This window comes from Pseudorca crassidens, chromosome 2 (assembly GCF_039906515.1).
Source record: "Pseudorca crassidens isolate mPseCra1 chromosome 2, mPseCra1.hap1, whole genome shotgun sequence".
Lineage (NCBI taxonomy): Eukaryota > Metazoa > Chordata > Mammalia > Artiodactyla > Delphinidae > Pseudorca > Pseudorca crassidens.
This window is the reverse complement of record NC_090297.1, coordinates 111,830,527-111,884,520: the sequence shown is the minus strand read 5'-3', so window position 1 is coordinate 111,884,520 and position 53,994 is coordinate 111,830,527. Positions and strand designations below refer to the sequence as shown.

Here is a 53,994-nt window from a genome sequence, read left to right as displayed (position 1 = left end):
CCGGGACGAGTGCAATATTGGCGGGGGAAAGAACAACACTGCACCGCGTCCCGTCCCTCCCGCCCGCCCGGGGCCCGGAATCCCGCTCTCCACCGCCTGAAGCCGGACCAGCCCGAGAACCCGGGACGCGCTGGGGAGTTAGGTTCACCTTGGAGGCCAGAGAGACTTGGCGCCCGGAAGAGGGTGAAGGGGGTGGTAAAGGTGGGGGGAGAAGGGTAGAAGGGGAGACCGCGATATCCCGGAAGGCCGCTTTCAGACGCCGGGGCGTTGCGCGCGCTTGCTCTTTAAATACTCAGGCTGCGCGGCGCGGAGCCGTCGCCATGGTGACGCGTGTCCCAGCAACCGAACTGAATGGCTATTGCTTGGCAACGCCAGGGGTTGAAGTTTTGGGGCCGCCCACCTAGATACTCGCCCTTTCTCTAGCCGGCGGGTAGGGGTGCTTCCCCGCCTCCGGCCCGCGCCCGGGCGCGATGACGTAAACGCCCTCCGGCCCCGAGCCCGCCCCCGGGTCTGGCTGCCGCACAGTGCCGCGCCAAGCCGGCGGAGTCGCGCGCGTCTGGGATCTGTGGTCCCTCTCCTCTTTCCCAGCTTCCCTGCAATCCCGCCGCACCGAAGTGTTCTTAAAATTAATTTCTCAATCTGTTTTCTTTGGGGCTAAGAATTGTTTCCTAATGAGGACGTAATTGCTTCTGTCGGTCTAGACCGCAACCCAGGACCTCCGGATGGGACTCGATAAGCTCCGTGTGCGCCGTTGTGGCCCCAAGTACTCCTTGGTCCCACATGTTTCTGCCCTTCAGAATATCACTTGGTCTTCCCAAATCATGCGCGCTCACAAACGGTTTTGCACCACCCCCATCACCTTGTGCCCACCGGCCCCAAATACCACTATGCTCCGCAAAGGATAGTTCCGTGCCCCTAAATACCATTCTGTCGCCCCACCTATTCTCTGCCTCATAAATACGTAACTAATCTGTCCCATTCTCCCTCCCTCCCACATTCCGCTGCCCTCGCCAAATACCTCGGTGCCCCTTCCGTGTTAACTCTGGATCCCACCCACGTAGCGCCATTTCCTCCAGACACCGCCCCCACGCGCCTGAGTCCCCTCCTAAAGCTCCCAGCCCCTCCGTCGATGGTACAGTGTGTTCCTCCCCTTCTCTGTGCAAGCCACTGCTTCTTCCGGCCCGGGCCTGCCCTCCCCAGCCTCTCTCTGCCCCCACTTAGTCAGCGCCACCCAACCTCCTCTCCCCTGACGAGGCAGCCCCTCAGCCCGCTCGGGCAGGCCCGGTGAGGCTCCCGGTGACCGCTAGAGGGCAGGAGAGCCCAGCCAGCGAGCCGCCGCTACAAGGTGGAGGACTGGGAAAGCAAAGACCCTAGGGTTCGGCCGAACCCAGATTTCATATTTCTTTAAGTGGAAATTTCTTCCCCCGCCCCCTTCTCGGGAGAAAGTCAAAGAAGGAACTCAGGCTGCTGGAAAGGCCGGCAGGGGCCGGGACTGTGGGTTTCAGGGTAGAACCGTGTGTGGAACGGGACAGGAAGCGGTTAGAAGAGTGGGGCTGTTCCGGGAAGTAGTGGGGGGGGGGGTCCAAAACTAGCACCTAGTTTACAGATTATGGAGCCTTCCCCTTCCTTCTCAGCCCCCAGAGTGGGACTCCAAGGGACCCAGGGAGAATGGGGCAATGGTGAGGGGGAACTGAGGATGAGCTTCCCGGCCTTGCCGTGCAGGACTTTGACCTAGCCCACTTTCTCTGTTACTTTTCTCACCTTGTCTGTTGTCCTGAGGCTAAAATAGGACCATGGGGACCCAGGTCAGGTTCCAGACTCCCTCCACCGCCTTCTGGAGCCAGGGAGTGGTTGGTGAAAGGGGGAGGCCAGTTGGAAAACAAACAGGTTGTCAGAGGGTTGAGTGATTGGAGCCCACTTACCCTATTTGAGGGGCCAGGAATGGTTGGGGAGGAAGAGGAAGAGGAAGAAGTAGGAGGTAGGGAAAGGGGGAGGAGGCGGAGCTTTGTCACCTGTCACCTGCTCTGGCTGAGCCTAGGGCGGGCATGGGGGGGGGGACCGGTATAAAGCAGCAGGCGCCTGTGCCTGCTCCACCACACGCGCACTGCCTGCCTGAGTCTGTTCTGCCCCCTCCCCACCACTTGGCCACCACCATGACACCGGACATCCAGGCCCCTTTCTTCTTCCTGCTGCTGCTATTCCTTACAGGTGAGGGGCGCAAGGTGGGGAGGGGGTCTTCCCAGCCCTTCTGTGGGTTTTGCTTCCTGGGAGATGGCATCCAAGAGGCAGAAGTTGCAGACAGGGGTGGCCCAGTCTGTGTCAGAATAAAGAATAAAGGAGTGAGGCCAAGGACAGGCTGAGAAGAGACAGCCCCCCAGGAGAGTGGGTGCCAGGGGCAGGCGAACGTGCTGAAAAGAAGGCTGGAGGGGGTGGGGGTGGAGTCAGGAGAGGTAAATCTTAGGAGTGGAGAAACCCGACAAGCCAGGAGCAGACAGGTATGGGAAGAAGGAGGGAGGCTGCCAGCAGGGAGGGAGGAGGAGGGCTGACCTAGGGGCCACTCCCCAAATCCTCCTGGCATTACGTCTTCAGATGCCAGAGAACGTATTTTCTCCTTGTGCTGATTTGTCCCCCAACCCAACTCTGTAACCTCAACTTCTGACAGCTGCCACCAACCCTACACTAACAATCTTTCTTACAGTCTCTGCTACAACCAAAAGCACAAGTCCACAGCCTTCGACCAGTGGCGCCTCACCTCCGACCACCAGCCCTGCCTCAGGCTCGACTGCCCCCACCAGCCCTGCCTCAACCTCTGCTGCCCCTCCGATCCCCAGTGGTACCTCACCCCGGGCCACCAGTGGCGACTCACCTCCGACCACCAGCCCTGCCTCAGGCTCGGCTGCCCCCACCAGCCCTGCCTCAACCTCTGCTGCCCCCACCAGCCCTGCCTCAGGCTCAACTGCCCCTCCGATCTCCAGTGGTACCTCACCCCGGGCCACCAGTGGCGACTCACCTCTGACCACCAGCCCTGCCTCAGGCTCGGCTGCCCCCACCAGCCCTGCCTCAGGCTCGACTGCCCCCACCAGCCCTGCCTCAGGCTCGACTGCCCCCACCAGCCCTGCCTCAACCTCTGCTGCCCCTCCGATCCCCAGTGGTACCTCACCCCGGGCCACCAGTGGCGACTCACCTCCGACCACCAGCCCTGCCTCAGGCTCGGCTGCCCCCACCAACCCTGCCTCAGGCTCGACTGCCCCCACCAGCCCTGCCTCAGGCTCAACTGCCCCTCCGATCTCCAGTGGTACCTCACCCCGGGCCACCAGTGGCGACTCACCTCTGACCACCAGCCCTGCCTCAGGCTCGGCTGCCCCCACCAGCCCTGCCTCAGGCTCGGCTGCCCCCACCAGCCCTGCCTCAGGCTCGACTGCCCCCACCAGCCCTGCCTCAACCTCTGCTGCCCCTCCGATCCCCAGTGGTACCTCACCCCGGGCCACCAGTGGCGACTCACCTCCGACCACCAGCCCTGCCTCAGGCTCGGCTGCCCCCACCAACCCTGCCTCAGGCTCGACTGCCCCCACCAGCCCTGCCTCAACCTCTGCTGCCCCTCCGATCCCCAGTGGTACCTCACCCCGGGCCACCAGTGGCGACTCACCTCCGACCACCAGCCCTGCCTCAGGCTCGGCTGCCCCCACCAGCCCTGCCTCAGGCTCGACTGCCCCCACCAGCCCTGCCTCAACCTCTGCTGCCCCTCCGATCCCCAGTGGTACCTCACCCCGGGCCACCAGTGGCGACTCACCTCCGACCACCAGCCCTGCCTCAGGCTCGGCTGCCCCCACCAGCCCTGCCTCAGGCTCGACTGCCCCCACCAGCCCTGCCTCAGGCTCGACTGCCCCCACCAGCCCTGCCTCAACCTCTGCTGCCCCTCCGATCCCCAGTGGTACCTCACCCCGGGCCACCAGTGGCGACTCACCTCCGACCACCAGCCCTGCCTCAACCTCTGCTGCCCCCACCAGCCCTGCCTCAGGCTCAACTGCCCCTCCGATCCCCAGTGGTACCTCACCCCGGGCCACCAGTGGCGACTCACCTCTGACCACCAGCCCTGCCTCAGGCTCTGCTGCCCCCACCAGCCCTGCCTCAGGCTCGGCTGCCCCCACCAGCCCTGCCTCAGGCTCGACTGCCCCTCCGACCCACAGTGGTACCTCACCCCGGGCCACCAGTGGCAACTCACCTCCGACCACCAGCCCTGCCTCAGGCTCGGCTGCCCCCACCAGCCCTGCCTCAGGCTCGACTGCCCCTCCGACCCACAGTGGTACCTCACCCCGGGCCACCAGTGGCAACTCACCTCCGACCACCAGCCCTGCCTCAAGTTCAGTTGTCATTACAGCACATGAGGGCACCTCTTCCAAGATTACCATGACCCAAGCCAGCAAGGGCACTCCATCCTCAGTTCCCAGCTCTTATACTCCCACCGTTTCTGCCAGCCACATTACCAGGACAACCGCCAGCAGCACTAACCAGAGCATAGTACCTCCCTATGCTCCCACCTCCTCCAGTAATAAGACTTCTCAGCAGTTGCCTATTAGGGTCTCCCTGTTCTTCCTGTCTTTTCGCATTACGAACCTCCAGTTTAACTCTTCCCTGGAAAATCCCAGCACCAGCTACTACCAGAAGCTGCAGAGAATCATTTCTGTATTGGTGAGTAGCTGCCTTTCCTCCACTGTGCTCCCCCGAAGCAGCCTTCAGAACTCTTTGAAGACCTTGCATCAAAACTTAGTCCTTTCCCTCTCACCCCAGTTTGTGCAGACTTATAAACAAGAGGATTTTCTGGGCCTCTCAGATATCGAGTTCAGGTACAGTTCTGGGTGTGGACTCTATGTGGGATGGGTGGATGTTGTCTTGACTGTGGGGAGGGGCTGGTGCGCTTGTGGTTGTGGGGGGTGGGGGGTGTGCTGACCCAGAAGCTGGGACCCACAGTTGAGTTGCCTGTTTCTCTCTGACCAGGCCAGGATCTGTGGTGGTAAAATTAACCTTGGTCTTCCGAGAGGGGACCACTGCCCACGACGTGGAGAGACAGTTTGGTCAGCTTGCAGCAGCAGCAGTCAAATGTAACCTGACCATCAGTGGAGTTAGTGGTGAGATCACCTCCCCAGCTGCCAGCCAGCACCACACTGCCCGGGACCCTGTCTCTCTCCAGCATCTAGATTCCTGCTTTTCCTCTTGGCACTCATAAGGGGAGGGTCACCTCCTTTGAGAGACTGCTCTGACCTTTGCTTTTCCTTTTAGTGTGTGATGCATCATTTCCTTCCTCTGCCCAGTCTGGGTCTGGGGTGCCTGGCTGGGGCATTGCCCTTCTGGTACTGGTCTGTGTTCTGGTTGCCCTGGCCATCATTTATCTCATTGCCCTGGTAAGTGCTCAGTCCCCAGCCCTGACCACAGTTCCTCTCCTAGAAGGAACCCCCATGCCCCGCATTACCTCCTATCTCCCCAGGTTGTGTGTCAGTGCAGACAAAAGAACGATGGGCAGCTGGACCTCTTTCCAATCCAAGATGCCTACCATCCTATGAGCGAGTACCCCACCTACCACACCCATGGGCGCTATGTGCCCCCTGGCAGTACCAAACGGAGCCCCTTTGAGGAGGTGAGGATGGCGGAGGGAGGCAGAGGCTTTGGCTGGCAGGGATTCTGAAAGAGTGCTGGGAAGCCCAAAGAACTTAGAAGAGGTGAGAGTGACAGTAGGCAGTGAGGACCTGACAAGGCTGGGGTTGTGGAGGTCAGGTGAGTTCTGGGGGAAAGGCCTTGGGAAGAGCCCATGGAAGAAGGGGGACCTCAGTAGGGGGTGCCCCCACTACCAGCACTCCCAGAAGAGCATTCACTGCTCCGCTGAACTGGTGCCAGGGCTGTTCACTGGGATGCCCAGAGGCGAAATGAGTGGGGCACTGCGCCCAGGGGAGCCCTTCATGGAAGGAGCACCTGTGCCCCAGCTTGTCTCCTAAGAATGGAGGGTAGATTGAGACAGGCTAGTGGGGAGGAGGGGTCTCTGAATTGGGGAAGAAGTCTCACCAAGCCAGGTGAGCCTGGGTGCCGGGTGAGGGGGAGGTTCTTGGGAATCTACGGAGAAGCACAGACCCCTCCTCCCTCTTTCTTCCTTTCTCTCCAGGACCTAGTAAATAATTACTTGGCCACCTGGGGCTGGAAAGCCACTCCAAGTGGGGGAGGGGAGAGGAGTTTCCTTTTCTTGACCCCATTTTTCCTCCCCCTGGGGACTTCCTTCTTCCAGTTTTACAGACACACACACACCTCCTTGGGCTGGAGGAGCAGAGAATGGAGGGAAAAGGGGGCAGGAGGGGAAAGCAGGGGGAGCTGATGAGAGCCAAGGGGAGGGAGGGAAGGGGAGCTCGAGGAGGAGTGGCCCTGTTTACAGTCACCTGGCTGCCGGTGGTGACCTGCAGGTGCTCTCTCCAAATTAACCCTTTGAGAGCTAGTCAGGCGCCTGGACCATTCACCCCAGCCACGGGGTGCCATCCAGGGGCCTTGGGGAGGAAGGTTCTCCCAGGAAAGCTTCTGCCCCTCACCCTGGATCCCTTCTCCCCCTACCTAGGTTTCTGCAGGCAACGGTGGCAGCACTCTCTCTTACGCGAACCTGGCAGCCACTTCCGCCAACTTGTAGGGGCACGTTGCCTGCTGAGCATCCAGCCAGCGCCAACTGCCTCCCTGGGTTTCTTCACTGCTGCAGCCCCCGCCTTGCCCCCAACTCTGTTCTGGGCTGGTGAGCTGGGCGTTCAGGCGGGCTGCCCACAGTCTCCCTCACCTATCTTAGCCCTGGCGAAGCCCATCCGAGCCCCTGGGGACAAGCCTGAGGCAGTGGCTCCCAGGAGGACTGGCCCAGACAGCTCAGAGATGGGAGTGGGAACCTGAACATGGCTGAATAAAACTCGGGCCTCCTCTGCGCTGACCGCCAACTTTTTTTTTTTTTTTTTTGCGGTACGCGGGCCTCTCACTGTTGTGGCCTCTCCCGTTGTGGAGCACAGGCTCTGGACGCGCAGGCTCAGCGGCCATGGCTCACGGGTCCAGCCGCTCCGCGGCATGTGGGATCTTCCCGGACCGGGGCACGAACCCGTGTCCCCTGCATCGGCAGGCGGACTCTTAACCACTGCACCACCAGGGAAGCCCAACCGCCACGCCAACTTTTGATCTGTCTTCTGTGACCTGTTGATAGAGGGGCTGTCAAAATGTGTGAGGGGGTCTGGAAGAGACCTTGGGAAAGGAGAGGGAGGAAGGAAGGCCAGAGGGAGCGGGGTTCACTTGAGAAGTAGGTGACATCGGGGCGCAGGAGTGCTTGGTGGAAGAACTCGAGTCACCTGTCACCTCTCCTGCATGGCTGGCGGCGCAAGAGGAAGGAGGAAACGAAACCCAGCGGCTCCATCGGCCAGCGTGACCCGGCTCCGCCCGCACGCCCGCCCCTGGCTCTCCCTTTTCCTCGGGCCTGGTTTTCACTCCCGCGCCCTCCTCTCCCCTGGGCGCGGTGCCCCCAGGCGGCTCTATTCTTAGCTGTCCGGGTGTGAAGTAAGTCCTCGGGCGGCGATAACAGCTGCAGAGTCAACAGGGCCACGATAAAGCTCCATGTAATATCCGGGGACTGGCACCGGACCCGGGCCCCTCCCTGGCCGCCCCGCCCGTCTCTGGCTCTGGGGTTGGCTACCCAGCACCCCGGGAATGGGGAAGTCGTTCTGGTTCCCTGATCCCTTTGGGCCCAGGCACGGGGCCCGCCCCCTCAATCGCATTCCCACAGAGCCTGGCGCCGCCGCCCGGACGCTCCGTCGCGGGGCTGACGCAAACAGCCCCCGAAGCGAGGCGCCCCCTGGCGGCCACGATTGGCTCGGGCCTGGGCTGGGTACAGGTGTGGCAGAAGGCGGGGAAGCGACGGGCTTGGGGACCTCCTTCCCTCATGCGCCAGATCCACCGTGCACCCCTGCTCTGAGTTATAGCAGGGAACCCTCGATTCCCCCCCCCCCACGCCCCGCCCCGCCTGCCACGTCCAACACAGAAACTAAGAGGAATGGGCTCAGGGAAGGCAAAGACATCACAGGAAGGCCTGGCATCACAGTTTATTGTTTATAAACCATGAAAATAACAGCTGTTGCTTGACATAGGCCTAGCAGTGCTCACCGCAGGGGGAGGCAACAGCGGGCACCAGAGGCCTTGCCAGGCCCAACCCAATGGGGACACTCAACCTCAGCTGGCTCCCCAAGGGAGACTTGGCACGTTGGCGTGGGTGCAGGACAGGTAAAGCATGCAAGAGGGAGTTAAGAGGCATGCGGCTGGGGGTACAGGGACCCAAATAAATAAAGCAGGATGATAGGGTCCCTTTCCCCTCACCAGGGAGTGCCTGGGCAGTGTCCAGCCAAAAAGCCTGCACGCCCCAAAGCTGTAGTTCAGCATGGATGAGTCAGGGAGCTTGGCAGGGCAGAGGGCAGAGCTGGGGAGCATGCCCAGTGTTCCAGGTGCCTTCCCTCCCAATCAGCCTGGGGAGGGGCACAGGGCAGGGATGGGGAAGGGGCTGTCTCCATGACTCGGGTAAGATGCCAAGGGCAGGTCACGGGGCAGACATGGGAGTGGGAGCCTGGATTAACAGGCAGTGGAGAGAATGGGGGACATCCAGAGAGGCGAGCAGAGAAGAGTCCCTTGGTCAAGAGAAGGCCCTGGGAAGACACAGACATAGGGGAAGGGACAGGACCACATGGCAGGAAGAGTTTGAGGGAGAAGCTTCGGGAGGAATAACCCAGCTTCAGGAGGCTTGGAAGGCCAGGGCCCAGGAGAGGCCCGGAAGGGTCAGTCCAGCTTGGCAAAGCCCCCAATGGTGACCTTCCTCTCGGGCTTAGTGCCCACGGGCTCCTGTAGCTGTACTGCACCACCCCCAATAAAACAAAAGGCAGGGCACACAGGTCCCGAGCAGTCCAGGGGGCACTCCAGGAGCCCTCGGAAGGACACAGCATCCAGGAAGGAAACCCGACCCCGCTCGTAGTCCAGGCAGATGCCCAGGCGGGGCGGCAGGGGCACTGTGCAGCTGGCCGCCGGGCCATCCCTCCCTGTCAGCCCTGCATTTGAGCTGGCCCCAGCCCCCAGCAGGATCTTGCCCATGCCAATGGTTAGGAAAGCGAAGGGTGGCGACGCCTCCACTGTGGCATCCTCGGCACCGCTGTCATGCCCACTGTCCGGGTCGTACCTGCAGGGGTGGGCGTTGGGTAGGAGGACGTTGGGGGGTGGAGTAAGTGTGTGGGGGAGGGGGTACCAGAGGGCTGAGATGTTGGAAGGATGGAATGTTGGGGAGCAAGTGGTTCAAAGGATTCATCTGGGGTGCTTCCTTGGTGGCACAGTGGTTAAGGATCTGCCTGCCAATGCAGGGGACACGGGTTCGAGCCCTGGTCCGGGAGGATCCCACATGCCGCGGAGCAACTAAGCCCGTGCGCCACAACTACTGAAGCCCGCGCCGCCTAGATCCCGTGCTCCGCAACAACAGAAGCCACCGCAGTGAGAAGGCCCGCGCACCGCAACGAAGAGTAGCCCCCAGCTCGACGCAACTAGAGAAAGCCCACGCAGCAGTGAAGACCCAACGCAGCCAAAAATGAAAAAAATGAAAAAAGAAAAAGAAAAAAAAGGATTGATTCTGGGCATTGAGAAGAAAACATGTTGAAGAGACAGGGGTTAGAATATAGGGCTGGGGGTTTGGTTTGGTAGGAAAGGGGTGTTGAAAGGAAAGCACATTGGCCAGAGAGGTGGGGGGAGGAGAAGAAAGACAGGGTATTGCTAAAGCACATTGAAGGAATGCAGAGCTTCCAACACAGGAAGGTGGTGAGGAAATGGTGCTGGGATATCATGCTGAGAGAGCATTTTGAGGGTTAGAGAATCTTGGAAGGATGAAGGGTTAGTGACTAAGGTACTGGGGAGAGGGGGAGAGCAGAGAAAGGAAGCTGGGAAGGTGGATGTTGGGAGAGAGATGAGGGCGGATCAGTGCCTTAGATGAAGGATGTTAGAGGAATGCAGGGTTTTGGGGACCATAGGGTTAAGAGGGAATTGGTGTCGAAAAGAAGGCATTTTAAAGAAATGGGGTACTGGGGGATAGAGTGCTGGGGAGGAAGGGGTCAGGGAGAAAAGTATGTGTGGGTGGGTGTTAAACAGGATGTTGTGGATGAGACGATACGGAGATGGAAAGTTGAAGGGAAGAATTTTAGGATGTTGAGAAAAGATGTGGGTGAAGGAGGTACTGGAGGGAAAAGGCTTTGTGGAGAAAGGATGTTGGAAATGGGGTGTTAGGGAGAAAGGACACGGAGACTTGGAGAGATGGTGTTTTAGCCTGAGTGACAGATTGAGGGAAGTGGAGATGGCTCCCTTTACTATTGTCCCTTTCCCCAGCCACTCCGAATATCAGTCCACAAAGCTCTTTCACTGAGCCCACATTTCTCCAGACCACAGCCACCCCCACAGCCTGGCTCTTATTACTTCCTCCTAATCTCCACCCAGCTCCATCCCAGCAAGTGTGTCCTCCCCTTGCACACCCCCGGCCCGTCCCCAGCTCCCCCACCCAGGTCCCCAAACCCCCATCCCTTCCAGAGAGGCCTGACCTGGGGCTGATCACATCGGGGGCACCCTGGAAGCTTTCCTGAAGCTTGCTCTCCAGCCCGACGCCCACCTTCACCAAGTAGGAGGCTGGGTCTACGGCGCAGGCCCAGTAGCTGCGGCCCTGGGTCACAGCCACATCGCCCAGGACCACATCCACGCTCAGGTGGCAGCCCGTCAGTAGCCGCTCAGCAGCCAGCAGCAGGGGCAGCCCTGGAACACTCCGCACCGCTCGCTGGTCCTTGCTGATGGCCAGCCGCTCTCGGCTTGTGCCCCAGCGGCCGTCGAGGAAGAAGTGCAGGACTGGAGTTGGGGAGGGTTGAGACAGAAGGAAGGACTTCAGGGACAAACACTGGCACTGGGGGGACCTTGAGGTGTTAGCACGAGACACTGGGAGATTTCAGAACATGGAACGAGTTGCCAAGGGATGGGCAGGGGGCTCTGGGGAACAGGGCCTGGAGAACTGGAATGGGGAGCATAGGAAAAAAGAAGGGGCATCCCATCCCAAGTGGGCATGGGACCACAGGAAGAGTTTTAGTGATGATCAGTGGGCACAGAAATCAGTCTCCCAGACCCAGCTGACTCGCTATGCTGCCTCCCACCCCTTTCCCATGGCTGCGCCATGGAGGGTCCCCACTGCTGTCCATTCCACCTGGTGACATCCCACCACCATCCACCTGCACTTTCCAGCCCGCGCTCTGGTGCTCTTACCTGGCTCTTACACTTAACCCCTAACTCTTCTGCCCCCTACTTGGGTGGCGATGCTTCTCTATTATGCCTACACCCCGGAGTCCCCACTATTTTCTGGAGAGTCACATTACCAACATTTATTGAGCCCTTACCATGAGCCAAAAACTCAGCTAAGCCCTTACACGTTATCATCTCACTTAATTCTCACAACAACCTTATGAGATAAGTATTGTTACTATCCCTACAGAAGAGGAACTTGAAGTTCAGGGAGGGTGAATAACTCGCGTAAAGAGAGGCAGAGCTGGGATTTGAACTCAGGCAGTCTCGCTTCAGAGCTAGTGAGAGTGATGCACTGGGTTATGCCATCTCCCCGGGGCCCACCCAGCACCAGCTGTCAGTGCCTGGGTCCCAAGTGTACCCTGTGCCCACTCACCGGGCGCTGGGGGCGTGTGCAGGTGCACATCTTCACTGTACTCGCCGTAGCCGGCCTTGTTGCAGCCACGGACACGCAGCACGTACACAGAGCCTGTGTCAGGGTTCTCAAGCAGGGCGCTGGTGCCCCTCACCTCTTCCCGCCGCTGCCAGCGGGTGGGGCCCGGCTGGGCCGGCACATCCGTGCGCCGGAACTCAATGGTGTAGTGCCAGGCAGGTGGTGAGTGGGGGGGCAGCCGCCAGCACAGGAAGATCTGGTCGTAGGCAAAGGTGCGCTGGGTGTCAATGACCGGAGCCTCGGGCACTGTTGGAAGAGACAGCGGGGGTCAGTCAGGGCCTGGCCGCGGGCCTGGCATGGAGGGCGAGCAGGAAAAGGGAAAGCAGCGGGAGCCGGGGGGGTGAGTGTGAGTGAGAGGGATCTGCAGGAGACACCTGTCTGGGCCCTGGGCAGGGATGGGCAGGGCAGAGCCCGTGGGAGAAGGAGAGACAGGAGGCCTGATGCCAGTCCCGGTCTGCCACTCCTTTGCTCTGGCCTTATGCCAGTCACGTCCCCTTTCTGGGCCTCAGTTTCCTCCTCTGTCAAATGAGGGTATGAGATCACATGGTGTCCCTTCTTTCTACGACCCTTTTAATTCTATGAATAAAGAGGAGCCCCGGGGAAAGGCAGGCAACGGCCACTGAAGCCCAGGCAAGAGGGCACTGAACAGGAAGGAGGGAACCGAGTGGGAGGGAGATAGAGGCAAGAGTCAGCAAGACAGAAAATAGGGGACAACAGAGGGCAAGCAAAAGCTTGATGGCAGGGGACAAGGTCAGGGGGAAGAGAAGGAAAGTCTAGAGGGCAAAGGTCACAAGGACAAAAGGTCAGAAAGGCAAGGATTAAGAAAGGAAGGCATAAGAGAGACAGAGGGCACTGGTCAGGGGAGAGGAAGGTGGGGATGGGGTCTGGTCAGGGCAGGAAAGAGAAGGAAGCCATGAGTGGGTAGCCGGGCTGTGTGGGAGTGGCAGGGCAGGGCAGGGGGCCTGGTGGGGGGCAGGACCCCTGGGGCAGGGCCGCTGACTTGCCTGGGGTGCTCCGGAGCAGAGTCCGCGGTGGCCACAGCCTACAAACAAAGAGAGGGAGAAGCGGCGCTGAGCGCGGTGGGACGGTGTGCTTAGGTGGGGTGGGCTAGGTGGGCAGGGCGGCTGGCCAGGCCAGGCAGGAGGCTGGGGAGTTCCCCGGCGGGCGTTGCCCCCCGGGCCCGCTGCTGGGGAGGAAGGGAGGAAGGCTCTAACTGGGCACGGGGCCTGGCCATCTCCTCACCTCGCAGGAAGTTAAGCTCTGTCAGCAGCTTCATCTCACGCCCCACGTCCAGCTGGCAATGGCGGAAGGAGGAGCTGGCAGCTGGCCGGAACATCTGGAGGGCCTCCGTAGCTCGGGCAATCCTGGGACGGGGGCAGGCCAGGGTCAGGCACTGCCATCTGGGCAGCCACCTCTCCCCTTGATTCTGCCTCGCCTGCCCCTAGAGCCTTGGTATCTGCTGGGGCCTTCTTCCCTGTCCATTCGGGCAAACTGCTATCAGTGTGGCCTGGTGAAAATCCTCAGGACCCAGCTCTCCATCAGGCAGTGCTCTCGACATTGCCTTATGCATGGACTACACCCACGACTGCCCCTACCCCGCAGGAGGCCGTGCCCCTGAGTACCTGTTGTGCAGCTGTTTGGCTGCTTGCACAAAGCAAGGCTGGTCTGTTTCCTTAAGCACCTCCTGAGCGTAGCCCACCAGACCTGAGCCATCCAGCAGGCTCCGGTGCTCCTGGATCTGGGCGCTGAGACGGGCCAGCCGCTCCTGCTGGCACTCCTCAATGGCCTGAAGCAGCGATGCCCGCCTCTCCTCCAGCACAGCCCCCAGCCCCCGCACCAGCTGGGACACCTCCTCCTTGGCCTGCTGACCACTCACCTGCCCAGAGAGCAACACTTACTATCTTCTTCTTGAAGGCAGCACCTGCACTAGACTCCTGGGGCACCATGCCATGGCTAGGATCACAAAGGATCTGGGGAAATCCTACCTACCCATTCTAATAGGGCCAGGTTCCTGGCTCCAAAGGCTCCTGTACACCCAGATGGGCTCAACTCCTGACCATCTGTGCTAACCTTGCGGGATGCCCACACCATAATCAATCCTGATCCCTTAAGGACTCCCCCAGATGAGAGGCCATGACTACGCGAACGTCCACCTGTACTGTACTAACATCTTCCAGCATCTGTGCCATCCTTATCGCCCATCCCCATATCAGCTGACTCAAGCAATCTGGCAAAAGGTATCAGAGCCATCGCCTCACCCTCCCTGGTCCAGGGCTGTGCAGCATCCTCAGCAGGCAGCTGAGCCTGAGGGCATCTGAGCTCCATCCCTGGGGCTTGCTCTCCCTCTCCTGGGTGATAGACACCCTGTCTCCACTGTAGCCTTGGGTACCACCTGGCCTGGGGCACTGTTGTTCCTGATGACCTGGTTTAACCAGAACCTCGACATATCCATGGACCCTACGTGGGCTTCCTGAGCTTGCAACCAGGTGATCGGGCTGTGCGCATCCACACCCCCTTCCTGCTCCCACTCCCAGGCAGGGCCCAGGGCCCACCTCCACGCCCTCCCTCACCTCAGTGTGCCTCACGGTCTCCTCCAGCTCACAGATCTGGGTCTGTACTGTGTCCTGGTTTCCCAGGATGTATGTCAGGCTCTTTGTCAGCTTGTCCTGAGGGGGAAGAAAGAGGTGGGCATCACACCCGGCTCCAAAGAAGCCAGCAGTTCAGAGGAGGTGTGAGAGGGTGTGAGTGTGGGTCAGCACTGGGGCAGAGTGAGGCGGGGTCCTCACCTTGAGGGCCTGGTAGGCACTGAGCACAGGTGTGATCTTGTGGCCGCTGTGGGTGCGTCGCACACGGCAAAGTTGGCATACCAGTCGTTGGCAGGTCTTGCAGTAGTGGGTCACCTCTTCTTTGTGATCTGGGCACATCAGGCCCTAGGGACAGAAAGAGCAATGAGACAGTCAGCCAGTGGTGTGTGTAAGGGTGCTGACCTACCACAGAGCAGTTTGGTGCCCTCCCTCTGCTGGCCCAATGTGGGTGGAGAGGAGTTCAGCTGGTGGTGCTCCATGGTGCCACCTGGTGGTACACCCTGGCATCAAGGAGAGCCTTTCCTGCAAGCTCCAGGCATTAGCCTTGCTTCTCCCTTCATTTACCTCACAGAAATGTGTGGTAATAACAAGAATGATGGTAATCTTAGCCTTGTGCTTAATAATTAGCCTTGGCCATCTTGTTTACTGCTGTAGCCCCAACGCCTAGAATAGCACCAGGCACACAGGTGCTTGATAAATATTTGTTCAATGAATGAATGCATAACAGACCGGTTTAGTGTATAAATAACCTTCACAAACATTATCTCAGTGATCCTTTCAACAACCCTGCAAGCACAGATATTGCAGGGCAGATATTATAATCCTCATTCAGCAGATGAGATGGAGGCTCAAAGACGTTCAAAGATTTGTCCAGTGCCCTTTTGTTACAGAAAAAGGAGCTCGGCAATGGCAACTCCCTGGCCGTCTCCTTTTGGAAGCCCACAGTGCTGGGCACGCCCTCCCACCAAGCACCACCATGCCCCTCCCTTCCCAGGCCCCGCAAGGGCTGGCTCACCTTGGGGCGGAAGGAGAGGGTGGGCAGGGTGGGCTCATGTTGGGCCTTCTGGGTGCCCCAGGGGTGGAAGAGCTTGAAGCATTCGTTGCAGAAGGTGGCGCGGCACTCAGTGCAGCCCTTGGTGGCCTCTAGTGGCGGGGGCTTGCACAGCTGGCACAGGATGGCGCCACCCACACTCACACTCTGGCGGTACCGCTCCACCACACGCTCCAGGGTCAGGTTCCGGAACAGCCCTGCCAAGCCCCGCTCCCCCAGCTCCACATCGCCCTGGCAGGCTGGGCACGGAAACATGATCACCTGAGGGTGCAGAGCACCTCGCTTCCGCCCGGGGTATGTCCCAAAGCCTGTGGATGGGCCGGGAAGTAGGGAGGTGAAAATTATAGCTGGCTCAGAGTGGGGGAAGTCTTTTCAATTAAAAAATTAATTTCTATTGTGCCAGAGCGCAGCTCTCGTTAGAGCCTGGATGGGCAGTATCTCCACCCCCTGAAAAACAGACAAATGCCCTTGGCCAGTGATGGACCCCTTCCATCTTCCTGATGGACATGCCAGCATCCCCACCCCCCACCCCACAGGTGCCAGCCCCACCTGACTTAAGCAGTCGGTCCAAGCGGTCTGGCTTGGGGAGAGTTCTGCGGGAGAGGCGGGGACTTCGGGTAGAAGGGGTGGAGGCAGGAGAGGTGGGCTCAGAGCTGGGGTCCCCACCATGGCCTACGTAGCCCTGCTGGCCCAGCACCTCCCGGGCACAGGCCTGGCATACATTGTGGGTACAGGGCAGCACCAGTGGCTGCTTGTACATCTCTTGACACACTGGGCACAGCAGTTCCTTCTCCATGTTCTTCATGCTCGTCTGTGGAGGGACCAGGAGGTTGGATCAGAGCTTGGACACCTGGGCATATCTCAACAGCCCCTCAACTGCCCCTTAAAGACCTAAAGGGTCTCAGGAATGGACAAGTACAAGGGACCAGACAAGCTATGGATTTTCCCCAGCACAAGCTTTGGCCTGGTTCACAGACCTTCTCAGCTCCCTGTCTCTTGCTTCTGTTTCACTCCTGCAGAGCTACAGACCTGAGGAGGAGGGATGGTTGGAGCTCGGGTCACCCCAGCCTCAAGCCCCACCTCCTTCACTGTCCCAGTCCCAGCCGGACCTGCAGCCCCTCTCACCTGGCGTTTGCCCCTATCCGCCCATATCCGGGCCGCCGGCCCCAGGCACATCTCTCAAGGATACAGCCCATTCAGCAGCTCGGTGCGGACCCCCGCCCGCTTCTCTGGCACTCCCCTGCCCCCCCTCCCCCGCGTGACTCCTCCCTAAAGCCAGGCTCTCTCCATCTTCCTGCTCACCCAGTCTGTCCTCCTGCCGCGGCTCCAGCCTGCAGCCGCCCTCGGCTCCATTCCCCATCACTAACCCATCCGGCTCCTCCTAACCCATTCCCTTTTGCCCCCCACCATCCGGCCCTCCAGCTCCCTTCCCCGGCGTAACCCGGCCTGCCGCAACCCCCTCCCCAAGCAAGGGGGAAAGGAGCGCCCCGCCTACTTGCCCCCTCCCCACCGGAAGTACCCCTCCCTTTTTTGGTGGCGGGGGTCCTCAAGCTATGCCCCACCCCCACACCTCACCTTGGTCCCTCTCTTCGCAGCCATCCCGGTCAGGGGCGCAGCTGACACAAAGGAGGGAGGGACACGGAGGGAGGGGGAAGGAAGTGGTTGGGGGGAGCAAAGCTGGCACCGCCCCTGGGAGAGCCGGGCCCGGGTTGCCATGACAACCGAAGGCTCAGAGGCAGCCCTGAGTGGGGGTGCAGTGGGGTGGGGTCTTGCGGAGGGGCTCAAACTGGGAACTGCACCGTGGGGCGGCCCTTTCCTCGCCCCCCCACCTGTCCTCAGTTTTCTTGGAATATATCCAAGCTCACTCACGCCCCCTCCTCATAGCATAGCCCCGTTGCCCTGCAGCCCCAGCCCCGGTGCACGGCTGGAGGCTACCCCAAGCCACCCGCTGCGTCCGGGTAGCTACATGTTCCTCACACCCCAGCGGATGGACGCCTTCACGGCATTCACTTCCCGGCTGCCCCCGGGATTACCCTCTCATACCTGCATCCCGACCCTCCCAGTCCTTTCTGCCATCACCCGCCCCCTGTCTACATCCCAGCATCTTGCGGGACCCCCACCTGTTCGAGGTCCCGGCTTGCCCGGGACCCCTATTCTCCCCCTCCCCTTCCCCTCGACCCCACCTTAACTCACACTGATGCGGACCAGTGCATCCATGATGGAAGTGAAGGCCTGCATATCCTCACCCTCAGCCATGGCCCTACCATGCCCGCCCGCCCCCGTGTGCCCGATCCCGGCTGCGGCTGCGAACCCCGAGCTTAATGCAGGAGCCCGGTGGGGATGTGGGGAGGGGTGGGGTGAGATGTCACTGCGCATGCTCCAGGGACCAGCCTCGAGCGGCGCTGGTCGAGGTAGGAGGTGGGAAATAGTTTTTCCCACGTGGTTCTCAGAAGGCTGTCGGGTCGGGGGGGTGGGGGTGGTGGTGGGGTGGGGTTGGCTGGGTAACATGGAATCGTATTTGAGGGGGAGCCATTTCTTATGTTCGAATTCTTCATTGGCTTCTGATCTTACTCACATAAAGCAGAAGGATAGTTTCAGAGAAAGGTGGGCTCCAGCATGCAAGGACTAGATTTTGGTTTGGGCAAGAGTCCAGGGGAGATATCAAGGCAATGATCATGGGGCAGGTGGTCTTGAGGAACAGGCACTAAAGCTGACATAACTGACAAAGACAGAAGTGGGCTAGAGGCTATAGTCCATGGGCACAGTGACTTGAAGAGTTAAGTGCAGCTTGCACTGAGAGGCAGCAGATGCTCTGGGTGCGGGGAAGGGCGGGGGACGAGGGTGGTGGCCAAGGACGCTCTTGGACGCAATATTTCCTCCCTTCAGGGAGAGGGCGCTGCATTCAGGCGCCGAGAGGGAGAAAGAGGAAGACGTGGGGGAGAAGCAAGTCCACGTCGGGGGCTGACGCATGCGCACAGCCAACCGTGCCCGGTTCGGCTCTCCTCTTGTACAGAGGCGCGGATTGGACCCGAGGGCAGGGCATGATGGGTAACAGGACCAGCGGGGTCCCCCACCGGGCGGACTAGGAGGGGGTCGGATTTGGGCGGGTCAGCTTTCGCGGTCCTCTCCCCGCAGAACTGACGTGTCCTGGGTTCCAGACGACGGGCATTTCCCACGGGGCTGGAGAGTTCGGGGCGTCCGGGACTGAGGAATTCTTGGGGGTTGCCACGGGGTGTGGGGAGTTGGGGAGGGTGGCTGCAGTCCCGGCAGTGCTTGCAGGTGGTTGGGCCCTCGAGTTCCCGGACCTGCCGAATCTGCCTGCGGCTCCTGGAGGGAGGGCTGGGCCTGACTCTGCGTGTCTCCTCCACTCCAGTGGTGGGTACAGGCACCTCGCTGGCGCTCTCCTCCCTCCTGTCCCTGCTGCTCTTCGCCGGGATGCAGATGTACAGCCGCCAGCTGGCCTCCACCGAGTGGCTCACCATCCAGGGCGGCCTGCTTGGTTCCGGCCTTTTCGTCTTCTCTCTCACTGTATCCGTTTTGCGGGGGAGCGGGCAGAGGTGTTTGAGGGTAGGAAGGGTGGTGGGCCACTCAGGCTTGTACCCTTCCCATTAGCCAAACATCTCTGCCCCCATTGCACGTCCTACTCCTTAACTCCCTCAACCCAGGCCTTCAATAATCTGGAGAATCTTGTCTTTGGCAAAGGATTCCAAGCAAAGATCTTCCCCGAGAGTAAGTGAAAATTGGGGGTTGAGTATTTGAACTCTCTCCAGTAACCTCCCCCAACACGGTACTGAATTTCCAGGTGCTTAATCAGTAAAGGTTTTTTAGGAGGAAAAAATATGTGTATTAAGACTGTCTGGAGACAGATGATGGTTTTGGAAGCAGCACTTTATCTAGCTCGCGGAACTGGAGCTAGAAGAGAGGGCCTCTGAAAGCAAGAAACTCAGGTTACTTCCTGGCCAGTTCCCAGGGAAGGTTTGAGGGGAACAGGCAGGTTTGGGCCTGTAATGAATACATCCAAGAAGGGATGTTCTTTGTTTCCACCAGAAAAAGAAGAAGAAGGGCCAAATCAGTTGAGGGGTTCCGAGGTGAAATTGACCCAATATTAGTGAATTCTGTTTGAGATGATTGTGAAGAGCCTAAGTGTTAGATACACCAGCTTTCTGTGTCAGCAGGAATCCTGACCAAATTAGAGTCACTGTCACATTGTTTTCCTTTTGAAACGGTTCTAATCAAGAATTGATGATTCAGTTATTTATGGAGAATTAAGTTCAGAAAGCCAATTAGGCGTCCAGGCCAGATCACCTAAGGGATGCCACATGCCCCAAATGGACAGCAGACGCCACCTCTTGTGACGCCTTCACCTGGTAGAACAAAGACCTGTCACTGTGGCCCTCGTTTCTTTGTCCCCCTTATGTTTTGCTCTTTCCACCTAGGCTTCCGGAGGTCCTTTCGTACAGCAGCTTCAGAACTTCTCTTTGTTAGATTTTATTTCTAAGCGTATTGTCTTCATTTGCTTCTGAAAGAAACCTTTGTAGTGGGGCAAGCTATTAGGCCCTCTTCAGCTGCCCTGCCCTCCCCAGCTGGGCAGGTGGGATTGCCCTTGCTATCTGCCCTCCCACCTTCTCTCTAGTCCTACTCTAGATGTCTTGAGACCCTCTTCTGTCCCCATGGGTGTGTGTACCCAGACACTCTGCTCTCCAACTTATGTCCAGGAACTGAGGCCCTCGACTTCCATAACTAGCCAGCCAGGTTAATGAATTGATCCCCATTGTCTGGCTTCTGTTGCGAAGGCCTTGACTCTCTTCCTCAAATGGGAGCAAGCCTTGCCCTTCAGATTCTGCTGTCACCTTTCCTTTTCCTTTTTATTGGAGGGAATCCAGGATAGAGAAGTTAAGTGATATTTGGGGCAGAGCTGGTAATGAGCATGCATCTCCTACCTCCGTGTCCTGGGCATCAATAAGGCCATCTGAGGTCCTCCTGCTGTTGTCATGCCCTTCCCCTCCAAGCAGTTCCCCCAGGATTCAGAGGGCCCCAGATTTCTTCTAGACTCCACATATGAATGCCTGGTGTTTCCATTCTGACCACCCTCCTTGTCCCCTCTTGCTTCCCCAGTTCTCCTCTGCCTCCTGTTGGCTCTCTTTGCATCTGGCCTCATCCACCGAGTCTGTGTCACCACCTGGTAAGTGCCTGACAGCTGAGTAAGTGGTGTAGCATCCTGTCCTTTGGCACCCGATCCTCCTGTGGTGGTTCCAGACTTCCCCATACGTCCCTCCTACTCTGTTCTTCCTCTGTCCCCTTCCCCATTTTCCTAAACCTGATCCTGGATTCTTTCCCTCATGCTGGTATCTGTCTGCTCTAGGAGGCACCAGGCTGGCAGCATGCCCACTCATACCATGACCTTTCTCTTTCACCCTGTAGCTTCATCTTCTCCATGGTTGGTCTGTACTACATCAACAAGATCTCTTCCACTCTGTACCAGGCAACAGCTCCAGTACTCACACCAGCCAAGGTGACGGGCAAGGGCAAAAAGAGAAACTGACCCCAAATGTTTAATAAAGTTGATTCTTTGTAGCTCTGTAAGCTGTGATATGCTGTGGGCCTCTCCTGCCCATCGCTGCATGGGTGTGCAGAATGTTGGGGCAGATGGGTACTTGCTGTTTTCAGACCTTGAGGATGGTGGGGTTTCCTTCCTCCAAGGTTCATTTTTACCAAATATTTATTGAGTGCCATCAGTGCCAGGCACTGGAGTGGCATATACTTGTGTGAGAGTCTCATGGAAGAAAAGTGCGTGAATGGGCGGCAGTCTTGCCCTTTGGGAAAAGGGGTAAAGACTGCAGTGCAGGAATGCCTGCCCCTCGGAACTGGAATAGATCTTGGAACAGAGGAGTAAGGGAGGGAAAGGCCCCTCACCCCTGCCCCTCCCCATGGAGTTCCATTTAACCTGTGAGGGCTTCGTTACTCTAGCTCCCCACCCTGAGCAAATGAGCCCCCTGCCCCTTCTGCTCCAGGTCTGCAGGTGGGAATTCCCTACTGATGTTGCCCTCCTGGACCCATCTGTTCTTCAGCATGGATGTCTGCCCGTGTTTAGAAAGACTCCCAGGTTGATCACTGTCCCTATCCTCTTTGGTCTGTGCCTTCATTTTTTCTCCTCTGTCTCATAGCCAAGGAATTAAGAAACTTCCTAAGTTTTAGCAAAGTGTTGAATACATAAAACGATAGGAACAAGGCCACCAACCTTGGAGCCAGCCTTAATGGAAGTGAGGGATGTGACTTCTCAGGTCCTGCTCTGTCCATGCTCTGCCATGAGGAGTGCCTCTCTGTCCAGAGTGTCTGTCCTTTGGGGCACCTAGGCACCGTCCCTCTTGCTGGGTGGTGTGGGCTTTAGGGTGCTTACCGTGCCTTGGTCAGCTTTGTATTCTCCACAGTGCCTGATAATGGGCAGTGAGGACTGGTGGGTTGGTTGAATGAAAGAACCTGTCCTCCTAGAACAGAAAATCCTGTACATGGGATGTGGCTGAGTTTGGGAATGAGACCCAGTGAAGATGAAGAAGTGAGTCAAAGGAGTTCTGGTCAAGAATTAGAGGCCCCCGCCCTGAAACCCCCATTTGTAGCCGGACTCCCTCCCGGACCCTTTCTTCTGTATGCCTAGGCTGAGGGAGTGCTATGCAGTTTACCCACATTGCCTGCAGAGGGCGCCACGAGCTCACATCTTCCTCCAGGAGACTCGCACTACTCCCCTGCCTGTTGGCCCTGAGGGCTGGGAGGGTTGCTGCTGGGTCTCAGGGTTCTTGCTGAGTCTCTCCGGTGGAAACCAGCTCTTGGAGGACCCGAAAGACTGGCCCATTCGGAAGGGCTGAAGCCTGAATCAAGTCTTCTTGCTCTTCCAGTCTGGGAATGGAAGCAAAGAGAGTTCAGTGGAGACCAGAGCCTTCCTGAGGGGGAATGGTAGCTCTAGGCTCCAACTTACTTGGTGATGGTTGGGGGGTTACCATATGTGGGACCCTTGGGGAGAGGAAAGGTTGTCCAAAATGGGTCCTGGACCTCCGGGGAGGCTGGGTTAGTTCTAGGTCTCGCTTTGTCAAACCTAGACTTTCTCCTGACCTGGAGTGGGAGCAGTGGGCAGAGGGCCAGGCCCCAGCCCAGGTGAGCATAGACACAGCTGGGGGATCTGGCCACCTCAGGGCACCATGCCTTCCATGATAAGAGCTTGTATGGGGCCAGGTTAGGGGAGGACAGGGGAGAGCCTGAGCAGGTGCCAGGACAATGTCAAGGGATCTGGGCACCTGCTGCCACCCACTACATAGGCATCAGGGACAGTATGTGGCCAGGAATAATGACCCCCTGCTCAGGGAATGGGTGCCTTTACCAGGCAGGTTGGTGCTGACCTCAGCTCTCCACCCAGCCTATCCCTGGGGTGCCTAGCTGCCGGCTGCCTCCACCTGACCTAGCAATTAACCCTGGGAAGGGTATCCCAGACACCAAACACCATCATTAATTAAGGGGGGGGGTTCCCTGGTGGCATAGTCTTTGGGAGTCCGCCTGCCTATGCAGGGGACGCGGGTTCGTGCCCCGGTCCGGGAGGATCCCACATGCCGCGGAGCGGCTGGGCCCGTGAGCCATGGCCGCTGAGCCTGCGCATCCGGAGAGGCCACGGCAGTGAGAGGCCAGCGTACCGCAAAAAAAAAAAAAAAAAAAAAAAGTAAGGGGGCGTGAGGCCATCATGGCTTCTGGAGACCCGAAGGCGAGAAGGGCAAAGGTGTAACCTCTTGGCCGCGGGATGCCTGGGTCTCTGCACCACCCCGGAGGCTGGAGGCCTAGGGGAGAGATGGGCGGTCGCCCCTGGAGGCCAGAGGGAAGCCAGGTGTTTCCTCCTGCTCCCTCACACGTGGCCCTGACACCCGCCAGCGCCCGCTGCCTGCTCCGGAAACAGGAGTAAATAATACAGCGGGAGGGGGCCTTGGATACTAGTGGGGGGTGCTGGCGGGAGAGGGCTCCTGACCCAGAGGTGCGCTTCTTGGGGCAGAAGGTGATGCCACCTAAAAAGACGGTGGTGGGAAGGTGAGATGAGGGGGCTCCCCTGCCCGGGCAGAGGCTGGACTCCTCTCGGGCTGGCACTGACATGAGGGGATGCCTGGCATTTAGGGCATGCCAGAAGGTGGGGGGGGGCAGGGCAGACAGGGAGGGGGAGTCTACGCCAGGCCTTGGCTCCAGCCCTTTCCGGACCTTATTGTCCTTGGTGAGAACAGGACGCTGTCCCGTTCCCACTGCCCGGCCCCCCAGCTCTGCTCCCCAGGGGCTCGGGAAGGATGTTGGGAAACAAGAGAAGCCAGAGATTGGTAGAGACAGAGATGCTGAGAGACACAGAGACAGATACAAAGGGGAAAGTTTCAGTCAAAAGCAAGTATTGAAGTTCATTGTGAGCTTGAGCCAGCGCTGAGCGCTATGGGAACCGTGAACGAATGGGAAGCTGGAGGCCCTGCCCTCAGGGACCTCTGGACTGGCCTGCCGTGCACACACTCCACCTTGACTTAGGGTTACTCACAGAGCCACCTCCTAAGCAGACAATAGGCAGAACCCCTGTGCGTGCACAGTTGGTGGCACTTAATTGCTTCACCTCAACTACATTCCTTTTCCTCCCTCCCAGCAGGCTGGAAGTTCCTCCGGGGTCAAGGCCAAGATCATGCTCCCAAATCCCACCTCCCGACCCCCTCAGGGCTGAGAGCAAGTTGGCCACCAGAGACTGTACTATAAATGCTATCTGGTTGAGCTCCCACCCTGGCAGAGAGAGAAGCCCCCTAGCTGGCCCTAGAATTAGGCACTGCATTACCTGGGGTGGAGGGCAAAGTGTGAACTGCCTGCCCTGGGGCAGGAAGCAGGCTTTAGAGCTGCCCTCACCCCCACCCCTGCTTCCCCTGGGCCTTGAAGAGCCAGCTATTCCCACCCCAGCCTCCGCATCCCTGGGGGCTCGGGGTGGGCCTCCTTCCTTCCAACTCTCCTACCTGGGCCCACAGTTCTCAGCAACCACTCCCCTGGGAGACAGATCCTCTGAAAAGTGGAGAGAAGTCCAGGTTCCTTCTGTCTACTGAGGTTCCAGATGCACTTCAAAATGAAGAAAAACTGAGACATGTTTGAAATGTGTACACTTGACAAATTAACACTTTTTATGACAAAATGATGATACAATATAATCATGCTAGTCGCAAGGACATCACAGGATTTTTAGAAATGTTTCCCTTCACAGGGAACTGCAGGCCCTACTTTATCTTGTGAAGTTCTATGATAATGGGCATATCAGAGTCATTGTAGGATTCTTTCTACTTTTGTATATGTTTGAAAATTCCACAGTAAAAGTTAAATCATTTGTACTGTAAATCCCTTCTTTCTGTTCTGTGGGAGAGTGACAGTGTGACTGAATGAAACCACACTTGGAGATAACTTCAGAAGCCTACATTTGAGGCCCTGTGTGACAATGAGGCCTGAGCCATATGGCCCTTATGGTCTTGGAGGAGACCTTCTCTGAGAATTCCACTCACCTCAAATAAGTTGGACATGTTTCCCCTTCTTTTAGGCTGAGACACTAACAGAAGGGACTGAAAAGTGGGATTCCCTTCTGCACAGGTCAGGACCCCACAGAAAAACCTCCCACACACCCGCATTCTGGGCCAAGAGTTGCTGTGAGGGCTGCTTCAAGGGAATTTCTGGGACTGAGGTGCATGTATACTGGTGTGTGAAGGCCTAGACTAACCCTCCAGGGAGATCCCTCCCCTTCCTGTTCTCGGCCTCCAGCCCCCATTTCCAGCCTCTGTGACCCGGGCCTTTTTCTGACTCAGACAGCTTCAGGTTCTAGACATATGTGGGGCAGTAGGAAAGAGCCCAGGTCTTGAAATCAGACAGACCTGAGTTCTAGTTTTGGCTCTGACACTTACCAGGTGAGGGTCCTTGGGCAAGCTGAGTGATCTCTCTGCACCTTAAATTCATCATCTGTAAAATGAGGATAATAATACTTGCCTCAAATTGTGGCAAAGAGGATTGGAATTAAATATCAACGTGGAAGAGCCTAGCATAGTGCTTAACCTATTAGGCATTTGACAAATGTCATCTTCTCCCACGTGATAACAACCATGACCTACCTTGCCAGCCAACTTAGTGCTTTACAGATATTCTCAGTTTCAACACTTACATCAACCTTATGAGATTGATATTCTTACTCTGTGTGGTTAATTTTTTTTTTTTTTTTGGCGGTACGCGGGCCTCTCACTGTTGTGGCCTCTCCCATTGCGGAGCACAGGCCCCGGACGCGCAGGCTCAGTGGCCATAGCCCACGGGCCCAGCCGCTGCGCGGCATGTGGGATCCTCCCAGACCGGGGCACAAACCCGTGTCCCCTGCATCGGCAGGCGGACTCTCAACCACTGCGCCACCAGGGAAGCCCTGTGTGGTTAATTTTATGTGTCATCTTGGCTGGGCCACATTGCCCGGATATTGGGTCAAACATTACTCTGGATGTTTCTTTTTTTTCATTTTTTGGCCGCACCATGTGGCACGCAAGATCTTGGTTCCCCGACCAGGGATCGAACCCGTGCTCTCTCCAGTGGAAGTGTGGAGTCCTAACCACCGGACCACCAAGAAATTCCCACTCTGGATGTTTCTGTGAGAGGGTTTTTGAATGAGATTTACATTTAAAATAGGAGTAAAGCAGATTGCCCTCCATAATGTGGGTGGGCCTCATCCAATCCACTGAAAAACTACATAGAACAAAAGACTGACCTCCCCAGAGAAGGAGGGAATTCAGTGGCAGATAGCCTGTGGACTTGAACAGCAACATTGGCTCTGGCCTGCTGGGTTCTCTCACTGGTCTATGCTCATGTGGGCTGGGACCTGGCCCTCTGCCCACTGTTCCCAGCCCCAGTCAGGAGGAAGTCAAGACAGAGTGAGACCCTGCAGATATTGGGTTTGCCAGCCTCTACAACTTCATGAGACAAGACCTTAAATTTCATGGATATATCTCCTATTGGTTCTGGTTCTCTGGAGAACCCTGACTAATACATCTGTTTCAGTGAAATGAAATGGGGTAAAATGCAAGAGAGGTTAAAACAACCTGCTCAAGATTATAAGGGAGGACTGCCCTGGTGGCGCAGTGGTTAAGAATCCACCTGCCAATGCAGGGGACACAGATTGGATCCCTGGTCCGGGAAGATCCCACATGCCGCGGAGTAGCTAAGCCCGTGTGCTACAACTACTGAGCCTGCACTCTAGAGCCCACGAGCCACAACTACTGAGCCTGCTTGACACAACTACCAAAGCCCGTGCGCCTGGAGCCTGTGCTCTGCAACAAGAGAAGCCCCCACAATGAGAAACCTGCGCACCACAACAAAGAGTAGCCCCTGCTCGCCGCAACTAGAGAAAGCCCACATGTAGCAACGAAGACCCAACGCAGCCAAAAATAAATAAAGCAAGAAAGAAAAAGAAAAAGATTATAAGGGAAGGCAAGGCTGGAGTTGAAATCCAGATCCATTGGTATTTGCCTTGATGCTTAACCAACATGGTTACAACACAGCATCTGATCCCTGCCACCCCTGACCTCATCTCCTCACACTCTTCCCCATGCTCCTCCATCCCACTCCTGGCTTCCATGTGTCCCCTGTGCCACCTCATGGCCTTTGCACATGCTGTTCCCACTGCCTGGAACAGCCATCCAGCAGTTATCTACACTTCTGTGTCCTTCACATCATTCAAGTTTCCATGCAAATGTCTCAGAGACACCCTTCTGACCATGCTATATCACATGGTACACTGTCACCCTTTAGCCCCTCACCTAGCTATATTTTTCTTCACAGTACTTCTCACTACTTGATACATTAAATATTTGTTTGTTTCCTGTCTGTCTCCTACCATTTCATTGAAGCAGTTTGTTCTCATTGCAAGCTTCATTGAAAGCAGAGATTTTGTCTCTTTTGGTCATTAGAATACTGCTTGACGTAGGTGCTAAATACATGTTTGTTAAAAGAACCAAGAACCCCACTAGCCATACACCATTGTCACACTTTGAGCTCTTTGCTAAAACTCAACTTCCAGCCTGCATCAACTCCAAACTGCTGAATCCTCAGAATCAGCCGAATGTTTCTGTCAGCCACCAGCCCTGTTTCTGGATCCCTCCTGCCTCAGGCTATTGTCTTTTCCCATCTTGGTCTCCTCTAGTTCACCTGATTCACCCAGACCCTTCTCCAATCAGCAGCACAATCTCTGATGCACTATTTCCCCTGAAAGCCCGGCTGTGATTTTGTCTGTATGTGTTTTTGTGGATTACATGTCTGTCTGTCCTGTCACCCCAACGGAGCTGTGGGTGCCCTGAGGATGCTGATAGAATTAACACAATCTAATCACCTGGAACCTTCCTCAAGGACCCAATAATCACCATGGCACCTGCTGCCTGACAGGACACACACAGGCACACATGGGGACCTCCCACTTCTCTAAGGGGGGAAGATGCTGACCTGAGGGACCAAACCCAACACAAATACTTTGTTTTTAAACATCTTTATTGGAGCATAATTGCTTTACAATGGTGTGTTAGTTTCTGCCTTATAACATAGTGAGTCACCTATACGTATACATATATCCCCATATCCCCTCCTTCTTGAGCCTCCCTCCCACCCCTCTAGGTGGTCACAAAGCACGGAGCTGATCTCCCTGTGCTATGTGGCTGCTTCCCACTAGCTAGCTATTTTACGTTTGGTAGTGTATATATGTCCATGCCACTCTCTCACTTCGTCCCAGCTTACCCTTCCCCCTCCCTGTGTCCTCAAGTCCATTCTCTACGTCTGCATCTTTATTCCTGTCCTGCCCCTAGGTTCTTTAGAACCATTTTTTTTTTGTAGATTCCATATATATGTGTTAGCATACAGTATTTTTTTATTGTTGCAAATTTATTTTCCCAAATTTCTTACCATTTATTTTATAATTTTGTCCTTTATTTTAATTTTATTAGGTAATCCTTTTTCTTGAGTTTTATTTTATTTATTTTTTATACAGCAGGTTCTTATTAGTTATCTATTTTATACATATTAGTGTATATATGTCAATCCCAATCTCCCAATTCATCCCACCACCACCCCACCACCACCACTTTCCCCTCTTGATGTCCATACGTTTGTTCTCTACATCTGTGTCTCTATTTATGCCCTGCAAACTGGCTCATCTGTACCATTTTTCTAGGTTCCACATATATTGTTAGCATACAGTATTAACACAAATACTTTTAAGGGGTCTTTCTTAGGTAGCCTGACCCTGGCTGGCCTTTCCAGCCTCACCTCCTGCCACTCCTCCATGAAGCAGTCTTCGTGCCAGAGACAGACACAGAGGGTTACTCACAATGAACTCTCAAGCCTCCCTGCCTTTGTTCAGGCTTTCCCTTGGCTTTGCAAGCTCCGCCCTCAATCACCATCTGAATTCTCTTACTCATCTTTCCAGTATCACCTTGGGCTTTAGGGCCTATTTGATAGAGGCTCCTGCCTTTCCTGAAACAGTCAATCCCTTACTGTGTGTTGTATGTAATTTTGCATATTCTCCCATCTTTAGTGCACTTTAGAATAAGGGCTCCACGGGAATTTCCTGGTTGTCTAGCGGTTAGGACTCTGTGCTCTCACTGCCGAGGGCCTGGGCTCAACCCCTGGTCGGGGAACTAAGATCCTGCAAGCTGCGAGGTGCAGCCAATAAATAAATAAAATAAATAAATAAATAGAGGACTCCAGATTTGGGATTTGTCTCTCACTGAAACCAAAGCTTGCCAAAGGTGGGACTTCCCTGGTGGTGCACAGTGGTTAAGAATCCACCCGCCAATGCAGGGGACACAGGTTCAAGCCCTGGTCCAGGAAGATCCCACATGCCGCGGAGCAACTAAGCCCACGAGCCACTGCGTGCCTAGAGCCAGTGCTCCACAAGAGAAGGCAGGCACCTCAATGAGAAGCCCATGCACCGCAGAGAAGAATAGCCCCCACTCAATGCAACTAGAAAAAGCCTGTGCACAGCAACAAAGACCCAACACAGCCAAAAAAAAAAAAGCTTGCCAAAGGAGAAAACTCCAACAAATGTGAGAAAACTGAAGCTCAGAGAGGTTAAGTTACTTGCCCAAGGTCACATAGCTAAGTAAAGGAAAGAGGCAGGACCCAACCTCAGGACATCTGGGGCTCTAAAAGCCCAAACTTTTAACCCCCAAGCTGTACTGCCTTTCATACCCTGCTATGATCACGTGTACTTGTGGCCTGCTGTAGCTGCAGAAGGGTAACAGTCTGTAAAAAGATTGAAGAGAAAGGAATTGGACCATAAGAATCTGCTGGCTTTCATCCAATGTTATCCAAAGCCAAAGACCCTGTGTCCAGTAGATGGGAGTCTCTGGAGTAGTTATATTTCCTGGGACCAGGACAGCTGGGTCAGTTTCCCTGGAGACCATCAAACGCTAACCTGTCCTTCCTTCTGCCCCTCTTCTTACATTTATAGAAGCCCTCTGGGTTTCCCACGCTATGCTTGGTCCTGGAGCTACAATGGTCCTGGGTGGCCCAAGCAAGGAAACAAAACACCTACAGCTCAACATGGCAAGTGCCATCTATAAAAGAGAGGCTGTGGGAGCTCAGAGGAGGAAGATGGTGTCCAACCCTGCAAGACAGGGTCAAGGCTCAGGAAGGCTGCTTGGAGGACGTGATGCTTGAGCTGAACATTAGGGAAATATGTACCCACATTTTCTTGTGGCATATTTAGGGTTTCACTTTTCACATGAAGTTTTGTTTAATGCACTGCGAATTTATTTTAGTATAAGATGTGAGGTTGAAATACAACTTAATTTACTTTTCCAAATGGTAAGCTTGTTGCAAATGTTTTTCAAATAATCCATCTTTCCTCACTGGAGATGCCATTTCTATTATATGCGGAAATGGTGTATGTTCGATCTATTTCTTCGCTTTTTATTCTGTTCCATTGATCTAGGTAGGGAGATGCTATACCTTAGTGGCAAAGTTTGCAGGCTCTGCAGTCTAGTCTGACTATCTGGGGCATACCTGTTTCTTCATTTGTGAAATGGAGATAATAATAGTACCTACTTCATATGGTGGCTGTAAAGATTGAATGAAATTATGCCATGAAGTACTCATTACAGTGCCTGGCACAGAGTAATCAATCAATGAATGTCAGCTGCTATGACGATCCCTATCTGCCCATTCCTATACCAGTAACCCAGAAAGGTGAAATTACTAAGCATATAGCTTTGAGTCAGATGGGACGGTCTGCTACTTACTACCCTGCATGACTTCGGGCAAGTTACTTACCTTTTACCTTCTCTCCGCTTTGGTTTCCTCATTCATACATGGGGATATAAAAGTACCTACTGCAGCCTGTTGTGAAAATCAAACATGCAGTGTCACAAAAGGCATGACACATAATAGCCCCTCAATGAATGTTTAATCTTCTGCTGATTATTATGACACTATAATTTATTTTCTCTTTATGTGTTGCAGGGCAAGCCCCTTCTCATTATCTTTCCCCCCAAAATTTTCTGGGGAGTGGCAATCTTTCAGGGCCACATCTATTGTGGGTGAATAAGATAGAATTTCTGGATCTGCAAGGCTGATGCCTGGCCCCTGAACTGTGTTGAAAGTCGCTGTGGCTAGTGAGGTCTTGAGTGGGTTACTAGTAGGATTTTGGGGAAGGGAGTGGAGGCGGGCCTTTGAAGCTCATATAGCAGGTTTCTAAAAATATTTTAATTTTGCCTTAATTTTTACTTTAACAAAGGAATTTGCATAGTTTAAAAGGCCAATTATATATTTTAAAAAAAGGCCAACTAGTTCTATAAGGCATTCAATGAAAAATAACAGTCCCCTGCTCCATTCTCCTACCCCCTCCCTACACATACACTCCTCCATAAACCACTCTCAAGTTTCTTGGCTGCTTTTTTGGGTACTTACCTCTATATATTTTTTGTTTGTTTGTTTTTTGGGCAGTGCTGCATGGCTTCTGGGATCTTAGTTCTCCGACCAGGGATTGAACCTGGGCCACAGCAGTGAAAGTGCTGAGTCCTGACCACTGGACCACTAGGAATTCCCAATATTTCTAAATAACATGTTCATATTATTATTATTATTTTTTCTATTTTAGATATAATCAATTGACTGCCTGCCATGGAAAATGAGGATATAGTTCTCTCTAATCCTGACTCTCCCCATATACTCCCCTCCCCCACCCTCTCAATTCAAATATATTCCAAATTTTAGTTAAGTCAACACTTAGTGTTTACATTATTATGGCTGTGAAAATATTCTACACAGCTGAGTTATGTAGTGTTTGTGCTAAGACTCTGTGGATCTGTAAAAACTAGTTTTATTAATTAACATCAGGGATATGGGGCTGAGAAACTTTGTTCTCTAAAATCATACAGTCACAAATTTTCTGTTTGAAATCAAGCAGTGAGAATGGAACATCCCACTGTTGCTGGAGGTTTAATGCATGTTGATTACTTTGATACAGAGAAGCAGCCTCGATTTCCAACCTAGGTGCAAAGCTTCAGTTACTGGGGTTTTGGACATAACATTGTACAATTATCTTAATTATGTAGTTATCTATTATATAATTATCTAAAATTAGTTAACTTTGTAGTTTCCAAGTGGATTCTCAGTTCACTTCTCAGTCCAGGCTGTTGTTAACTCCTTCACTTACATCTGTGCTTACCTTGAACCTGTCAAAATACTGCTTCATTTAAATATCACCTGAACTCAACCACTTCCCATATCCTGTAATGACCTGGCTTTTTCCTTTGTTTGATGAGCGGCTCCACAGTTCCTCTGGTGTGTGCTCTCTCTTGCAGCAGCAAGTGAATAAACCTAACTATCCAACTACAGTTATGTTCTTAGTGGTCTTTATCAGACAGGCTTTTATAATTCTCCTTCCTTTCTAACTCTTTGTTTTCCCTGAAGTTAATAATTGCCTGACCTTTTCTTTCACTCGGTTTTCTATATACCTATCATGAATTCATCCCCCAAATTCTGAAAGACGTATACACCTTCTCTTAATACCTTAAACACATCAGGTGATTCCTCTGTCCCCACAGTTTTTTTCCCTTAAAGACACCCTCTTGAAGCACTTCTTCTTCTGGCTCCAAGTCTTACTGGTTGCTCCTCTGAGTTTCTCTTTTAAAATATGACAACCTCTGTTCTAACACCTATCTCAGGGCACCTGTTAGTTCTCAATGCATCTGCTTTCCTGACTCCTGCTTTTCTCCTTCCACCCCAGAAGGGTCCGTGTCTTGACATCTCTATTTCTCCAAAGTCTGTCGTGACACTCAAGAAACGTTCCACTGAGTGAATGAATAAAAGAATAAATAAGTGAATAAATGAATGAATGAATGAGTGGAATTTTTGTGCAGGAGAAGTGAGTTTAAGAGGAACGATATTACATTCCCATCTAGTCGCAAGGCTTAAGGGTGTCCTCAGGCTGTCTACAAGCCCCACGCCAGCTTGGAGCGGGGTCTCGAGGGAGGGAAGCAGCACCGAAAGCCCTCTGGGCCCAGGTCGCGGCTGCAGGAGCGGAGCCGGCTAAGCACAGCCTAGGTCAAGTCCGCGGCCACGAACCTGCCAGACGCCGCTCGAGGACTACAACTCCCAGAAGGCCGCGCGGCGGCGGAGCACGAGCCGTGGAGGATTCCGGACGCTGACGTCGGAGCCGTGCGGCTCAGGGAAGACGCTGGGCTAAGAGGTAAGTGTAGGAGGGGGGCTGAGGGTTGAGGGTGGAGGGCGGGAGCGACAGAGGAGCGGCCCTGAGGTTAGGTGGTACGGAGGTGGGGGTGAGGTAGAAGGACAGGGAATGGGTCTCAAATGAAGAGCGGGTAGCGGGGTGTCAGGGACCTCGAGCTTTGCTTCCTCTTCCCGCAGTGACCATGACGAAATTAGCGCAGTGGCTGTGGGGGCTGGCGCTCCTGGGCTCCACCTGGGCTGCTTTGACCACGGGAGCCCTGGGCCTGGAGCTGCCATTGTCTTGCCGGGAGGTCCTGTGGTCACTGCCCGCCTACTTGCTGGTGTCCGCCGGTTGCTATGCACTGGGTACTGTGGGCTATCGCGTGGCCACTTTTCACGACTGCGAGGACGCCGCCCGCGAGCTGCAGAGCCAGATCCAGGAGGCCCGAGACGACTTGGCCCGCAGGGGGATGCGCTTCTGACACCCTAACCTCATTCCCGCACGGACAGCCTGCTCTCCCCTCCCCCATTAAAGCGCAAGTTTATTTTCTAACTTTGGTTTGAGTATGGAGTGTGGATGATGGGAATTGGGGATTCTGTGTACCAGCTGTTGATAAGTGAGAGGTAGAAGAGCCACCTTCCTGAGGCTCTCTCAGCCTTTATCTTTGCATTCTGCTGGTACTTCCTCCTATTTGCTCCGAAGGAGGCAAAGACGCCCTTCTCAAGATCTCTCAGTATGGAAAAGTCATTTCACTTTCCTGGTCTTTTTAGCCCTGTTAGGAAGGACTTCTTGAAGCCTATTCTTCTTCATAACATCCAAGCTCTGTTCTTTCTAAGGCCTTCCTACGTCTTTACAACTTCTTGGTTCTTTCAGATACCTTTTCTGAGCCAACCCTACCAGCCCAAGAGTAACTGTGGATCAGACAGTTCCCGTCTACCCTTCACCAAACCAGGCAGGTTGACTATCCCTGAACAGAGAATGAGCCTTGATGGGCAAGGGGTAGGGAACAGTTTATTTTAAGGCACATTCTAAAGATTTCCCCCGACCTCCCAAATTAAAAAATAAAATCTTGAAAAAAAAAAAAGTGATTCATCTCCCAGGTTCCATCCAGTCTTCTAAGTAAAGCCCTTTCTTTAGTCCCTGGATTCTCAAAGCAGTTCTTTACCTTTACCACAACGCACTTCACCAGTGGAGGTGACCAGCAGGAAGAGCTGAAACAAGGTTTCTTTGGTAGTATGTTGGCATTAAGGTGCCCAGTGGTCAGGTGAACTCCCTCAGGTTTGTAGAAGTTGATAGTTCCTGTCTTGTTCCTGGGGGTATTTCCAGAAAAGCCAGAAGCGAATGAAGCTGGTGAGGATTCCTGGAAGGTTGGGCACCTGAAATCACAAGGGCTGCTATGAGGAGAGGAGCTGATTTTCCACCTCGTACACCTGTCACCCCGCCCCTGTTCTGCTTACCACAATGTAGGGATCTTTTAGTCGAAACCCATAGAACGTCCAGGAGGCAGAGGTGAGGAGGGTGGCAATGGTGAGTGAAAGGGAGAGACGTTGGGTCGATTTAGTACGAATGACCTTGGCCTGTGGGAAAGGATGAAGGACACTCCTAGCAAGGCACATAGTAAATCTCCCACCTTGCCTAAGAATTTCCTCAGAAAAAAAGTAAAACGTCCTCCCTGATCTTCTGTTACCCAACCTTTCCCTCCTGCCCCCCACTCACCCAACTCTACTGCCCCGTCTCCTTCCAGGATTTGGGTCTTTCCTTCCTCTGGAGTACAAGCTACAGTCTCTGGCTATGGGAGACTTATCTTCCTTTCCTCCCTGGACACCCCCACTCACCAAGTCAGCTAGTGGTGAGAGGTACATACTGATGGTGAAGACACTGCAGAAGAGGCCCAGCTGCTGAAGCCGGGTCTCAGTGTCGGGCACCAGGAGCCAAAAGTAGCCAAAACCCAGGACAAGGACCCCCAGCAGGGTTGCAGTCTGAAGGAGCACAGCATGCTGCAGAGGAGAGAGTAGCCTTAATTCTGGATGTACCAGGAGCCCTCTCTGACTCTGCTGCTGGAATTAATTCATCCTGCCCTCTCCCAAGCTCCAGTTGAGGAGCCAACCTTTTCCCAAGCCTCCAGTATTGCACTTGTTACATCCTCTTTCCCACCAGTGGCTTGAGCACATGTCTGATCCACGCACAACCCTGGAGGTTTCTAGGAGAGGGAAAGGTATCCTTTTTTGGTGAGCTTGCTACACAGAGTAGGAGCTTAATGCTTGTGTGAATGGGGAAGCAGAGCGGATCATCTCACTCTCAGCCACTGGCACTGACTTTGAAGGAACTATGGAGACAAGATCCCTTTCCACTCAGGTTGTTGGGCAGCAAGGCACCATCAGGCTAGGCAGAGCTACTAGCTTTGCCAGAATGGGGGACAATATGTGAGTCTCAGCAGGCTGGCTTCATGGCGGAAGGAGGACTGCAAGGCTGGAAGGGTCTTCCAGGAAAAGTTGGCAGTGCCAGCGTGTTATAGTCTTCTAGGAAACAGTGTTTGCCCTGCCAGCAAGGCAGGGCAGGGCATGCAGCAGAGGAAGGGGCTCTACCTTCCGATGGCAGTAGTGCAGATACACCAAGATATACAGGGTCTGAAGCACAGCACCCACGGCGTTGACGACGATTAGCGTCCAGTTTCCCTTCAGGGCCCCATAACTCAGCCAGCTCAGGTTGCTGCAGGGTGGAGGGGAGGGACATTGGCTCGCGGGGTTGAGTGTGAGCGGGGGACCCGAGGGGCCTCGTCCACATTCCTCCTCACCCCTCCCCAACCTCCCTCAGACAGGCTTTCCCGCCGCAGGCATCGCCCCTCTCACTTGACGTCCGTGGTGAGAAAGGGCAGGAACTGGACACTGTCCACACTCCGGGTCATCCGCATGTGCTTGAGGTCCGAGCTGTAACGGGGACCCGAAGGCAGGAGGGAGAGGTGGAAAGGGAGGACCAGGCTGCTGGGGCGTCGAAATCCCCGATGCCTGTCATCCTTTCTGGACAACTGCAGACCCCCGGCCCTACCCTCAGCACCCTGGCCTTCTCCCTCAGGTAAAGTGACCAGCCTTGCCCTTGTACCCCGGCCCTCTCGACCCGATTCCACTTTGACCCTAGGTTCCAGATGCAGCCTGGGGCTGCGGCCACGTCTCTGTCCCCTCTCTCTCCTTTCCTGACTTCCTGGTCCTGCCCCAGCCCAGCCCGTCCGCGCTCTCACAGGCCGGTGGAGAACATGCCGAGGGTGAAGAGCACGCAAGCTCCGGAAAGAAGCGAGTCGGCCAATCCGCCCGCCTCCATCCCTCCCCGAGTCGGATCCCGAGCTCGGCGCCTGCGGCCAGCTAGCAGGAACCGGAGCCCGCGACGCCGGAGCCCCGCCCCCTTGCGCCCCCGGCTCCGCCCCTGCGCGCTCGGCCATCCCCCCCGGAAACTGAACCGGAACCCGGCCCACCCCTAGAACTTCAAGCCGGAGCTCAGGCCCCGCCCCTGCGAGGGCCTGTTTCGACCCCACCGGCCCGCTGTCGGCTCGCAGGGTTTCTTGTGTTCCCGTTGCTCTCGGTTTTCTGGCCGGTCTCCTTCCTAAGGCTCCGCGGATTTATCCCCGGCATCAGCCGCTCCACACTCTCTGCTTACTCCTTGGATCACCCAGACCCCCAGCCTCAACTCACTTTCCCACAGGCCGCTAGCCTACGTGGTAGAACTCAAAAGCTTGCTACCCGGACTTCAACACGCTTTCACGGAGGGCCGCAGCTCAGAACTTCAGTTGCCTAGGGATTGGGAGATTTTTCGCTCTTTGCTGAAGCCTCTTTCCGGTCTCTTCCCTAAGTAACAGGGACTGCCAGGAATCACCAAGTCTTTGTGTGATGCCCTCCCCCTTCAGCCACACTGCCGGCTTTCTGTGACTTGGCCAATCCACTGGACAAACGTATATCACCGACCCCCCTAGTCCAACCAACTTGCTGCCGGGAACTTTCCCTCCCAGCCTCCCACACATCTCTGCTGGTGGGGCTGTGGGGCGAGCCGCATGCCTCAGCTGGCAGGCGTTCCGAGCGGCTGCCCTGACTCACCCAAGAGCCTGAGTACCAGAACAGTACGCCAAAGCCCAGCGCTGAGAGGGTGCGAGTGGGGCGGAGGTTGGACAGGAGGAACTTCCAGAGTAGGGTGCAGCCTAGGACCCCACTGCTGTGGGGAGAGACTGCTGTGGGGAGCACTCCTATCCTGGACAACCCTCAGAGGAGGAAACACCCCACCCTTGTGGGCTGGTGAGGGGCATGTATTCTTTTCAGAGAGAGGGGAAAAAACTCAAACCCAATTGCTACTGACATAGCACTGAGCCTAGCAGCAGCAGGGACTCAATGGTCATAAATTAGGATGGAAGGGCAGAAAAGCACGTCCAAAAAAACACATTGCTTTATTTTGAGACAAAGAACATTGTATAAAAAAACTCCAGTTGTAGAAATCAGCAGACACACATCTAGTTCATATACAGATTCTGTACTCGTGGGCCCTGCCCTTCAGGCTACAGTCAGTCTAGGCACAGACTCTGTGCACATGGGCACTGCCCTTACAGCTACACTCTAAGAACAGGTTGGCACAGCCCCCCTGCTGGCACAGCTCTGTGGAGTGATGCCCCAGGGTGGGAGAGGATGTAGTGCCTGGCTACAGTCCTCTCCGTGGCACCTCCACAGAGAACAGTCTCGGGGGAGATGCTGGGTCAGCCCAAGCATGTTGCCTCTCCTGTCCCTGGCTCCCAAGCAGGAAACTTGCTTTTCCTTCAGAGCCATCCTGGCTCTCTCTGGGAGGGACATCTTTGCCAAGCTCAGCGTCCATCCATGTAAGCCCAAGCCCCCTTCAGCTCGGCTCCCACAGTGCCCTTCTTAAGAGGCCATGTCCGCACAGCCCGTTTCTTTGGCGTAAGGGCAGGAATGAAGGGGAAAGGACTGTCCACTTCTTTGTCCATCCCTCTGAGGTGGAGGCGAGGATGGCACTGTCAGGCTTGCTGACCTCCTTTGGGTTGAAAGCTTTAATACTGACCCGTTTTGACGCTGCTGGGTGGCAGCTTGTGCACGTGGTAGGAGTGGTTCCCAGGACTAGGGCTTTGGGAGGGGCCCCAGGCAGGTGAGGGAGGCCCGCCCTGCCCCCTCAGCCCGGTTCCAGTTCTTACAGCGCATGCAGCATACACCTTCATAGGGTTTGCAGCAGCAGGAATGGCAGGAGCAGCACAGCCCAGGCGAGTGGGAAGAGGCGGGGGGCGGCACTGTGACCAATGCTATGTAGAACCTGCACCTCTGGGTCGTCTGCAAGGTAAGAGGGCAGAGACCCCCAAGGTGAGCGGCCCCCCTATTGGCACTGGCCCTCAGCCCAGCGAGGTTTCCCCTGCCCCTGACTGGCAAAAGAGCCACCTCCTGTACCCAACCTCTTCAAGCAGACCCCCTTTTGTGCCCCAGGCCCAATTTGCTCCAGCCACCTACCTGCTGGAAGCCTCTTCTCCTGTGCATTGGCATGGGCCTGAGGACTGTGAGCTGAAGGATAAGGATGGTCTTAGGTCAGGTGCTTGGTACACCAAGGAGGCAGAGGGGTGGGAATGCTGGGTGGGCTGGGCAGTGGGACTTCCCAACCATCCCAGATCACTAGACCAGGCCCAGAATAGAGATGGAGCAAGGAGGCCCACAAGGCTGTGACACTCACTGATTTTGCCATTGACGTTCACCTTCAACCTCAAGCACTGGTCTTCCTGGTAGTGGATGGGTTTGGCTACAAAATAAATCCAGAGAGTGATAAGGAAGGAAACTTTTTTGGAAGAAAATATAAGCGTAAATACCTCTGACCCTGCTTTCTCAGTCCCTACTCATTTTAATCCCTCTCTTCCCTCTAATCTTTGATTCTCACCTTCCTTAGTTTTTGCCCACTTTCTGCCCCAAGTTCAGTGCAAGCTCCCATTCTTGGGAATAACCCCTGACTTTGGAGGTGGTGGTAAAAAGAACATAGACACTGTCCCCTCCCTACAGCCCATCCTCCACTCCCCCCAACCTGAAGTTGGGGGCAACCTGCACAATATGTTCCCCTTACCCGGCCACTTTGTCCTCGCCCTGCCTAAGCCCCACTGACAGGGTGAGGCCTGGATTCATTCTGTACAAAGCTGATCTCACAACTTGTAAAATCCACCAGTGGCTCTCCACTGCCCTCAGGATAAAGTCCAAACTCCTTAGCACTTCTTAGGCCCCCAAGCTCTACCCTGTCTACTTCTCCAAGCTCCTATCTCCCCACTTCCAAGTGTCCCTCCTGTTCCAGTCAGTCTGAACCATATGAAGTTCCCTGAAGATGTCATGCTCTCTTTGCACACGTCCCCTTGTTTGGCCAGCTCCTCTGTCTGTCCTGAACTCTTGGGTCATCTTCCCCAGGAAGCCTTCTCTGAGGTGCGCCCCCCACCCCAGACTAGCAGGTACTCAAGTCATTTCCGCAGGGCCCCTGAGCTCATATCTACCATATCACCCTGTTCTAATGGTCTGTTAATCTATGTATGTCCCTTTCCAGGTTCCTGGAGGACAGGGACTCTGTAATGTTTTATTTATCTCTGCGCCTATAGTGCCAAGCAGAGTGCCCAGGACACAGTAGAAGCTCACTCCACATTTGTAATGGGAATGAACGAAAACAGACTTCAGGATTGGAAGGGGCCGTGTGCTGCTTGCCTTCCCACTAAGCATGTACTGAAGCATGTACATCATGCCAGGTGTGTCCCCCCAGTGTATGCACCTGTGTGCATGCCTCCCGGGCACTCACAGATGTAGTAGTAGCTGTGTCCCTCTTTGAACTCCTTGCCCAGGGTAAAGGGTGTGAAGCGCTGGAACTTCTCAGACAGCTTCTCTGGGCCATGCCTGGCACTGGGCTGGTTGCACTGCCAGCGGACCTGGTCCTTGGATTGGGGTTGGCACAGTTGGTACTGCTCGCGCTCCACCAGGTACAGTGTGTACCGCTCCATGGCAGCATCTGCCACAGACTCATCCTCATAATGAGGACAGATGATGTCCAGGTAGTCATTTAACTGCACGTGTACTGTGTAGTCCTCATTCCGAAACCTGGGCATGCGCAGAGGTAGAGAAAGCTGGTGGTCACTCAGAAGCCAGGCCAGAGCCTTGAGCTTCCAAATGTTTACATGACCCCTCACATTTCATACTGGACCACCGCCCCCACCAAAGATTTTTTAAAACTCTCAACTTCCAGTATTTAATTTACTGATCTTGATCTCTTTGTTTTTTGGGTTTGTTTTTTTTTTTTTTGCGGTACGCGGGCCTCTCACTGTTGTGGCCTCTCCCACTGCGGAGCACAGGCTCCGGACGCGCAGGCTCAGCGGCCATGGCTCACGGGCCCAGCCGCTCCGCGGCATGTGGGATCTTCCCGGACCAGGGCACGAACCCGTGTCCCCTGCATCGGCAGGCGGACTCTCAACCACTGCGCCACCAGGGAAGCCCTGTTCTTGATCTCTTAAATATCTTTCCACCATCTCCAAACATTCCATCGTCTGCCACTAATCCTCTAAATAGCACCCACTTAGTATCTTTCAGGTATCAAGGCACTTCCCATAACCTCCCTGATATTTACCTAAGGATAGGCTTCTAAATATTTCCTCTGCTCACTCTTCTACCTATAAATATTTCCCCAACTCTATTCTACCACTTGCTCCTTTAACTGCTATTAGACCTCAATCTGAGAACCTACTGGCCCATTCTATAATCAAGACCCACATAACCCCTTCTCTTTCCCATGCTAGTACTCGGCGTCCAACAATCTGTCTTCACTTCTCTTACTCCTCTCATTTTTCCCCTTGACCCACTGAGTATGTCTCACATTGTTCAACTTCACTTTTCCCCCAACACCCAGGACATCCATGCCCACAGATAATGTCCAGTCCTTTTGAGTTAAATTGCTTTAATCAATTCATCCAGTGCCCTCAAATCTCCCCTTCTAGCTACTCAAATCTATGCTCAGCTCTCCTTGTCCACTTCTCTCAAAGCACCCCAAAACCTCTCTGTCCCTTTATCTCCAAAAGTCGTACTTTCACCTCTTGTGAAATGAGCTCCAGAAATGCTGGAGTTCTCAGATCTGAGAAGGCCTCTCCCCTCCCTCTTCCCAAGATGGAGACAGCTCCCCTCCCCCAGCCCATTCCCCCCAGGCTCCAAAGGCTCCAGCCGGACTGCCCACCGACCCCTCCCCCGCAGCTCTAGACACCTGGCTCCAGTCTAGGTGGGGTCCTAGTAGGGGAAAAAGTGCCTCCCCACCTCCCTCTCCAAGCCGGTCAGCTTCTCTGAATTCCACCAACCACTGCCAGCTAGAGACTCAGCAGAGTTGGCTGCCAACTTGCTTCAAACCAAAGCCAGGGGCATGGGTGGTGGGGAGAGGGGCAGGGGTTAGGGCAAGAGGCCTCTGAGGTGGGCACCCACTGCCCAGTCAGCATGACCCTTAAGAGGCCTGGCTCTGCAGGAGCGTGCCAGTGCTCCAGCTAGGCTTACCAAGGCCCCTCCCCCACCCTGGGGAAAAGAGAGAGAGGAGAGAGAGAGAGAGAGAGAGAGAGGGAGGGAGGGAGGAGGCGCAGAGAGAGGCTTTTAAAATTCCTCTCTGGAGAGATAAACATAGAAGCCATTTCAGAACAGGTATTTCAGCTCTGGGTCTGGCGTCTTTCCTCCATTCCCATGACGGGCACTGACTCATTCTTCATCTACCTCTGCCACCCACCCCAGCATTCATGAGAACCTGTGAAAATTCCCCTTGTCAAATGTGGACAGCCCCCAGGACCCCAGGATGGCCCAGTGCCCACTTGCTCTGGGCACTGTCCTCCAGGCAAAGGGAGCTGACAGATCTGAATGGGTGGGGTACCTGCCCCTCTAGCACCAAGGAGGCCAGGGTGCAGCTCACAGTGGCACTGCCCTTCTTCCCATGCTGCCCCCTGACTGGGGCCTGGAGATTCCAGGGCTGATGCCCACTGCCCTGAGTCACCCATGCCAGCCTAATACCCACCCAGCTCATTACCACCTCGTCTTTGCCCTCAAGCTGGGCCTGGCTTAGCTGCTTGTGGCCTCCACTCTGGGCTGGCTTTCTCTTTAGTCCTGGGTATGATAGTGTGTGTGTGTGTGTGTGTGTGTGTGTGTGTGTGTGTCCAGATGGACAGGGCAGAAGCTGTGCTTGGTGGGTGTGCCCATCACCCCCCTCCTGGGGGTACAATCTGCTCCACTTAGCACTCCTTTGACTCTTGCTCTCCATCTGGGAAAGGGGGGCAGCGGCGTCAGGGAAGGCGGGGAAGGGGGGGCAAGGAAGAGGCTCCTTCCTGAAAGAGAGGAAACCTGGGAGCTTGGGAACGGAAAAGGCCAGGGTCCCCCCCTCCCTACTCCTGGCTTCCTGTCCCCTCCTCCTCCTTCAGCCAACACCTGGCACGGGCATAAACAGGGACTTTGCTCTCTCCCTCTAGGACAAGATTGGGTCAAAGAAGCAAAGAACAGAGAGCAAGGAGTGAGGTGGGGGAGGGCTGACTGCACTGCCCCGTCAGGCGGCCAATGGGCAAGAGGGCATTGCCTTCTGGGGTTGGCAGCTGGCTGTCTCCTCCCTGCCCAACACGCCACAGACGACAGACCCCCTACCAGGCAATGCTGCCACAGGGTCAAGAGGAAACTGGCACAATCTATTTCTCAAGGGGAGTGGGGGGTAGGTCTGCTAGGGCTGCCGGTGGCTGGGCTGAGTGAAGTGTTTTTCACCCCCGACCCCAAGGTGTCCAGCCCTCCTCTCCTGACTCCACCTTACCCCCCTCTCCCGTTTTCCTGCAAATATTGTTCCCATAACTTCAGAAAACTCAAGAACAAAGAACAAAGGGTCCGATGGAGCTTCTCCCTCCCCATACCATTTGCCTCACAGCCCTAAATCTGCCCCGGAGAAATTAACTCCTTCCTGCCCAGAGCCCTTTGTAACCCTTTTAACCCCTTCCTGTCCTCTGGAACCTTTCCCACGACCTCGCTCTCCCCTTCTCTTCAGTTTTACTACCTGAACCTCAGATACCCTCAAGCCTACCCACACACAGCATATGCCTCATTCATGCCACCTCTAAAGACTCTTGAGGGGGGAGGGCTTTCCAGGGTGACCTTAAATACAGAATGAACACTTAATGCTGGCAGCCCAGGTCCCTCCGGAAGGGTCCTTCCAGGATTACAATAAGCATTCTGCTTACTCCGGACGTCAAGACCTGTCAGTGTGGGCAGATGCCCAAGTAACACACAAGGAGAGGCACAGAGGCTTTCTCAGTGGAAGGGCCTAGAACAAGAGCCCTGGCGGTCAGACAGAGTGGCCCCTGCTAAAGGCAGGAACTGTTCAACGCGGGTCCCTCACTTCGGAGTAACAGGGGTGCCAGAAGGAAGGAAAAGAGAGGCAGTGGCAGTGCCTGTGCAAGCCGATGCGGGCAGCGTCCTGCCCTGGGGTGGGGTACTCCCAGCTATGCGGGAGAAGAAAGTCTGTGGGATCCCTCCCGCCTCCGGTCACCTCCCCGAGACTCAGGTTAGGGGCTAGCCGGGACAGTTAACCTGGAGGGGGGAGCAGTGCCAACCGGGCGCCCAGGCTGTCGGCCGGAGACTCGGGGCTTACTTGGGGTTTGAACTGTTCCAGAAGACGGTGTGGCGGTCAGCAGCGGCCAGACTGCAGCACAGACCCAAGAGAGGGGCCCAGAGGAACTCCATAGCGCGGGGCCGGGCCAGGCCGGGCGGGGACGAGGGTCTCCTCCGGGTCTGGGTTCCCGCAGGCTTTCTCCGCGGCGCGCTCAGCACAGTGCTCACAGCTCTGGGCCCTCCCCGCCGCGACTCCGCCTTTTGGGCCGGCGCCGCCCGACACCCCGCCCCGCCCCCGCCCCGCCCGGCGCGCGGCTGCCCTGGGCCTGGGGGCTGGGGAGGTGGAGGAGGGGAGGGCAGGGGGGAGGGGAGGAGAGGGGAGCAAAGCGCGCACCGACAAATCTGCTCAGCGCTGTGTGTTTGCTCACTCGTGGATACGCGTGCAGCTTTGTGGGCCTGTGCTGGCTGGCGGGTCTGTGTCCCCCGCCCAGTCTCGTGCGGGAGAAGGGAACGAACTCCACGTGCGGGTCTGCTAACCAGCGGGTGCGGGACCCGGCTGGCGGGCGCCGTGCGCCGATCTTGAAGGGTGCGAGGTTGTTGATAGGTCCCGCACCTTTCCCGAGTCTTGCACACCCAGGCTCGGGCGCCCGCGTTTCCACACTCTCCTCCTACCCACCCCCTTCCTGGACTCTGCGCTCGGCTGCCCCTCCCCACACACGCTGCTGTTTGTTTTTGTTGGGTTTGTCAATGTTGTCTTTGTTTGGGAGGTTGTGTCATCGCCTAGATGCCGGGAATAAAGTGCAACCCTGTGTGTGATCAAGTGTGTAACGTGTGCGGCCGGGGCTTAGGGCTCCTCTGTCCGTCAGTGCCTGTGAGAGGGAGGAAGACTCGGGATTCTGGGCCCGCGAGGGGGTTCGCTCTTGTTTCTAAGGCTCCAAAGGGCACTAATGACCTGTGTGTGAGTGTGTGCTAACACGTGTGTACCGTGCGAACAGGCTTTGAATATGGACTGTGAGAATCTGGGCCTGAAGGGTGACAAACTGTAACCACACATGTGCATCTGGCATGTGTAAATACGTGTGATGGCGCGCAAGTGTGAAAGCATTTGTGAGTAGTATCACAGCCGCGTGTGGGGAAGCGTGTGAAACTTTGACGTACGTATGCTAATGTTTGTGAACAGTGTGTGAAGAGGAGGGGAAACATGCACAGGAGAGCAACGTCTGGGGGCTGGGGGCTGAAGGCGGGGAGGGGGTTTTTGTGCAGCGTCCCAGACTAGGCGACTGGGTCTGGCCCAGTTTGGGCTGGGTCTCCCAGTCAGTCAGGCCCCAGTATCCAGCTCGCCACCCCGCACCCCGAGCAGTGTAAACAAACCCGCTGGAATTCGCCTCTCGGGGCTCCTCTCCCCGCCAGGATCTGCACCGTCTGGGGCAGGGGTTGGCGGGTGAGTGTCTGCCTCCCAGATCTTGGGGCGGAGAGGGCGGGCAGGTGTTTGATCAGGTTCGTGTGTGTGTGTGTGTGTGTGTGTGTGTGTGTGTGTGTGTGTGTGTCTGGAGCTGGAAGTCCTAATGCTGTATGACTGCGTGCGTTTGGTGATTCATGTGTGTGTGTATGACTGCGTGCGTTTGGTGATTCATGTGTGTAATTGTGTGGCTGTTTGCATGCCCGTCCGGAGTTGATTTTGCGAGTCTGTACACACCCCTGGCCAGCCGTTCCAAGCGGCTGAGCAACGCGGGAAGCCGCAGACCCGGGGCCCCTTTGAGGCTCGAACCCAGCTTCCCCGGTTCCCAGGCTGTTTCATCCTCCTCTTTTACGGCCAGGCCTGGCCACAGCCCCTGTAATTACGCGGGGCCGGGACGCAGCTGCTAGTCCGGCGCTGGCCCCGCCGGGGAGGAGCCTGGGACGGCGGAGGGCCTGGGCCGGCCCTACCCCGTGGGGGACGCAAGTTGCTAGAGGCCCTACTCAGCCGGATTCCGCCGCGCGTAGGATAAATATTTACCCCGCGCGAACTAGGGGCTTGGCTCGGTAACCTGGCGGCCGGGTCCCGGCCAGGCGTTGCGCACGGCCCCTACCACCACCCCCTCGCGCGCACCTGCCCCCAGGCGACGTGCCCGGCCCCGCGTTTACGCGAGGTGCAGCCCGCCCCTCCCGCCGGGGCCGAAGTCTACCCGCCGAACCAGCCCCAGGGCGGCGCCTCACGCCCGTTTTGCTCACCTGGGAGGGCACCTGGGTGTCGGCCACCCACGTGTCCCAGGCGAGATTACCCCATCCCTCTGCTCGTGTCCCATAGAATCGAAGTCCCACGAGGGCAGGGAGTTTTGCTGGTTCACTGCTGTATTGCCAGCGCCTGGCACAGCACCCAGCACGCGTAGTAGGTGGTCAAGAAATCTTTGTTGAGTGAGAGAAATCACTGTTCAGTGTTACTTCTGCGGTACGTACTGCTCTGAAAAGAAACCGGAAGGGTTAGAGAAGGAAGGGGTGATGGTAGTTCTTCAGAGAGGGTGGCCCAGGATTGCCCCCTGGAGGAGACAGTTTGGGGCACGTTCCCCCGTTTCTTTGACCGCCGGGATTTCTGGGCGGGAAAGTGTGGGGTCCCCTGGGCTGCGCCGCTCGGGCCGGGCAGGTTCGGGCTCGCTCGGCCCAGCCCGGCGGGGCCATGTCCGTTCCCGTCCTGCCTGCGTGTAGGGCTGGAGCAAGCCGGGTGGAGAAGAGGTGGGGGGAAATTCTGGGCACGAACGGGACGCGGAGCCCTCTTTCCCCAGCTTGGCACTGTCCCCAGCATTCTCTCTGAAGGCTTGGAGCTCAATCACTCTTCTCCTATCCTAGTATTTGTGCGTATGGGGATCTTTCGTCCGAACTAATGGGACACCTCTAGACCCCAGCTGTTGTGATGAGCACCTAAGGTAAGGGTGCGTCTAGGATAAAATCCCTGTCCTTGATTAGCCCTCAGACCAGTAGGGGAAATAGAGAAGCCACCATTTATACAATAGACTTGCTACGAGGAAAAGCCGAGATTGCAGACCCACGACCTCCCTCGCGCTGCCTGGACACTCCGACAGCCGCTGCGACTCCTGGTGGACCAGGAGGAGAGCTGCAGGTACTGAGAGACCCAGACCGAGACCGCAGAAGGGACTTTGGCTCGGAGACTCGACCTGCAAACCAGCTCAGCCCCGTGCCTTCCCCCATCCCAGCCCCCAGCCTGCCCAGGCGGGTCTTGTCTTGGTTCTTGCTTTGGGCTACCTCTCACCACAAAGTTGTGCGCCTGTGTTGGCTCTCAGCATCGCCACCCTCAGGCAAACATCTGTGCTCAGTGGCGGGAGCCGTCTGAGGTGTCTGTCTGTCTGCCTGCCTGTCTGGGAAATTCCCCTCATGAGTCCTTTCTGGAAATTCCTCGGGGACAGGATTAACCCTCTGAGGGCCGTGGGGGAGGCCCAGCCTCTGGAGGTAGGTGCTGTCCACCTGTGGGGCACTGTTGGCCTGGAGGTACCATTCCCAGTCTGGACCGTGCAGAGCTACTCGGTTGCTACTGCCTTGCTGAGCGCCCTGTGGTTTGGGGTGGGGAAGGCCAGAACCACAAGGCCCTGGGACACAGCCAACCTGGCACAGCCTCTAAGGGCATCACTGGGCAGTGGGATGAGGCAGGGCGCAGAGGAGGTGATACAGAGCTTGAAGCAGTCTCTGCTCCTCTCCCTATGTCATTATGAAAAATGAAGTGTATGTTTCCCATTTTATTAGTAATGTGTGTATATTTTTCACAAGTTGAACAAGAGAACAGGAGAATAAAGGGGAACCATCAGCTACTGTGAACATCTTCAACCCTTCCCTGGCAGCTTTTTGTTTGTAAGGTTTTGTTTGCTTGCTTTTAGATATTGTGTTAAATATGACTCATTTCTATCTTGTAATTCTTTTTTCTCCTTTAACTTTACGACAGAAGATATTTTCATGTATACACTCTTTGTAAACAATATTAAAAAATATTTTTAAAATTTATTTGTTGTGATTGTTTATGAGATATTTCTCTCTCTATATATTTTTAATTAATTTATTTTTGGCTGTGTTGGGTCTTCATTGCTGCGCACGGGCTTTCTCTAGTTGCGACGAGCGGGGGCTACTCTTCTCTGCGGTGCGAGGGCTTCTCACTGCGGTGGCTTCTCTTGTTGCGGAGCATGGGCTCCGCAACAAGAGAAGCCACCGCAGTGAGAAGCCCTCTGCAACAAGAGAAGCCACCGTAATGAGAAGCCCGCGCACCGCAAGGAAGAGTAGCCCCCGCTCGCTGCAACCAGAGAAAGCCCGCGCACAGCAACGAAGACCCAACGCAGCCAAAAATAAAAATAAATAAATTTATTAAAAAAAAAAAAGAAGGATGGGACCGTGGTTTCTGCACAGAAAACACCAGAAGGTGTTTGTTAATGATGCCACCAAAACTTAATCACTTATATCAAATACTGTACTGGGAGGTGCTGGGGGCTCTGAAATATACCCTTGTCCTAAAGGAATCTAATGTGCTTGCAAATATGTACTGAGAATATAAAATAAGAATTATAATAGTGGTATAAGTGGAACAACAGGCTGTGGGCTCACAGAGGAAGGAGGGTTTATTTGGGGTCAGGAATGCTTCACAAAGGAGGGGATATATATGTTTTTTCCTCTGCCTGCTTTTGAGTCTGCCAACATAGCTGACTCAGGAGGAGATATTTGAAATGGGTTTTGGAGGATAAGTAGGCATTCATATTCGGGGATGAGGGGAAAAAAACACAAGTAGAGGGGTTAGGGTGTGTGCAGCGAATACTCTGGTGTAGCTAAAATTACAGAATGGGTCTGGGGGAGTGGCAAGAGATGAAAGCAGAAGGAGGTTTGGGGGCCATGTTGCCAAGGGTCTTGACTGCCATGCTCAGGATTTTGAACATTATTCTGTAGCCCATAGATGCTTAAGTAGGAAACATAATCAGATTTGTATTTTAGAAAAATCACTGTGGGTAACAATGTGGGTAGAAGAGGGAGCTCAGAGGTAGGGGGGCTGGTTAGGCCTGAGCTGCAGGAGTTCTGGTGGGAGTGAGACGGGCCTGAAGCTGAGGAGCAGCAGAGGGGGGAGAACAGAGGACAGATTTGACAGAGTTGGGTGGGAGCTGAGCCATGGGCAGGAGACTGGGAAGGCTTGGTGGGCAGAGGTGCCATTTACATAGAGGAAATGGAGGCGAGGAACAGACCCAGGAAGGGTAAACAAAGAGGACAGTTTTGGACATTGTATCAATTAGGAGTGATTTTGGCTGCAAATAACAGAATACCCAACTACTAGTGGTTTAAGCAAGAGGTTTTATGTTTCCCCCAACACAAAGCCCTCTGATGTGGGACAGCAGCTCGACAGTGTCGTCAAAGACCCAGTGCTGTCCGCCTCTCTGCTCTGCTGTCCTCATGACTCTGGTTACAAGATGGCTGATTGTACAAGAGCTACATTCAAGCTGCAGGAGCCACAGGAAGAAGGGATGGGAGCAAGAGGGTTTCTCCTCCTAAGGGTCTCTTTCTATCTGGTAAGAAAATCTTTCCTAGCAGCTTCCTAGACAACTTACTCTCGGGAGAAAACTGGTTCAGTGTCCATGGCTACAGCAGCATTTGTGCAGGAGAAGGGACAGTTCTGGAGGGCTGGGGCTGGGCCTGGGACCCTCCTCCCTCAAATGGGATCTGCTCTGTTCCCCAAAGAAACAGGAGTCTTGTTAGACAGGGAGCAGGATAAGCACTGAACGGTGCCTGTGCAGACATGTTGCATTTGAAGAATCAGTGGGATTTCCAGGTGGAGGTGTCTGAGGGAGGCAGTTGGGGATGGGAGCCAGGAATCGTTTCCCTGTGATTTTGACTGGGGAGAAATCCTTCCTTCCCAGCTACCCAGCCTTGGTCCTCTGGTCCTCCAGGGTAGAACAGCTGTGTGAGGGTGGGCGGGAAGACATTTACTCTCAGTGCAGCTGATAAACCTCTTTTCCACTTCCCTGTCCCCCTCCCCCTAATCTCTCACTATAACACAGTGTAAAAGCAGGAATTTAGACACTTTTATTTCACAGACATTACTTTTACATAACTTTTTTTTCCTAATTACAGAAGGAATACATGATCAATGCAGAAAACTTGGAGAAGCACAAATGAAGAAAGAAAAAAAATCACCCAAAGAAGTTAAATCTCAGAAGCAAGCACAATTCACAGTTCTTTTCCCCATGGCTCTGGAATTTTTTATGGTCAATATCTTTGAGAGGTTACAGTTCAATGCCCATGTTACGGCCAGCTCGGAATCCCTTACATTTGTGTAACATTTTACACTCTTCCAGTGTTTTCAGCTGTGTATTTGATCACGTACTATTTCATCTTTATAGACTCCTACACATTTTGAGGTGGGCAAAAGCAGGAATTATGCCCTCACTGATTAGACATGATGGTATTCAGGACTCAGACGGTTAGCCTCAGCCTCGGTGGGGCTTGGGTCCACAGCACCTTATTCTTTCCACACCTCACTGCCCAACTCTCCTGGGTATAAAGGAAAGACCTGGGCCCAAAGTGCTGAATTTGCTGTGGGCAAATGGGGGAGTGTGTATGGAGAAGGGAAAGGAAGGGGGTGAAGAGGGGGCAGTTCCTTCCCTCACCAGAGCCCTTGAGGGAGAGGGAGGAGAGGGTCTGGGGAGGTGGGACGGGAGGGACCTGAGGGGGTTTGTGGGTCAGGCTTGTGAGATGCAGTCTTCCAGCGCTGAAGCCTGCCCTGACCCGTCCCTGCAGGCAGTAGATGTCCAGATAATGGCTTACTTTCCACTTCACCAAATATTTTTTGAGGTCAGTTTGTTCATTAGGCACTGCAGGGAAGGCCAGATAAGGCAACCTGTGAGCAGGAGAGAGAGTGGTGCTGTGAGAGCTGGGTCTGAGTCCCAGATATGGAAACTTGGGAAAGGCATTTTTCGTCTCAGAGCCTCCACTGTTTCCATCTGTAAGATGGGGGCAAGGCTACTTTCTTCCTGGAATTATTATATGGATCAAAGGAAATAGCTGCTGTGAGGGGCCTGGTGCTAAGCCTGGGGGAGAAGACTGTCAGGAAGGACTGGTGTATATTTCTCTTTACCTGGGCCTGACCTCCTGGACTGACTGGGGGTAAATGTGCTGACACTGGGAATGAGGAAGGGGAGTCTTCGGGATACAGGGAAGGTGATGGAGGAGGAGCCTTAGGAACACAAATATTTGTTCCTCCAGGTAGTACTTGATAAATGCCCCAGGGACAAGGCAGCCAAGAGCTCGGAGGTGCAGTGGGGGCAGAGATGAATGGGGGAAATCCTTTTGAGGGTTCCCCAGGTAGGGATGGTGGGTAAGGGCATTCCATGCCCAGAGGGAAGGTGCAGGCCTTTCTCCCCTGACTGCAGGGGCGAGGGGAAGGAGATGGGGAGAGGATCTACTCCCACCACGTTCCTTATTGCCCCCCAGGCTCCATCTAGTACCCTCCATCACACTCTCCATCCACTAACTGTGGGCCAGGCACTGCTGGGTCCTGGAGATCCCGAGCTGGGTCTTAAAGAGGAGTAGGAATTGATGAAGTAAGGGGGGGGAAGGGCACACAGCATGAAAGGGCGACACAGCTTGGAGCTGGGCACAGGGAGGGGGCTGGAACCACGCAGAGAGGAGGGGCAGGAGTGTACAAAGAGCTGGAATGCAGGTGGAATGTGGTAAATACCTCGGGGAGATGGGCTACCAGTGCTTTGTGACTCGGAAGAAAAAGTGCCTCACATGGGCAGAAGTCCCTGTGTGGGGAGGTGTCGGGATAGACATCCTGGAGGAGGCTCTTTGGAGATGTGGCTTACAGGGAAACTGCTTTTACATGGGCTGAGGACATTCCAGATTGAGCTGGAGCTGGCCAACCCAGAATGGCCTCAGAGACAAGCCGAGGGGGTTGTATTTCATTGGGGAACCCTAGGCTGAGGGAAGGCAGAGAGAGAAGGGAGGTTTGGAGATTTGAGAGTGGATAATGGGCAGGTTGCCCTGGGAATAATAACATCAGCTCGCGTTTATAGAACATGTTCTCCATTCCAGGCTCATCTGAAGCACTTTGTGTACATTAAGCACTCACTGCTTACAATCACCATAAGAGATAGGTAGTATTATCATCCTCAATTTACAGATGAGCAAAGTGAAAGCACAGAGAAGTTCTTAACTTCCCCGAGGTCACACAGCTGGTAAAGCGGTGAAGCTGAAATCTGAAACAAGGCAATCTGGCTCGAGGGTCCTGATTTAACCACTGCACCGTACTATCCAGCTGTTCCTAGAAAGGGGCAACTAGTGCAGGCCGCTGGGGGTGCAGAGTGATGCAAGACCATTCTGGAAATGATCTCTACAGGATGCAGCAGCTATTTGGATGTGGGGGAAAGATGGAGCTGTGAGTTCAGCATCTGGAACCCAGGTGGGAGGCAGGGCCATGAAAGCCTCCAGATAAAAGCCTTGCTCTCCCAGGCCTTTCTGCTAGAGCTCAGTCAGTCAGGTGCTTCCACCCAGGGCTCTTACTACAAAGGAAGGACTCAGAGATGTAAGGACTTAAAATTCATTTCTCCCTAGACTCTTCCTGTGATCCTGGCTGTAGTCTTGGCTGCCCCATGTGCCTTGGTTCCCAGCTTTTCCATCTGTTGTGTGAACTACTGGAATTCCTTCCAATAAATTATTTTTCTGTTTTAAGTGACCTGGAGTCAGTTTCTGTCACTGGCAAGCCAGGACCTGGATGGGTACAGAGGGAGTCGGTGATGATACCAAGTTCTAAAGCCTGGGAGACCAGAAGGGTCAGTTGCAGATGTATGTTTTGGAGGAAGGACAGGGAATTCTGTTTCAGCAGGTTAAGTTTAAAAGTGCTTGAAAAAGCCTGGAGAGGGCTTCCCTGGAAGCGAACCAGGGCTTCCCTGGTGGTGAGAATCCGCCCGCCAATGCAGGGGACATGGATTCGAGCCCTGGTCTGGGAGGATCCCACATGCCGTGGAGCAGCTAAGCCCGTGTGCCACAACTACTGAGCCTGCGCTCTAGAGCCTGTGAGCCACAACTACTGAGCCTGTGTGCCACAACTACTGAAGCCCACGTGCCTAGAGCGCCTGCTCTGCAACAGGAGAAGCCACTGCAATGAAAAGCCCGTGCACCGCAAAGAAGAGTAGCCCCCACTCTCCACAAATAGAGAAAGCCCGTGCGCAGCAACGAAGACCCAACACAGCCAAAAATAAATAAATTAAAAAAAAAAAAACTTGAAAAAGCCTGGAGAGGGCTTCCCTGGTGGCACAGTGGTTGAGAATCCGCCTGCCAATGCAGGGGACATGGGTTTGAGCCCTGCTCCGGGAAGATCCCACATGCTGCGGAGCAACTAAGCCCATGCACCACAGCTACTGAGTCTGTGTGCCACAACTACTGAGTCCGTGTGCCACAGCTACTGAAGCCCGCACACCTAGAGCCCGTGCTGCGCAACAGGAGAAGCCACCACAACGAGAAGCCCGTGCACCACAATAAAGAGTAGCCCCTGCTCGCTGCAGCTAGAGAAAGCCTGTGCACAGCAACAAAGACCCAATGCAGCCAAAAATAAATAAATAGAATAAATAAATTTATTTTAAAAAAAAAGGAAAAAAGAAAAAGCCTGGAGAATGGGTTGAGAAGAAGTTTCTTCTTGGCCACTGGGCCTGAGGACAGTGCTTTGAGTTAGAAGTGTGGAGATGGAGCAGAGAATTAGGGTTTGAGGTGCTGGAACTGACATGAGAGAGTGGAGAGCTGGTTTGCAAACAGTGCCTGCAGGGAGCCAGGCAGGAACCATGAAAGAGTGAGGGGGCCCAGGTATATTTCTCAGGGAGGCAAAATGCAGGCTTCAGGCAAGCATCCCATTGCTTTAGTCATCCCAGCAGAGGGAGAGCATCTTTACTGTTTCAGCAAGAGCCCAAGGAGAACTCGCAGCGTCCTTCCTTGGGCCACACGCCCATTCCCAAACCAATCCTTGTGGCCTGGGGCTGCTGTGCTGGCACTAGCCAGGCTCAGGACAGTGGCTCACTACTGGACCTGGGAGGTGGACTGAGGATGAGGGGGGTCCCCCAGGAAAACTGGGCTTCTGTCCCCAGAAGGGGAAATGGAAGCTGGGCGAGCAAACAAGCAGATGTCAACTAAGGGAGCTTGGTAGCTTGAGAAGTTTGCAGAATGGAGGGAAGGATTCTTTTGAATGGAGAAATCTGGGCCCAGTTATAGGTAAAGAGGAGAAAACTACTGGAAAGAGTCTGGAGATACAGAGG

The 53,994-nt window shown here is 55.0% G+C and overlaps 6 protein-coding genes across 16 annotated transcripts; 3 read left to right on the top strand and 3 right to left on the bottom strand.

Moving 5' to 3' along the window:
- Window positions 1-219: 219 nt before the first annotated feature.
- On the top strand, window positions 220-7,384 carry MUC1 (mucin 1, cell surface associated). Its single transcript, XM_067728056.1, has 7 exons — window positions 220-2,208; window positions 2,699-4,689; window positions 4,789-4,844; window positions 4,996-5,126; window positions 5,278-5,399; window positions 5,483-5,632; window positions 6,593-7,384. Exons 1-7 carry the CDS (start codon window positions 2,046-2,048, stop codon window positions 6,659-6,661), a joined length of 2,682 nt encoding a protein of 893 aa, XP_067584157.1. The 5' UTR covers window positions 220-2,045; the 3' UTR covers window positions 6,662-7,384.
- A 700-nt stretch (window positions 7,385-8,084) lies between these two features.
- Window positions 8,085-17,800, bottom strand: TRIM46 (tripartite motif containing 46). 4 transcript variants are annotated; one of them, XM_067728053.1, is made up of 11 exons: window positions 17,618-17,800; window positions 17,000-17,040; window positions 15,974-16,235; window positions 15,389-15,732; window positions 14,575-14,718; window positions 14,359-14,454; window positions 13,411-13,664; window positions 13,031-13,152; window positions 11,732-12,034; window positions 10,614-10,911; window positions 8,085-9,217 (listed from the first exon to the last, which is right to left on the bottom strand). In XM_067728053.1, exons 2-11 carry the CDS (start codon window positions 17,021-17,023, stop codon window positions 8,824-8,826), a joined length of 2,241 nt encoding a protein of 746 aa, XP_067584154.1. In that variant the 5' UTR covers window positions 17,024-17,040; window positions 17,618-17,800; the 3' UTR covers window positions 8,085-8,823. The 4 variants fall into 4 exon arrangements, with proteins under 4 accessions (XP_067584154.1, XP_067584151.1, XP_067584152.1 ...); XM_067728050.1 differs by lacking the exon at window positions 17,000-17,040; XM_067728051.1 differs by lacking the exon at window positions 17,618-17,800 and having other exon boundaries at window positions 17,000-17,579.
- Window positions 17,801-18,377: 577 nt separating this feature from the next.
- Window positions 18,378-20,998, top strand: KRTCAP2 (keratinocyte associated protein 2). Its single transcript, XM_067728055.1, is given in 6 exon segments — window positions 18,378-18,427; window positions 18,429-18,472; window positions 18,798-18,952; window positions 19,090-19,153; window positions 20,540-20,606; window positions 20,846-20,998. Coding segments are annotated over 6 exon segments (486 nt in total). The 5' UTR covers window positions 18,378-18,392; the 3' UTR covers window positions 20,967-20,998.
- A 12,015-nt stretch (window positions 20,999-33,013) lies between these two features.
- On the top strand, window positions 33,014-33,692 carry DPM3 (dolichyl-phosphate mannosyltransferase subunit 3, regulatory). The gene is made up of 2 exons (XM_067728049.1): window positions 33,014-33,161; window positions 33,338-33,692. The coding sequence occupies exon 2, from the start codon at window positions 33,343-33,345 to the stop codon at window positions 33,619-33,621; it is 279 nt and encodes a 92-aa protein (XP_067584150.1). The 5' UTR covers window positions 33,014-33,161; window positions 33,338-33,342; the 3' UTR covers window positions 33,622-33,692.
- Window positions 33,693-34,131: 439 nt separating this feature from the next.
- Window positions 34,132-37,149, bottom strand: SLC50A1 (solute carrier family 50 member 1). Of its 5 annotated transcripts, none has more exons than XM_067728048.1 (6): window positions 36,376-37,149; window positions 35,976-36,067; window positions 35,726-35,849; window positions 34,976-35,137; window positions 34,598-34,717; window positions 34,132-34,516 (listed from the first exon to the last, which is right to left on the bottom strand). In XM_067728048.1, the coding sequence occupies exons 1-6, from the start codon at window positions 36,571-36,573 to the stop codon at window positions 34,415-34,417; spliced, it is 798 nt and encodes a 265-aa protein (XP_067584149.1). In that variant the 5' UTR covers window positions 36,574-37,149; the 3' UTR covers window positions 34,132-34,414. The 5 variants fall into 5 exon arrangements, with proteins under 5 accessions (XP_067584149.1, XP_067584146.1, XP_067584145.1 ...); XM_067728045.1 differs by having other exon boundaries at window positions 35,990-36,067; window positions 36,872-37,137; XM_067728044.1 differs by having other exon boundaries at window positions 35,990-36,067; window positions 36,824-37,134.
- A 401-nt stretch (window positions 37,150-37,550) lies between these two features.
- On the bottom strand, window positions 37,551-46,393 carry EFNA1 (ephrin A1). Of its 4 annotated transcripts, none has more exons than XM_067728040.1 (5): window positions 45,947-46,393; window positions 43,776-44,313; window positions 39,936-40,231; window positions 38,627-38,909; window positions 37,551-38,452 (listed from the first exon to the last, which is right to left on the bottom strand). In XM_067728040.1, the coding sequence occupies exons 2-5, from the start codon at window positions 43,865-43,867 to the stop codon at window positions 38,425-38,427; spliced, it is 699 nt and encodes a 232-aa protein (XP_067584141.1). In that variant the 5' UTR covers window positions 43,868-44,313; window positions 45,947-46,393; the 3' UTR covers window positions 37,551-38,424. The 4 variants fall into 4 exon arrangements, with proteins under 4 accessions (XP_067584141.1, XP_067584143.1, XP_067584142.1 ...); XM_067728042.1 differs by lacking the exon at window positions 43,776-44,313 and having other exon boundaries at window positions 38,627-38,677; window positions 38,844-38,909; window positions 45,947-46,373; XM_067728041.1 differs by lacking the exon at window positions 45,947-46,393 and having other exon boundaries at window positions 38,627-38,677; window positions 38,844-38,909; window positions 43,776-44,421.
- Window positions 46,394-53,994: the final 7,601 nt, after the last annotated feature.

Coding starts and splice junctions, on each gene's coding strand:
- SLC50A1 (XM_067728048.1), bottom strand. CDS start 36,573: ATGGCCGAGCGCGCAGGGGCGGAGCCGGGGGCGCAAGGGGGCGGGGCT. Junction 35,850..35,975: donor CGTCAAGTGAGAGGGGCGAT/GCCTGCGGCGGG, acceptor TCCACCCTGCAG/CAACCTGAGCTGGCTGAGTT. Junction 34,718..34,975: donor TCTCACCACTAGCTGACTTG/GTGAGTGGGGGT, acceptor CCTTTCCCACAG/GCCAAGGTCATTCGTACTAA.
- TRIM46 (XM_067728050.1), bottom strand. CDS start 17,800: ATGCGCAGTGACATCTCACCCCACCCCTCCCCACATCCCCACCGGGCT. Junction 13,153..13,410: donor GCCAAACAGCTGCACAACAG/GTACTCAGGGGC, acceptor CCCCCGTCCCAG/GATTGCCCGAGCTACGGAGG. Junction 9,218..10,613: donor CCCGATGTGATCAGCCCCAG/GTCAGGCCTCTC, acceptor CCACCCCTGCAG/GTACGACCCGGACAGTGGGC.
- EFNA1 (XM_067728040.1), bottom strand. CDS start 43,867: ATGGAGTTCCTCTGGGCCCCTCTCTTGGGTCTGTGCTGCAGTCTGGCC. Junction 40,232..43,775: donor TGGAACAGTTCAAACCCCAA/GTAAGCCCCGAG, acceptor GCGCATGCCCAG/GTTTCGGAATGAGGACTACA. Junction 38,453..38,626: donor GGAGAAGAGGCTTCCAGCAG/GTAGGTGGCTGG, acceptor CTTACCTTGCAG/ACGACCCAGAGGTGCAGGTT.
- DPM3 (XM_067728049.1), top strand. CDS start 33,343: ATGACGAAATTAGCGCAGTGGCTGTGGGGGCTGGCGCTCCTGGGCTCC.
- MUC1 (XM_067728056.1), top strand. CDS start 2,046: ATGGGGGGGGGGACCGGTATAAAGCAGCAGGCGCCTGTGCCTGCTCCA. Junction 4,690..4,788: donor AGAGAATCATTTCTGTATTG/GTGAGTAGCTGC, acceptor CTCTCACCCCAG/TTTGTGCAGACTTATAAACA. Junction 4,845..4,995: donor CTCTCAGATATCGAGTTCAG/GTACAGTTCTGG, acceptor CTCTCTGACCAG/GCCAGGATCTGTGGTGGTAA.